The 69,008-nt window shown below is 57.4% G+C and overlaps 1 protein-coding gene and 1 long non-coding RNA gene across 2 annotated transcripts; both read left to right on the top strand.

Moving 5' to 3' along the window:
• The first annotated feature begins 22,092 nt into the window (after positions 1-22,092).
• Positions 22,093-58,267, top strand: LOC111153564 (FYVE, RhoGEF and PH domain containing 3). The gene is made up of 18 exons (XM_022512662.1): positions 22,093-22,131; positions 30,508-30,659; positions 31,309-31,841; positions 36,305-36,394; positions 36,993-37,129; positions 38,658-38,814; positions 41,188-41,326; positions 41,773-41,831; positions 44,267-44,413; positions 44,807-44,899; positions 46,191-46,270; positions 47,462-47,492; positions 48,334-48,441; positions 49,399-49,461; positions 53,885-54,007; positions 55,478-55,621; positions 56,150-56,296; positions 56,554-58,267. Exons 3-18 carry the CDS (start codon positions 31,359-31,361, stop codon positions 56,761-56,763), a joined length of 2,211 nt encoding a protein of 736 aa, XP_022368370.1. The 5' UTR covers positions 22,093-22,131; positions 30,508-30,659; positions 31,309-31,358; the 3' UTR covers positions 56,764-58,267.
• Positions 58,268-61,608: 3,341 nt separating this feature from the next.
• On the top strand, positions 61,609-67,661 carry LOC111153636. Its single transcript, XR_002641018.1, has 3 exons — positions 61,609-63,205; positions 64,754-66,272; positions 67,100-67,661. It is a non-coding gene; the product is annotated as an uncharacterized LOC111153636 (long non-coding RNA).
• Positions 67,662-69,008: the final 1,347 nt, after the last annotated feature.

Here is a 69,008-nt window from a genome sequence, read left to right as displayed (position 1 = left end):
ATTTATTTGACAGAGAGATAGAGAGAGAGCACAAGTAGGCAGAGCAGCAGACAGAGGGAGAGGGAGAAGCAGGCTCCTCACAGAGGAGGGAGCCCGATGTGGGACTTGATCCCAGGACCCTGGGATCATGACCTGAGCCGAAGGCAGCTGCTTAACCAACTGAGCCACCCAGGCGCCCCTTTGTCATTCTATTTAGAGTGAAAATTTCCCTACCTCAAGTATAATGTAGATACTTTACCATGTCAATCCGTTTACTCACCATTCAATGTTACAGTTTTCTTGTCTATTCTATCTACGTGCACTAAAAACCCTATCAGACGGGGTTGGGGGGGATAGTCTGTTATAGTCACCCATACTGTTGCCTTTCCATCAGCCCCGATGCTGCCAGATTCTTGCTGATATCATACCCCCATTGTCCAAAGGCCTGTCAGAGCAGGTCTACCAGATAGAAATTATCTTAGCTTTCCTTCATGGGAGAATGTCTGTTTCAACCTCATTCCTGAAGGATATTATCTAGTAGTTATAGAATTCTTGGGTTGACGTTCCATTCTTTTAGCACTTGAAAAATATGCTGCTTTGGGGCACCTGGGTGGCTCAGCCAGTTAAGCATCTGCCTTTGCCTCAGGTCATGATCCCAGAGTTCTGGGATCGATTCTCTCATTGGGCTCCCTGCTCATTAGGGGGCCTGCTTCTCCCTCTCCCACTCCACCTGCCTGTGCTCTCCTGAAAAGAAAAGAAAAATACGCTGCTTCCATTGGTCTCCATGATTCCAGATGAGAAATCCTGCCATGTGCATCTTTGTTCCTTTGTAGATAATGCATTTGCTTTCCTCCGGCAACTTTCAAGATGTTTTGTCTTCCCTTTCAGCAGACTGGTTGTGATCCGTCCAGGCATGGATCTCTTCGGGTTTGTCCTTTTTAAGGTTTGTCTGATGCATCAGGGGTCTCCAAGGCCAGCCACACCCCTAAATTCCCTCTAGCAGCGATTTGCTAGGACTCAAGACCTCAGCATCCAATGAGCTCATTGCCGTAAACTCTGCTGGCCAAGGCTGCCAATGCCCGGGCCTAGACCACCCACATCAGCCTGCTGGGTGAGGGCCCCCACACCATGGCTGGACGCCCGAATGCCCAGAGGGCAGGGGAAAGCCCAGATAAAGTCCTTCCTGAGGAGAGCGGGCAGCCAAGGCAGAAGCTTCTGTCCTAGGAGCCTTCAGACACCAGGCAGGAACCTCAACATATTTTTAAAGAAATGGCATTTCAAGCAAGCCAAACATTACTATTGAAAATGGAATTGTCATTAATCTATAGCATTTAGCATTCTTGTAGTTCTCCCCAGTTTACCTGAATGGCTAAATATATGAAGACCACTTCACATCCCATGTGGATGTATTTGTGTAGTGTGAGTTACACATAGGCTGTGTATGTAGACCACATGTACATGTAAGGATACTTTAGTACTCTTGTGTTACACATGCTGTGTGTGTAGACTACCGCACATGTAAGGATAATTTAATTCTCATGTCAGTGAGACATCAGATAAGGGAAGTCTCCTAAAATATATAGAAAAAAATAATGGATCCTAGAAAAAAAATTTAAAGAGGCATGTGCGAGCCATGCATTTCAGTAAAGAATAGGCCACATTTAGAATTCGCATTGTCAAAATGCACGCTCTTAATTCATGAATACCTGAGTTGGTAAGCTGAAGTTTAAAAGAGTCTTCAACTAAAAAAAAAATTTTTTTAGTCTAATTTATAATAAACCCAAAAATGTGGTTTCTTTTATTTCTTTTAGGTTTTATCTTTTCAAATGGGCGGCGTGAAGATTCATGGTGTCTTTGAAACGCAAACAGGTGCAGAAAAAGGCAGTAGGCCCTTGCTTTCCCGTCATCCTGGAGGAGTGTTGCTGATTCCCTACATCCTTCCCCATTCTGAGACTCAGTCTTCCCAAGTTTTGTCAGTCTGGCGTGAAAATAGTATTTTGCTGCTTTGATTTGCAATTCTGAGACCACAGAAGGGATGCAACTGAGAACACTGGGAAGTTCAGTCTGAACATCAAGTCCTAGTGGAGTGTGGACATAACCCTGTCGTGAGCCTCCTTGGAGACCGATCCCACTGCCTTCCAGCCATGTGGCTCAGAGGCAGGCCGCCCAGCCACATGGGACAGGCGGGACTCACCGAACCCTGGTAGGAAGGCACCACTGACAAGCAACCATTCACCCGCTCACCTTCCTAGTCGAGCCAGGCCCTCGCCCACCCATCCGCCACGCTTGCACTGGCTGGAGGCGACTCTGCTGGTCCCAGGGGGCATCGAGTTCTTTCTCAGATTCAGAGACTATCTCGGCAGGTTTTGTCCCCTCTCCTCACACCCACAAGGCATCCATGCAAACTGCATGGTATGCACTCCCGGCGCCCCTCCTAGAGAGAAGGAGGGCCACCCAAGTCTGGGACCTGCCTGGGGACTCTCCCGCTTGGGATGGTCCCTAAGGAAAGTTCCCCCCGCTCAGCTTCTCACCCGGGGTGCTGCTTATTTGTACTTGGCAGATGAAATGGCTTTGGGAACCCGCTTTGGTGTCAGAAGTGGGTCAGGTTTCCAATGCTGGGGACATGCCGGGGACGAGGGTTGGGTATTAAATGGTGTCTTGTCCCTGCAGCTGGCGCTTCGGGGCTGGGCGGACTTGGCGCTCACGTTCTCTGTCCCAGGGTCGTCACCAGAGCCCGGCTGGGGTTGACTCCCAGCCCAGACTGCACCGATAGGAGCCCCCAGCAGGTGGCCCAGGGAGCTCCTTCGAGCTCTGTAAGCCTCAGCCTCCCCACCGCTCGGAGCTGACCGCAGGGCCTGCCCCGCAGCTGTCCGTGGGGTTCCACTGGGCACCTCACCATGGCGCTGTGGATGTTTGCCTTCTCCCTTTGGGGGCGCAGCACACCCAGGGGCCAAGGTGGCTGCCGGCCTCTGCTAGCTTTGGGACCCTGGGCACCCCGTGTCACCTCTCTGAGCCTCTGTGGCCCTGCCAACAGGACCTCCCCACTCTGGGGAAGGGCCCCGAGTTCCCGTGTCACCGTACCAGCGTTAGGCTAGTGCGGCGTGAGCGCTGCCGGCTCTGAGGGGCCTTACCGTTTGGTGCCACCTGTGGAGGGGAACTGTGAGCCCGTGTGTGACTGATTCGTCAGGGTGACCTTGTTTTGGCCCTCTGGAAGCAATGTTGGGAGAAAGGAAGTGTGTCCCCCCAACTCTCCTCAGCTGGGCCCGTTGTGACCTCTGTCCTGCAGGGGCTGAACTCAGAGGCCGGTAGGCCCTCACAGAAGCCTGAGTCTTGGGGGGGCAGGAGAGCCTGTGCTGGCTGGGTCAGGGGCCTGGGTCCCGAGAGTGGCTGCCTGTCCCTGGGCATGAATGCTGGGGGCTGGGGACCTCACGTGGGTGCCAGTCAGGTGTGTGTTGCCACAGTCACATTGTAGGTGAGAAACCCCAGGCTTTGACTCACCACTGTGCAGGGCTGGGTTCTGTGGGCAAGGACAGCTCTGGGAGGAGGCTGGCACACATCAGGCAGGTGTCACGGCCCAGTCAGGGGGACTCAGAAGGCTGGGTGGGTCTTAGCACACGCCAGAGCCCAGCAGACCCATAACTGTCCACCATGACCCATTCCCTACCCATCTCTAGATGTGCATCCCGCTGTTCCCAGGGCCCCGGCTCTGTGTTCTTGCCACCATTGCCTCTCCTGTTCCCCTGGCGCTGACTGCTGGGTCATCACTGTGCAAGCTGTAGGACGTGGAGTCCAGGGCGGACATGGCTCCTTGGCCCTGCAGGGGCCCTGCTCACAGCCATCCAGGCAGCCGGTACTAATCACGGTTGTCCTTGCAATGACCCCCCCACCCACCATGTGGACCAAGACCATTCACTGGCTTCCGTCTTTGCACATTCTCTTCCCACAAGCAGGAGAATGTTTGTCCCGCCATTCCTATAGCTGATTGCCCCTCATTGTCAAGACTCAGGAGCCTCTCCCTAGGAAGGCTCGCCGCCCCTCCAGGCTGCTGTAGCACCTTTGCCCTTCTCTACCCACCTCTGCCGCCCTGCTCTGCCCACCACTACAGACCTGTGGGGTTGCCCTCACCCGCTCCATTCCATGAGGGCCAGGGCCAGGAGCCCTCCGTGCTCCCTGTGACTCACTGAGGGCTGCTCGGTCTTCAGGTCTTCAGGCTTCTGTACTCACCCGTGCGGGCCCCGCCCCTGGCTGGATATTCTGCTGTCCAGGCTGCAGGTGCTGTCTCTCCCCGGACTCCTCCTGCCCGTTGCCGGGGCTGGAACCCCCGATGCTGGTGCCTGCAGATGGCAACCCGTCCCCTCCCAGCTCCTGGGGGCTGGGGCTCTTCCGTGTTACTGGCTTCGGTCAGTAAATAGCCCCTTGGACTCGCGGGTATTCATTAAAGCAGAATTCACTGTATAGTCAGAATAAAAGGAATATTCGTGGGTTAAATCTGACTCCATTTATTTTGTTGCTCAAATGATTGCAGCTGTGGCTGTGCTGGGAGCCGCTCCACACCGGTCCCGAGCCCTCCTGATGGCCCCACAGTTACTCGGAGCGCGTCCTTACTTCCCCGCCTCGGAAGATGCTTCAGCCTCATCTTGTATTCTGGGGGGTCCCTGAGGGACAGCAGGGCATGGTCACAGGGTCTGAGGCACAGAAAGTTGAGGTCAGAGGTCCCTGGGGGACAGGACATTATGGTCAGGGGTTCATTCTGGCTGGGCTGCCTTGGGTGGCAGAGGTACAAGGCTGGCAGCCTAAGGCGGATGGGGTCGGCTGCCCTCCAGCTCAGCCCCCAGGCCCCTTTCCCATGTTACCGGTGAGGCCTCAGCAGACAACTGGCTTCCCTCACCCAGGCCAGGCCCAGCGGCCACCTCCACCCTCCCTGCTGCACCCTCTGTGTGGGCCGCTGTCTGGGGTGCCCCTGTGGTTGCCTGGGGAAGGGCTTCTTGCTCAGAGACCTCCCGTCTCCAGGCTGATGGGTGAGCATCTGGTCCCGGGTCCCCTAGGAGAGGGGCTCCCAGGCCCTGCCCCGGGGATAGCCAGCCTTGTCTCGTGACCGTCACCACAAACGGGGAGACGGGCTTCCCGTCAGGGCCGCCGGGATCAGATGGCACAGGTGTATACCTGTCCTGCTGCTTTTAGGGAAGCCGTCGCCACCCCACCCCGGGAAGGTTTTCTGCATCACTTCGGCTCACAGAGACCTTCTGGGCCCAAAACAGCCCTGGAAGCGTGTCCCTAAATTCCTGGCTACCATCCTTTAGAGAGTTCTGGGTTTGTCACAGTGCAGAAAAGGTGGCGTTTACGCGTGCTGGCTCTGTCGCGTGCAGTGGGTGCGAGCCCGTGCGTGTATGTGAGCACACGTGTGTGCCCAGGTGTGCCTTCCTCCCCAGGCCATTAGAATGGGAGCCCCAGAGCCTAGCTGAACCTGTGCAGAGGTCAGCGAGGCAGGAACCCAGGACAGAGGGCTCCAGCTGCCCTATCCAGAGGCGCCTTCCTGAGGCATCTACACACCTTGGCCATTCTCCATCTGTGAGTAGAACTACTGATCCCCGCCTCGCTGGGGGCATGTGATGACATCCTTCTGGGGGGGCCTGGCCCCCACCAAGTGTTCAGGGCCACTGAGCCTTCGAGTTTCCGTATGTAAATCTTCAGTCATCAGCTCCTACTCGAGTTATGCTTCACACAAAAGAAGTTTCTTCGCAGTGGGCTTGTATCTAGGCTGGGGCCCACAGCCGTCATCCCTGCGTGCGGCAGGCAAGTCCACAGATTTAGAGCAGGTCCCCATCCCCCACCAGCAGGGGCTGGGGGAGGGGTGAGAGACTGGGTCTGTGGAGGGGAGGCAAGCTCCAGGTCACCCTTCTGCAGAAGCAGGGGTGGGGGGCAGATACTGCCAAGAAAAGGAGGTGTGTCCAGCGCCCTGGGGAGAGGACTGTCCTGCCTTTTAGGCTCAGGTTGACACAGGGGACGCGTCCTGGGGCTGGACAGTTGTCTGGATGTTTTCAAATGCAGCAGATAAATGTTTGGAACTGACGTATTTCTGCCATTTCTCATGTGCTGCAGGAAAACCATGCTGCCCCAACCTCAGCCAAAGACACATTTTCATTGCTGGGGTTGAACAAAAAAGTCAGCTGTGGGTTTAAGGCCCTGGGATGGCGTTACCTGGTGGCACCTCGACGGGGGGGGGGGGGGGGGGCTGCTGGGCCGCACTTGGGGCTGAATCCAGGAATTGTGGCTGTGCCAGATTGGGAGGGGGCCTTTCTCTGAGAGGCAGTGGGGTGAGAGTTTTGGACGAAAAGATCTGGATTTGGATGACATGCAGCCCCTTTGGGAAGTGCTGGCAGGCTGGTGGTCCGTCTTCCCAGCCTCTTCCATCATGGCAGCGTGGAAAGAAGGGACGCCTGTGTTCAGGGCATCTTTGCAGAGGGGCTCCACGGCCCCCACGGTGGCCTCCTCCCACTCTGCCACACACCGTGCCCACTAGTTAATGCCACGTAACACACACCCGTCAGTGCTTTGGGAGCTGATGACGCGGCGTTCTTGCTAGACCACAAGCCTGGGTTTCTATCTGCACACTTCCCGGCCCAGGAAAGGCCACATCAGGACATTTGGGGCTGTCTCCAGAGGACAGGACAATGGGTCCAGCATTTCCTGGGCACCAAGAGCCTCACCCTGGCTGTGGCCTCCTATCTCTGTTGCTGCAGGCTTGTCGCCGCATGTGGGCACGTGTGTGTGTGTGTGTGTGTGTGTGTGTGTCCCTCAATGACCAGTCCAACAGCTGGCCTAGGTGAGCGCCCATGTCTAGTAGGGCCCTGTGTCTGGCACACACACATATCACACACAGCCTCACACACATGCAGCATCACACACAGAGCATCACACACACACAACCTCACACACACAGAACATCACACACACACATCACACACAGCCTCACACACACAGCCTTATACACAGAACATCACACACACATATCACACGCACATCACACACTCACCACACACACAGCACCACGCACAGCCTCACACACACACACATCACACACAGCATCACTCACACCGCCTACAAACAAAGACCTCTGGAAGCAGATGTGCGCTCCCTGATGGCTCCCTAGGTCTGTGCCCAGCCTGCACACCACAGAAGGGGGCTCACCATGGTGACAGAGTATTTCAAATGCCCTGTTAGGTCAGGACCTTCTGAAAAGTCTGGAAGTGGGAGTGTGGGGGGCAGAGTGTCGAGAGCAATCTGCACCCTCTCCCAGCTGGCCTGGGCTCCTCTTCCACCCATGGCCATCAGGACCCTAGGCTCCGTCCCAGGGTGCCTGACGCCCAGCCCAGCCTCGTTGCCATGGGGACGGTGGGCATCCGGGCTGCTCCCCGCCCTCCAGCGGGCTGGGGAGCCTGGGGCTTTGTCGGGCTGGAGAAGAAAGGGGCTGCCTGCAGGCACCGCCCCGCCTGAGGGAGGTCCGAGCTGGAGGCAGGGCCGGTGTGTCCCGCCCCCGCTGGTGGCACCCGAGGCCGCACCCTGGACTGCCCAGATCAGCAGGGTGGCAGGGTCTCCTCCAGCCCCAGGGATCCTGGCTCTGCCTGTTTGCGTGCTTTCCCAGGGAAACGGTGAGTACGCTGGGGTCCGGAGAAGCCAGGCTTCCCGGTTCAGGAGGAGCCACAGCCCTGGGGGGGTCATTTCCCGGGTTCCTCGGGCACTGTGCGTCCCCCAGGGTGGCAGGCAGGACAGCACGCCTCTGTGTGATTTCAGGAGGAGGCTTCCCGCTTGCAGGTGGGGTCCCCATCAGCCCTCAGCGCCCAGGGTCCGCTTCTGCCAGGAATCGTCCAGGATGTTGGCTGGACTCAGGCGTGGGGTTGGAGCTGTCCCCTGACCTGCGGTGTCTGGGTTTCCCCACACTGCTCTTCCCACTTCTTTTGAAACAGGTGGGAGGGGAGCCGGGTGTGTGCTTTAGAAATGCCATTGCCTGATGTTGCCTCAGGAACGCAGACCCCATTTCAAATGCTGGATTGTCTTTTTTTAGAACAATTTTGGAGAGCAGTTTTCGGTTCACAGCTCTGGAAATGGAGGGAAGTACAGATTTCCCATGCGCCCCGGAGCCACGCTGCCATCTCCCAGGCTGGTAGCACCCTCTTCGGAGGGATACTTGTTAACCAGTGGCAAGCCTGCCCTGACCTGCATAGTCACCCAGAACCCACACCTTATCGGAGTCACTCCTGCGGGCATGTCCTGGGCTTGGGACAGATGCCTCATGACACGTGTCTGTATTTACTTCCCTCGGAGCCCTCGTACCCCCGGCAGCCACGGACCCCAGGCTTTCTCCAGAATTTCTCCAGTTGGGAGCAAACAGGATGTTGCCTTGCTGATGTGCATTTAAGTTCCCAGCGATTTCCTTTCTCTCTCTCTTCCTTTCTTTCATTAGGAAAACCAGCCTAGCGTGGCCAGGGCACCAGAGTGGTGTGCATTCCCAAGTCCCTGGGGATGCCAGGCTGTCCCTGGCTCTTTGGTGGTATGGATCAGGACACTAGATGACTAGGGTGACATCCCAGGTCGGTGTCGAGTGACCAGAACGAGTGTGTGGACACGCACTCAGAGTCCATTGCAAACTACCACAGGACACACACCCAGCCTCAGAGTTTGTGCAGAAAGTGGAGCGTGTCTCTGCGGGGGTTCCAGCTGGTGGGGCGGCTGGAGCTGCTGGCTTTGGACACAGGGCCTCCTCTGGACTGGGCGCAGAGACTCCCTCGGGCAGAGCAGGGCTGGAGCCTGTGTTCTCATCCGCACCACAGTGGTCATGAGGGCTTCTTCTTGGTGGTCTTGCTCTGTGACCTCAGCCTGCCCCTGGGGGGCCTCGCCCTGCTCTGGGCACAGGGAATAGAGTGGCTCACACATGTCTGGGGGCTCCAGGCAGGACACGTGACTGTGTCCCCAGCTGTCCAATGGGGTTTTCTGGGGGTGAAAGGAGCCAAAGGGTGTCCTCTGTGCTGTGCATCCCCGTCCGACTGCAGTGGCTGCCGGGGCAACAGGGACACCTCCCAAAGCTCGTGGACACCAGTTCTGCCTCAACCTCACAGCTTGGGGCCAGTCTGGGGTCTCCCACTTTCCCCTGGACATGTGGTGAGGGGCCCCCAGGGGCCTTCACACTGCATGTGAGAGACCCTTGAACAGATGGGGCTGGGGCACGCCCATAGCTCAGTAGTCCCAGCCCACTCGGGCCCCCCGCCGTCTGTGTCTCTGTATATTCATGTGTGCATATGTGTACACGTGAGTGTGCACAGGGGCCAGTGTGACCTGTGACCCCCCACTGTCTGTGTCTGTGTGGGTGCATGTGAGTGTGCACAGGGGCTGGTGTGTCCAGTGAGAGGCTGGGCGCCTGTGTGGGCAGCAATCTGCTCCAGAGGGACTGAGGGTGTCTCATCCCCCGGGCACTGCTGCCAGGCCCCAGACCCAGCGCTGTAGCCCAGGGCGGTGGATCCACCCTCCTGCCTGCTCGCCTGAGGCTCCCGCACCTACAGCCAGAGTTCAAATCCCCAGTCGCACTCCATTAACTGACCAGCCGGTGCCGAGCTCTCCTAAACCACATACTGACCCACTGACTTCCTTTTTATATACCTCCCTCCCTACCTCTTTGCTGCCTTGTTCCAGAAGGGACCTGGTTCAGCTCAAGTATGCAGGATAGAGAAGTAGGTGAATACAAGGGAGAGCTGTGTATTGCCAGGCAGAACTTGTGGGTGGCTGGTGAAGCCCCCAGGTGGGAGTCCGGGACTGAGGGCTATGGGGGTTCTGGATGTGGGCTGTCTCTTCCCGGTTGTGTTAGAGGAGCCCCCTCCTCAGCTCCGGATCAGCCCTTGTGAGGTGTGGGAGCCTGTGAGCAGAACTGAGGAGCCCGGGGGGCGGGGGCAGGGTAGTCTGTGGTCAGGAGCCCCTAAGTGACCTGGGGACAGCTCAAGGACAGAGCTGCCCTGCCCCGCCCTAGGACACGGGAAGGGCGCGTCCATTCCAGGTGGCAGCTGTGGCTGTCAGCCCAGAGTTGCACACCCCAGGCCCAGCCCGGCTCCTGCTCTGCTGGGGCTGCTCAGCCCCTGAAGGTCCATCCTCCAGCTGTCCCTCTGTCCCTTGGGTCCCCTGCGGGAACAGCCTAGCAGGAAGGTGAGCCCCAAGGAGGCCTTTGCTTTGGAGGGAATCCCCATGGGTTTTTAGAGCTCCAGCTGGGGCTTTTAGAATGAGGTTGCTGCTGACAGAAGCTTGACTGGATAAATGAGAGTGGCCTTTTGTTTCCCAGTAATTAATTTCCAGTAAGGCCCTCCCCTTCCCCTCTTCCCTCCCCCCTTCTTTCTCACTGTGCTGGGGCTGCTGCCATCAGATTCCCACCCTTCCCAGCCTGAAAGTAGCGGGGCTGTGGGGTCTATACCTCTGGTCACTTGGGTGCTAGCACTGAGCTAACACCTCATGGGAGAGGGCGGGGCACATCTTGTATTGCTCCAGGCTGACCTGGGAGAAACCCAGGGTTTGCTTCTAGACGGCTTCAGTAAGGGAATATTGCAGTAGGCGAGTCAAGTGAGCATGCAGAAGTTATGTCTATGGTGCATGTAGCCTGTGAAGTGTGCCCCCAGTGTGTCTAAAGAAACTTTGTTCAAAAAAGAAAAGAAACAATGTTCGTACTTAAATTAGAAACACTCTCTTGTTGAAAACTACCAACCATCCTCTGAGCTTTCAGGGAGCCATGATCTTTTTGCTTGTGGAGGGTCTTGCCTGATGTTGATCTGCTTGACCCATCAGGGTGGTACCGGCTGTGGCCTTTTCTGAAAATAAGACAACCCTGAAGTTTGCCACATGGATTGACTCTTCTTTCGAGAATGATTTCTCTGTAGCTTGTGAAGCTGTTTGATAGCGTTTTACCCACAGTAGAACTTCTTTTTTTTTTTTTTTGAAGATTTTATTTTTTTATTTGACAGAGAGAGAGAGAGAGTGGGAGGGGCAGAGGGAGAAGCAGACTCCCCTCCGAGCAGGGAGACGGATTCGGGGCTGGATCCCAGGACTCTGGGATCATAACCTGAGCCGAAAGCAGACGTGCAACCAACTGAGCCACCAGGCACCCCAGTAGAACTTCTTTCAAAACTGGAGTCCATCCTTTCCAACCCTGCTGCTGCGTTACAGCTACGTTCGTGTGATATTCTAAATCCTTTGCTGTCATTTCTGCAGTCTTCACGGCATCTTCACCAGGTGTGGATTCCATCTCAAGAAACCACTTTCTTTGCTCATCCGTAAGAAGCAAGTCCTCATCTGTTCAAGTCTGATCACGGGATTCTAGCAGTTTTGTCCCGTCTTCAGGCCACACTTCTGATCCCGCTTCTCCTGCTGTTTCCCCCACATCTGCAGTGACTTCCTCCACCGCAGTCTTGAACCCCTCAAAGCCACCCATGAGGGCTGGAATCAACTTCTTCCAAATTCCTGTTGATGTTGATAGTTTGAGCTCTTCCCATGAGTCATGAATATTAATAGTGAATCCTTCGCTGGATGTTTTCGACTGATTCTGCCCAGATCCATCTGAGAATTCAGTATCTACGGCAGCTAGAGTCTTACTAAAGGTATTTCTTAAAGGATGAGACTTGCAAGTCAGCATTACCTCTTGGTTCATGGCCTGCAGGGTGGATGTTGTGTTAGCAGGCATGAAAGCAGCAATAATCTTTTTTTTAAAGATTTTATTTATTTATTTATTTGACAGACAGAGATCACAAGTAGGCAGAGAGGCAGGCGGAGAGAGATGGGGGGAAACAGGCTCCCCGCCGAGCAGAGAGCCTGATGCAGGGCTCGATCCCAGGACCCTGAGACCATGACCTGAGCCGAAGGCAGAGGCTGAAAGCATTGAGCCACCCAGGTGCCCCTAAAGCAACATTAATCTTGTCCCTCTCCATCAGAACCTTGGGTGACCAGGTGCAATGCCATGTAGCAGTAATATTTTGCAAGGAATCTTTTTTTTCCTGAGCAGTAAGTCTCAGAGTGGGCTTAACATACTCCATCAACCGTATGGTAAATAGCTGTGCTGTCCGCCAGGCTCTGTTGTTCCGTTGAAAGAGCACAGGCGGAGGAGATTAGCATGGTTGCTAAGGGCTGCTTTTCAGAATGGGCAATGAGCACTGGCTTCCACTTCAAGTCACCAGCTGCGTCAGCCTCTCTTGAGAAATTCAGGCTGTCCTTGGAACTTTTGAACCAGGCGTTGACGTCTCTCTCACTATGGAAGTCCTAGATGGCATCTTCCAATGGAAGACTGTTGCGTCCGTATTGAAAACCTGTTGCTTCGTGTGAGCACCTTCGTGAATTGTCTCAGCCGGATGCTCGGGATCCCTTGCTACGGCTTCTCCGTCGGCACTTGCCGCTTCACCTTGCGCTTGTACTTACAGAGACGCTTCTTGCCTCTCCCCTGCTGACTTCCACCAGCTCCCAACTTGACTTCCACAGCTTCCTCAGCTCCTCAGCCTGCACAGAACTGAAGAGTCGGGGCCTTGCTCCGGGGGAGGCTTTGGGCGAAGGGAATGTCGTGGCTGGTTTGAGCTTCCCTCCAGGCCGGTCAGACTCACTGCATGTCAGCAGGGAGGCTGTTCATTCTCTTATGTGTTCACTGGGGTAGCACTGGTGATGTCCTTCGAGAACGTTTCCTTTGCATTCATAACGGGGCTTACTTTTTGGCACAAGAGGCCCAGCTTTTGGCCTGTCTTGGGTGTCAACAAGGCCTCCCTCACGCAGCTGAATCATTTCTAGTTTCAATGGAAAATGAGAGATGTGCGACTCTTCCTTTCACGTGAACACTTAGAGGCCCTGATAGGGTTATCAACTGTGCTAATGCCCATACGGTCGTGTCTCAGGGAATAAGGAGGTTCTAGGAGAAGGAGAGAGATGGGGGGAGGGCCCGTCCGTGGAGCGGTCAGAGCACACACAACAGCGGTTGAGTTCCCCGTCTTATATGGCACAGCTGCGGTGGCCCCAGATTACAGTGGTGACATGGAAGTTCACCGATCACAGACTACCGTAACAAATGTGATAATAACAATCACGTTTGAAATATTGTGAAAGTTCCCAGAAAGTGACACAGCGACATGACGTGAGCAAATGCTGTTGGAAAAATGGCGCCAGCAGACTGGGTCCAGGCAGGATTTCTACAAACCTTGCATTTGTAAGCAATGCTGTCCTTAAAACAAGGTGGACCACAGTGATTTTTTTCTTACAGGGTGGAAAAAAAGCCACAGACCCAGCACCCCCCCTCTGTGGCTGGCGTCAGAGTGGTTACAGGTCAGGGATCACTTCCACTTGAGGCCGATGTCCTGTCCCTAGGGCCCCCTGTAACTGTCCTACTCCGTGGGCAAAGCTGTCAGACACCACCCTGCCTCAGGGTCAGAGGTCACTGGGCTCTGCCAAGGCAACCCCCAAAGGCTGCTTTCGGGTGCTGTGACTAAACCATCAAGTATTTTTAGAGCAGTTCTGCTTTTGTTTTGCTTAAATAAGGAGGTACCGTGAGTGCTCCCCTGTGGGACCCTCACTGCTCTCACGCTAGCGTCTGACACACCCCAAGCCAGGTGTGGCGTGGAGGGCTGTCTGCGGTCATCTGGGTCACCCGGCCGTCCTCGGAGCTGCCCGACCCACGGCAACATTCAAGGCAGTGCCCAACCTAGGGAAGGTTTTCTGTCTTTGAACAGAATCCAGTTTCAGTTTAAAGGAAACTAGAGAACTTTTTGCAAAAGTGTGTTTTCAGAAAGCAAAATTACACTCCGTGTCCCTTCCTTTTGGGTTTCTTAACCACATTTTTTCCCCCAGAGAAATGTAGGACAGCTAAGTAGAAATTAAATTTTCCATATATAAACAGACATGGAGACAGCTGGCTCTGAGGCAGTTGCTAGAGGCTTGGAATCTCAAATGAGCTATGGAGGAGATGTTATCATCTTATTTTAAAATAAGTCGACTTTTCTCCCAATTGCAAATATAATAAATGTTCTTTGTAAAAATGTATATAGTACCGAGAAGCATGGAGAGGAAAGCGAACACCCCCAGAAGCTCAGCGCCCAGAGCTGGAAGGTCATGGGTCTGAGGGCGTTTGCAGCGGGTCCCTGCTCCTTCCCTGGCTCTTGTCTGGGGCTGGCAGTCCAGGGGCCCCCATCCAAAGCCCGTGGGGTCCCACCCTGTCTCCTGCCCGGCTCTTGCCCAGCTTGTGGAGAAGATGTCAGCACTGGACACTGTCCCACCCTGGCCTGCCCAGTGCCCCCAGTGCCCCACTGACCTGAGAGCCAGGAGCGGGCAGCTCCTTGGTCCTCAAGTGCCTCCCTCTTGCCACGTGCTATTGTCTTTCAGAGCCGGTGCGGCATGGCCGCTGACCAACTGCATGAGGCTCTGGGCACCTCTGAACCCTGGTGTCCTCGTCGGTAATGGGACTCTCACGGCCAGGACTCCCACTGGCCCTCCAGGCTCTGCACCCCCCTTGCCCGTGCCCCTCCTTGCTCTGAACCCCCTGCTGCCTACTCACCTCTCACTGCCCTGCGCCCCCACCCCCCCCACCGCTGCCCTGTGCCCCCCTCACTGCCGGCTCACCTCCTGCTGCCCTGCGCACCCCCCACCAGCTACCTGAGCCCCTTCCAGCTGCCGTGTGCCCCCCGCCCTGCGCACCCCCCTCCCCCGCTGCACTGCGCACTGTGCCAGTGGCCAGCCGTCCTAGCGGCGTCCTCTGCTGGGTCCTGCTTCACCTCCTTAGACACACCTTCCCCTTCTGGAAATGGGGCAAAGGGATGGTCCTGAGGCTGCTCCTCATTTGCTCTGTTTCTGTGTGGGCGTGGGGGCAGCGAGGCCAGGTCCAGATGGCATAGGGAGGGGAGCAGTGGGCGCCGGAGGGCGGGAATGGCCAGCCTGCGCCCCAGAGCTGGGTGGGCACAGTGAGGGAACAGAGTGAGGCGGGCGGGGTGCACTGGGTCTTGTGGGGGAGCTCTGCGGCCTGGGGTCTCTGCTGCTTCCGCTTCTGGTTATGCGGAGGATCCCAGAACTGCCGTTTCCCTGGGCAGTTCACTGCTTCTCGTAAGAGTCAAGGGACTCCGTCGGCCTTTTTTTTTTTTTTTAAATGAAGTTTTTTCTTTTGCAGTAACTAACTGTAGGCTCACACGCAGCTGTGAGAACCCCGTGGAGATGGTGTACCCTTTGCCCAGCCTCCTCCGGCGGTGACACGGTGAGGGTGACAAAGTGCGGAACTGTAGCGCCCCACCAGGGCGGGGAGGTCTGCTCCGTGCAGGGCGGGGTCCTCTCCTGTGCCCCTGCGGGCAGCTGACCTGCACCCTGTGAGTACACTTGGGTCATTTCAAGAACGCTCAGCATGTGGAATTTGGAATGTTTTCAAACTGGCTTTTTCAGTCGGTGTTCATCTCAGGCGACTCTCCCAGACTGTGGTGTCCGACTCCCTTCCTCTCCAGTGCCGACTGTGTCTGGAATGTGGCCGTGCCACGTTGGGTCCTGCACCCCTTGAAGGCCATCGGGTTGTTTGCCTTGCACGTCTGTGTGCGGGTCTCTGTGTGAACGCAGGCTGTACTTCTGGGGGACACACGCCGGGTCTCCTGCTGCGTCCGGGGGTGGTCCAGTGTGTCCTAAAAGAACTCGCCCAGCTCTTCCCAGGGAGGCTGTCCCACCTTAGTGCTGGGTCTGAGTGGCCCCATTTCAGTGCATCCTGGACCATGCCGGTGGGTAGCCTTCTTCCTGTCTGCCCACCCGGCAGGTGTGAGGGGAGCTCCTCACTGCGGGACTGGCTCGAGTTTGTTAACTATCTTGGGAGTGGCTCTTGCTCTTGGTGTCCCATCTAAAAACCCTACCCCACAGATCCCACAAGTTGTTTCCTAATTTTTTCTTGTTGAAGTTTCCTGGTTGGCATTTTACGTTTAAATCTATGATCCGTTTTGAGCTGGTGTCCGTGTTGGGCATGCGGTCTAGGTCGGGCTCCTTGGCTACCTGGGGATGTCCCACCGCCCCAAGGCCATCCGTAGAAAGGCTGTTTTTCCTCTCTTTGAACCTTTGGTAACCACTCCTGCCCTTGGTGGGCTCCTGCTGGGTCCCCATTGTGTCCCGTTCACCCCTGGATCTGTCCCCTCAGCACCACCCCATGCCCTTTGCTGTGGCGACAGAGGCGTGGTCCCTCCTGGTTAGGCTGCCTCACTTCCCCGGGAGCCTCTGTTCTTCATGTACATTCAGGAATGAGCCTGTCTGAGATCCACAAAAAGCCTTGCTGGGGCTTTGACAGAAACGGTATTAAGCTCATAGATCATTTGTGAGAGAAATGACATCTTTCTGTCATTTCTCTCACAAATCTTTCCATCACATCGTCAGTCTATGAACATGAACACAATATATCTCTTTTCTTGGACCTTTATTTCATCAGTGTGTTGAAGTTTTCAGCATGTGAGCTTAGTAAATGTTTTGTTGGATTTACATTTGAGGCTCCTTTTAAAAAATTTTTAAAAAAAATTTTTTAGCGTGAATGGCATTGTGTTTCTTAGTTTTTGGTGTCTACATTTTAAACATTCAAGCAGTTTTGATCTTATGTCTCTGAACTGCCAGATTCACTTGTTAACTCTAGTGGTGTTTTTGTAGATTCTCGGGATTTACTTTGTAGACAATCATGTCATCTGCAAACACGGGCACTTCTCTTCCTTCCATTTGCTCTGCGTGCATTTTCATTCCTCACGGTGCCTTATTGCGTAGCTGGAACATCCGGCACTCTGATGAGCGAGGACAGTGATGTTACGGGATAAATCACATCTCCCCAAAATTTGTATGCTGAAATCCTAAACCTCAGTTTAGTGACCTCATTTAGAGATGGAACTCTTAAAGAGGTAATTAGTTAAAATGAGGTCATAATTGTGGGCTCTAATCCAGTGGGACTGGTGTCGTTCTAAGAAGAGGAGGTGAGGACAGACACACACTGAGGGACGCCCACATGAGGACATGGGGAGAAGGTGGCCTGTTGCCCAGGCCAGGAGAGAGGCCTCAGGGGAAACCTGTCCTGCCCACTCCTGGATCTCAGACTTCTGGCCTTGAGGACGGGGCCAGGATGCATTTCTGCTATTGTTTCTATGGAGTTTTGTTAGAGCAGCCGGAGCAAACCAATACTCCCGTCCCCAGGGCCACGGAGGTCGTGCTGCTCCAACTTCCTGTGCTAGTTCTGCCCATTCTTTAACCCCATCTAGAGCAACCTGTTGCACCTGGCTTCTCTTGTGAGCTTCACCCACTTCCCTGGTACATTGGTCGCTGAGTAACCTTCCGTATGACGAACATGGTTGCACACTTCGCTCAATTGTTCTCCAGTTGGAGGATATCTGGGCCATTTTCAGTCTTGTGTTATGATGAGTCGGGTTGCTACAGACATGGTGACCAGGTTTCTGTGTGGACAGATGTTTTCTCTTCTCCTGGGGAGAACCCACAGGTGTGGAATTGCTGGGTCGCAGGCAGATGTGTGCTTAACTTCGTGAGGAAATGCCAGGTGGTTTTCCAAAGCAGTTGTACAATTTTGCACCTGTCAGCACTGGGTCACTGACCCCCACGTGCCCCACATCCTTGCTGGCACGCGATGGGCATGGTGGTGTCTCAAGGCTGTAGCTTACATCTCCCTCACGTGGGGGCTCGGGAGCACTTCCCTCGGAGCTCACTATCCCTTCAGATAATTTTTGAAGTCCCTGGTCTAGTCTGTTCCTCAATTTATTTTTATTGGATTGTCTTTTTCTTTATTGAGTTGTAGGAATTTTTATATATTCTGTGCACAAGTCCTTTGTCAGAGAGATGTATTACAAATTTCCTTCCTGTCGGCGGCTCTGGCTTTCATCTTTTTCGCGGGGCCCCTGGATGAGCACGCGATTCTCCTGCTGATGAAGGTTGGTTTATCAAGTGTTTTTCTGCGGCTTTTAGGCCCGAGACATCTGCCTGCCTCGAGGGCGTGGGCGTTCCACCTGTGCATTTCTGGAAGCTCTAGAGTCCTGCTCACAGTTAAGACCTGGCTTCATTCCAAGTATGTTCGTGTGTGTGTGTGTGTGTGTGTGTGTGTGTGTGTGTGTGTGTGTGGTGTGAGTGATAGTTAAGGCTCACCTGTCTGTGTCATGTCCACGTGCTACAGCACAGTCATGAAGGACTTTCCTCTCCCAGTGCCAAGTGCCGCTGCCTTTGTAAAAACCCGACCAGCCACACGCATGTGATCGCACATCTGGACCCCCCATTCTGTTCCATTGATACATCTCTCTAACCCTGTGTGACACCACCTGTCTTCTTTTAACTTAATATGCTTTCATTATTATAGTAATTATCTTACTTAATAAATGAAATCATTTTACTTATTATAGAAACCCTACCTGTGCTATTCTCCATTGTCAGACACTCATATCTCCGATTTTCCACCTTGCAAATACAGCTGTACTGTGGGACTAAGGACGGATGTGTGGAGGGGCTGCAGGGGGCAGGGGTGTGAGCATCTCGTGTCTGCTCTGTTTCCGTCGAGCCTCCAGGTCGCTGTCCACAAGGTGAGGGAGAGGGGTGCTCCTCAGCCACTGTCAGCTCCTTTTCACGCCTTCCTTCTTCTCTGGAGTAGCAATGCTCCCACCCTATGCTCCTCTGCTCCTTGTGCTCCCTCCTGTCCTCATCCTCCCCTGTGCTTGCTCGTGCTCCCTCCTATCCTCACTCTGCCCCATGCTCCCTCTGTTGTCTGTGTTGTGCCTGTGGAGCCCCAGCCTATGTCTTGGCTCTGTGCTGCCTTTGCCATGGGGACAAGCCATGAGAAGAAGTGGAATTTTTAAAATTTGTGTCTTCATCATGGTCATATAAAAATTATTAAATTCAGGGGCCCCTGGGTGGCTCAGTGGGTTAAAGCCTCTGCCTTTGGCTCAGGTCATGATCCCAGGGTCCTGGGATCGAGCCCCACATTGGGCTCTCTGCTCAGCAGGGAGCCTGCTTCCCCCCACCCCCGCCTGCCTCTCTGCCTACTTGTGATCTCTGTCTGTCAAATAAATAAATAAAAATCTTTTTAAAAATTATTAAATTTAAAAGTAGACAATATGGTTACATGGTTAAAAAACCAAAAAGATCCAAGAAAGCTCTCACTCCCACCCTGCTCCATCCATAAGATTTTAAACAGTTTTTAAATTTTTCAAACTTATGGAAAAGATGCAGGAATTCATTTATCAAGCATCAATAATTTGCCCTGTTTGTGCTTCCCCCACGTAGAGAGGGAGGCACGTTTTCCCAGAAAAGCTGGCAGAGCTCATAACTAGAATGTCTGGCGGCCAGGTACTTCATACCATTCTAGTGACCAGCTGTGTCTGCCCATGAGGAGGTCTGGCCACTCTGCCCATTAGGTGCTTCTCTGTGCTGATCGGGAACCACGTGGTAGACCCACTGGCTCCCTCCAGGTGGGCCTTTGTTGTTTCCAGCCTTGCTCCTACCTGCCCTGTGCAGGAACCACCTGGCACCTTGCTGTTTTGCACCTGGGCAGGTATGCCCAGCACCAGTTTCCAGAGTGATGAGTGCTGGGCCAAAGGGCAGATGTCCCCTTCCGTCCTACCCGCCATCCTGTGGAAGGGTCTTTGCTAACCTGATGCGGAGAGAGGGCACTTGGGTGTGGGCTGTAGGTGTTTCATCACATGTGTGTGGCCACTTAGATTTCCTTACCTGCGAGCTAGCTCTTCCTGACCTTGGCTCTGAGCTATCAGTTTCTGGATCGTTCCTCGACCCACTCATCCCTCACCCCGCACCCAGACTCAATGACAGAGGGGACTCATCCAATGGGGGTCAGCCATCGGAATCTTTAAAACACAAAACCAAGCCATTTTGCAACAAAACCAAGTGTGGGTTGAGTCGAGGCAGCCCCACGCATGTAAACATCAGACAGACTGCTCTGTGTCTGGGGACTGTCTTTACCACCCTCTGTCCCTTGTGCCGCCTCAGTGGTCACCGAGGAGACAGGGAGCTTTCCAGGACGTGAAATGCTGGAAGAACAAGATTCTGAGAGAAGCAATGTGGCTCGTGGTCCCACACAGGATTGCTCCATCCATGGAAACACTAAGTGTTGAACTTAAAAGCCTTTGATTCTGGAATAATTTTACATGTGCAGACAAGTTGAGGAGACAGTGCAGAGGGTCCCTTCTTCCCGTGTCGGCACCCACATAACGGGCTCCATTGGCCCAGAAGTGAGCTGGCAGAATACCACAGACTATAGACCATCGGCACCCAAACTGGGATACAACAACGTGTTCAGTAAACATGGAATTTTAATGTTGTTTGTGCCTAGAATTCTACTAAAAGGCAGAAGAAAGAATTTGGTTATCTTGATATGTTCTGTTTACAAAGAAATAAACACTTTAATTCTCTATGTGTTTAATGAGGGGCCAGGCTGGAAGGGCCACATGGCTCCTGTGGCTCCCGTGGTCTGGGGCTGGGTCCTGTGGCCCTGCCTGCTGCCAGGGAGGCCGGGAGCCAGCACACGTGGTCATGCCACTCTCCAGGAGCAAGTGGGAGACATACCACTGTCCCAGGGTCTTGCGCTCCAAGGACTGCAGAGGAAACAGTGACGAGGGACCATGTTATGCTGCTTAATATTCTATATGATGAAAATGCTTGTTCTTGGCAAGTGTGTTCCTTGTTGGACAGCGCCACTGCCCAGGTAGAGTTGTCCCCTGCCTGATGTGGTCCAGCCGGGCTGCACCCCACTCCACTTTTAGTCCATCACCTTTTGGGTCATGACATCTGAGCTGCTGCCTCCTTAGGCCATTTCTGCGCAACGGGACTCTGGGCCCGGGTCCTCAGGTCTCGGTGGGGTCTCGTCGCCAGTCTCCTGGCTCGGGGATGTCAGCGGGCAAGGGCCATGCTGGGGAAAGGTGTCAGGTGCGGCTCTTGCCCACTGGAGTGGGAGGCACCTGGAGGGGCCACCTGCCACAGGCCAGGCCCTTGTTCCTTGCATCCCGTCTCCTTTCCATTTTATGACAGAGGAGTGTGGCCCTGAGGGTTCTCAGCCCAAGAGCCCGGATGTGAGCCCAGGTACCTGGGACACCAGCCACCATCCTGTCACCTGCCAGTGGGGCAGTTTGGAGTCCTCTGCGGTGGCTGGAGGCCAGAGGGTAGGCGCTGTGCATGCTCACCGGGGTCCTCACGTCCCTGGAGGGAGGTGCACCTATGTCCGTGCACACGGCGCTACCCCGTGACCTGTCCGTCCCCGACTTCCTCATAGACTTCCTCAAATCTGGGGTTAAGAGGAGGATTATCTGGAGGTGAAGTGGGTAGTGTCAACAGCCTGATCCCCTCGCCCCCAGACAGCCGAGCACAGGAGCATCTTTGCTGTGCGGACACCACCAGTGAGGGCATGGAAAAGCCTCCGCTGTGTGCCCCGGCGTGGGGTAGGGGGGACAAGGCAGGTCCATGTGCGCTGGAGGAAGGCCCTCGTTAGCGGCTCTGGTACTGACTTCCTCATACTCGTGTGTTCCTTGTGTGCGAGTCGCTGTCCCTGGGGGACTCTATGGTGACCCCCTGCCAGCAACAAGGCCACCAAGGTTCAAAGAAATCCCTTGTTTCTAAAGAAGTGTGCAGGGCAGGATGAAGTGGCCGCTGCTGGAACTGATGCAAGAGCTCACGCTCTGAGCTTTGTAGGGTTCGGCGTCTTCGTGCATTTACCCTCCTGGGGGTCACAGAGCTGCCCCGTGACAAGGGTGCTCTTCTGACCGTGCACGGGCCCCCTCTCAGCTAGGGGAACCCGCTGCTCAGGCCTGCTGGGCCCCCTGAGGGTCCCAGTGTTGTGTGCCCACAGGTCTGTGCAGCCCACGAGGCGAGGTGGAGGAGGCAGGCAGCGGCCTCCATCGCCTCCACCCCCGGACGGAGCTGTTAAACCACCACAGGCGGTGGTGCAGAGGCTCACGGGGGCCTGGACGGCTCTCCAGCCAGTCTGGCTGCATTTTCACAGAGGAGGCAGCTGGGGAACCAGTGAACTTGGGTGTGTGACAATGCGGAAATGCGAAGCCGCTGTCTTTGGTGACCTGTGTTGCAAAACCAGCAAAAGGAAGTTGTGTTTTGCTGTTGCCTAAGTCAGCCCCGGGCAGAAGCGCACGCTCCCAGGGAAGGCAGGTGAGTGGTGCTAGCTCCGGGGTCTTCGCCAGCCACCAGAGCCTGTGTTGATCCTCCAGGGGCCGCTTTTGGGGACAAGGATGCTCTGAGCAAGAGCGGCTTGGGGTGGTGGCTCCAAGGCCGGAAGCCATGCAGTGGTGGGTGAGTGGCACGTCCATGCTCCTTTGGCTCTCGGGTGCCCATGGCTTGATCTGTGAAGAGCCAGCAGCAAGCGTGCCATCAGTTGGGACAGCACTGGCTGTCGTCTGGGGTGCCTTGGACTCCTGCTAAGATGAACTGAGCCCTGGAGGGGCCGGGGTCTGAGGCTGACCCACATCAGGGTGACCCCCACGTGGGCCCAGCCTGCGCACCTGTCACCGAGGCCCTGGGCAATGTGGGTCTTCCTTTACCTGGGCTGAGGAAGGGTGAGTGGTCCACATGGTCGCTAGGGGGCTAGGCCTTCCCACAAAATGTGTGTTTCTGGAAGGTTCCTCTGCAGTCAGATGCAGTTGAGACACTGATGGGGCTTGGCTGTAGTGGTTACCGGGGAGGAGGACACCCTGGGATGCCCATAGCACCGACTCCGGGAGGGGGATGGGGGCGTCCTGGGTGGCAGCAGGGTGGAGCCAGATGCCACCGTGTTCTGTAGAGTGGGGGTGCGTTCAGGGGCACAGCTGTACCCAGAGCACTTGGCTCCTGGGACTGTTGGGGCTTGCAGGCAACTGGCTGAGTGCTTGGCCACTCCTGAAGGCGAGGAGACAGAGGGACCTCTTGGCCTTGGCCTGCACACTGCCCAGCTGGGCCCTACTCAGACCCTCAGAGCCTGACAGTTCGCTGGGGCTAGGCGGGGCTGGGCGGGGCCGGTGCTCGGGGAGGAAGTGGTTTGGCTCCAGCTGGGTGTTTGCAGGAGGCCAGAGGCCCTGGTTCCGCTCCTTGGGTTTGACGTCTGTCTCCCCACAAAGGCCAGCACCTCCGAAAGTTCAGGGGCCCCAGAGCTGGACAGGACTGTGTGCTCTGACACCCAGAGGCTTGATCCTTGGTTAGTCTATGAAGGCCAGAGCTCAGATGGGGGGCTAACGGAGGCCTTGAGGACACATGGGGCTTTGGTGTCCTGAGCCCAAGAGCCCAGGGACTCAGAACAGTGACAGGGGTGCAGCTGCTGGTCTCAGCTGGGAGGCTAGGAGCACTGGCCTCTCCACATCCTTCTAGGTGGGCTCTCATGACCCCCACTGACAGATGAGCAGAATGAGGCACCTCAGTAAAGGGGGTGATGTGGAAGACTGTGGGACAGATGTGAAACCAGCCCTGAATGGAGCATCACTCACTTGCACGGTCCCCTGGGCCCACGGCTGGGAGACCCATCCTGGCTCCAACCCCAGCGTTCTACCTCCTCTGTCTCCAGGTACCTGTCTCCAGATGGCTGGGCTGATTCTCCTTTGCCCTGCTTCTTCTATCTGTCTGGGACGCTGTTCCCTCTGCCTGGGACGCTGTTCCCCCCGCCTGGGACACTGCTCCGTCCGTCTGGGATGCTGTTCCCACTGCCTAGGATGCTGTTCCCTCTATCTGGGGTCCCACGTATGGTGGTGATGGTTGGTCACCAGATAGGCATGCAGTGAGGAGGGCGGTAATTAACCTTTCCAGTTGGCTCTGGGGGTTCCGATGGGCCCCCATGAAGCCCACGTATGCCCAGGACCTGCGGCTATAGCCCCTACAAGTGTGTGGCTTTGGGAGGCTGAACCTGCAACCTGGTCTCCCTTTCCCGCAATAACCTAGTAGGTCACTGTGCAGTCCAATGAGACTTATACTCGAGGGGAGGCATCCCCCAGGGCGGCAGTGAGAGTGACTCCAGGCGGGGGTCTGGGGGCAACAGTGGAAGTGTATGTGCGGAGCTCCCCACAACCCCATGGCACTGACACCTGGGGTGGGCAGCGCCAGGCTGCATGCACACAGGCCAGCCCTGGGAGCATGGTCAGGATCTCTGTGCAACTGGAAACTTTTGGAAGGTTCTTGTCTGGTCGTTTCACTAGGTCTTCTGGTGAACATCTCAGACTTAAGCAAAGGTGAAGTTGTGTGGGGAGCCCGGGGCACCAGCAGTCGGCCTGGGACCCCTGCCCCATACACGCAGCCCAACAGTAGGTCACCCAGCAGGTCTCCAGAGCTTCGCAGGCCCGCCCAGAAGCAGCTGCGGCTGCGGCACAGCTGGTTACGTGTGGGGACCTGTTTGTCCATAGTGGACAGTGATGCGATGCCTATATTTACAGTCCAGGTGATGGCGAAATAAACGCAGAATCGGAAATACAAATAAAGCACACGAGAATGAGAGTGTTAACAGTAGAAAATAAAATTAGGAAGAAAAGAAGAGCATTAAGTAAATGTAAAAGAAGATTAAGTGGAAGCAGCTCAGGTGGTCAGTTTTGCAGGCCCACTGGTTCCGTGCACGTGCTGTCCTGTGTGCTGTGAACCCTCATGCCATGCAGCCTGCGTGCCGTGCGGCCCTGCGCGCGTACGTCCTTTGCGCTGTGCACCCGCGCACCGTGCACCTGCGCGCCGTGCAGCCCCATGCGCATGCGTCCTGCGTGCCGTGCTCCCGCGCACCGTGCACCTGTGTGCCATGCAGCCCCATGCGCGTGTGTCCTGTGTGCCGTGCAGTCCCATGCACGTGCATCCTGCGTGGCCTGCGGCCCTGTGTTGTCCCCGTGCGCCTGCGGCAGCTCTTCTGTCATGGCTTCTTGAGGAGACGCAGTACGTTTCCGGGCTTGCTGTCTGGGAGCTTCTGGTAAGCTAGCGTTGAGCACACAGAGTAAGTACTGTGCCCTGGCGCGGCCTCACCAGGTCCTGCAGGATGGAGCCGGTGACAGGGACCTGGGAGCTTTCAGCTATGTCAGTGGCTGAAGCCCACCAGCCTGGCAAGCTGTCCTGGCGGTGTAGGTCTGCTGGGCTGCCAAACAGGTAGGATGTGGGCAGTTCGGGACCATGGCTGTGCCTGCCTCAGGCTCTGGGAACCTTTGCAGGACAGTTATTTCCCTTTTTAGGCAGAAGAAAACTGAGTTTCAGCAAGTGCAACTTGTCCCTGTGGCCTGGCTGGTGAGTGGCAGCAGCCCATCACTCTGGAGCAAAGCCTCAGGCCAGCTGCTCGACCACCTCCCCACATCCACACAGGAGGACCCATGATGCCCCTGTTCGCTCTGGGGAGGGGGGCACGTGGGGGTGCTGCATGGAGCATGGGCTGCAGTCTCTCTCCTTGGGGTCTGTGTCAGCGCCCCTCCCTGCCCCAGTCCCTGCTCTGTTCGAGCCCCACCCCCCCAAGGGCCAGGTCCTCGTCAGAACGCCTGTCTCAGGGGGGCGCCAGGGGTTTCCAGGGTGTGCAGAGGAAAGGCCAGGGCCCAGGCAGGCAGTAAGTTCTAGGCATTTCAATCACCATTGTCTTAGCCGTCAATCACACAACTTCTGATGAGAATTTTCTAAAACACATTCTTTTTTTAAGCTGTTCATTGGTGGTAGAGTACACGTAACGTAAAATTTGTCATCCAAACAACTTTTAAGTGTCCAGTGGCAGTATGTGTTTGCATGTGGTGCCGCCGTCCTCACTGTTTCCAGAATGTTCTATCTTCACAAACTGAGACTGCGTCATTAAACACTACTGTCCCCCAGCCCCCGGCGCCGCCATCCACTCTCTGTCTCTGTGATTTGACGACTCCAGGGACCTCACATGGTATCTGTCCTTCTGGGATGGGCGCTCAGCCTCGTGTCCTCAAGGCCCGTCCATGCTGTGGCAGGTGTCAGGATGTCTTCCCTCTTGAGGGCTGAGGAATGTTCCATCACCAGTATGTTCACGAGCTGTATATGTGTCCCCTGCCCTGGCCGCTGGGGCTGCATCCCCCACTAAGCCCCCCGTCCGCTGCTGTGAGGAATACTACTGCAATCGGGGGTGGGGGTGCATGTATCTATTCAATTCTCTGCTTTCAGTTCTTCTACGAGAAGAGCATTCTCGAGGACCGGGTGTTGGGATTCGGTATTGGAAAGACAGCCGCATCTCTCAGAAAAGGTGTAGGCCCCCCCAGGAGCCCCCACCGGGGCCATCCCGCCCACAGGCCGCTGCCCACACGGGCATCCCAGCACCACAGGGGTAGGGAGCGTTTATATCCTTTTTGGTTTTCTATAACTTCTAAGTTTACTAAAGAGGACGGGTCACTCCATCAGCTGTTGAAGGCGTGATAACTTTAAGCGATGGTGTGAGCTGATGAGGGCATCCCAGCACTGCCTCCTTTTTTGTGCTCAGCATGCCCTGCAGCCTGTCCCCAGGTCCCGCCGACCCCGACCACATCCCAGAGCACATGGCACCCCACCGTCAGTGCCCGTCTCCATGTGCTCAGCAGACAGGGTGGAGACCTCAGGCTGAGGCCCCAGGACAAAGGTTGTGCTTCTGGAGCCTGACCCTGGAGCGCAGCAGCTCCGGGTCACAAGCCTTTCTCACTGCTGCATGGCCTCGTGGATTCTGCAGCCTTGTCTCCCCGCCTGGACCTGTGTGCAGGTACCGCAGGTACCCCTGGTGTATTTTCAGGCTTGTTCAGGTGACCTATTGCATGTGAGCCGCCACTTGAGCGTGGTGGGGAGAGAGCAGCCCCACTAAGCACTGTCCTCTCTCACAGTCCTGAGGCTGGTGCTGATCAGGGTGGGACAGTTTCAGAGGCCAGCGGAGGTGGCTGCTGTCGGTAGGAACCATACAGGGTGCCAGGTGCCAGGCAGCAAGAGACAGGAGGGCGGTATTTCTAGTCTGGGTGCTGCCGAAGCGAGCACAGGAGGGCGGTATTTCTAGTCTGGGTGCTGCCGAAGTGAGCACAGGAGGGCGGTATTTCTAGTCTGGGTGCTCCCGAAGCGAGCACAGGAGGGTGGTATTTCTAGTCTGGGTGCTGCCGAAGCGAGCACAGGAGGGTGGTATTTCTAGCAGGGGTTCCCGTGTTGCTCCCAAGGAGGGGACACCTGGCAGCAGGTGGGGGTGGGGCCATGCTCGGCCTTGTGGTCCATGCGCAGGAGCGTCCCTGCCTGTCTCGGGCAGCCACCGGGCAGTGTCAGGGCTCCAAAGCCACTTACATGGTCCAAACACCCTGGACGTTTAATTTCTCCATCCTTTTCGAGTACCCGAACCTCCCCCAGGCTCAGTGTTAGGGCTTTGATGCTGGGCTGTGGCACCCTTGGGTGTCAGGGGCCTTGGGCCCTGGCTGTGTCCTGCCGTGTTTGTAGCTCCCCTGCAGTTGGGAGCTCAGCTAGGTGACTCAGCTTTTCTAAGGTGAGAGCCAGGGCTGGGTAGAGAAAGCTGACCACAGCTCCGGAGTTCCTGTGCTCACACCCACCCCCACACTGGCCCTGGATGTGGCAGTGTGAACCAGGATCAGCCTTGGCTTCCTTGTCTGAAACACAGGACATCGCACACCTTGGTGTCTGTGAGAGAGTATCCAGAAGTGCTGAGCACACCTCCTGGCACATGGTGTGTGTGTGCGTGTGTTACGGAAGCACGTGTGTAGGTGTGAGCATGTGTGCATTTGTGTGTTCCCTTCCCCAGTGCCCCCTGCTCCCGTGTGTGGTGCAGAGGGCAGGTGGGAACTGGGCTGGCCTTCCCTAGTGCTGACCTTGGACTTGGAAAAGCAGCAGGGAGACCAATCCCCAGGTGAACAAGGCCGTGGGCTGCATCCCACACCTTCCTGAATCCGATTGGGGGAGCAGTGGTCTCTGTTGTACCCCACACTCTGCTCCCTGTGGGATGTCTTTTTTTTTTTTTTTTTTTTTAAGATTTTATTTATTTATTTGTCAGAGAGAGAGAGGGAGAGAGAGCGAGCACAGGCAGACAGAATGGCAGGCAGAGGCAGAGGGAGAAGCAGGCTCCCCGATGAGCAAGGAGCCCGATGTGGGACTCGATCCCAGGACGCTGGGATCATGACCTGAGCCGAAGGCAGCTGCTTAACCAACTGAGCCACCCAGGCGTCCCTGTGGGATGTCTTTATGTTGAACTTTGGGCTTTCCCGTCTGACTGAGCTGGTTCTGCCGCCCTTGGAAGAAGAGTTGGTCATGGCTCAAGGTCTCCAGGGGATGGGTGCACCCCAGTCCTCTGGATGAGAATGACCATGTGGGCAACAGGGCTGCCAAAGCTTCCCCAGGCTGTGGGGTACCACCTGTGCTCTGCCTGACCCCTGTCCCTTCTATAAAATTGGCACTCGCGGGTAGGGTCCTGGGTGGCTCAGTGGCTTGAGCATCTGTGTTCCACTCCAGTCGTGACCTCAGGGTCCTGGGACTGAGCCCCATGGCTCAGCGGGGAGCCTGCTCCTCCCTCTCCCTCTGTCCCTCCCCCTGCTTCTGTGCTTGCTCTCTTGAGCTCTCTCTCTCCAATAAGTAAATGAAATCTTTTTTAAAAAATGGCACTTGGGGAATGTCAGCTGGGTAAGTTGGCTCACGCCTGAGGCATCGCCGTCTGGGCTGTATTCTGAGACGGAGGACGGCACATGTGCAGAGCGCAGACCCGAGATGCGACACGTGTGCGTACCTGTGACGCAGTCTCCCTGGTCAACACAGCGAGCCCGTCTGTGGTCTCTGACCACAGGTTCACATGCGTCTCCTGGAACTCTGTGTAGTCAGAAAGGCAGGTGTGTACCTGGTCTTGGGCGGGTGGACATCTGCCGCGCTCAGGGCTCAGCGTTCTGCAGAGCCTTCTCGTGTCCCCAGCGTTTGCTAGAATTCACCCTGAAGCCTTTGGAGCCTGGAGCTTTCTGTGTGGAAAACTACTTACCGACATTTCTCGTGCTCTGCGTTGGTTGAGACCCTTGGCTCTGTGGGTTTACAACTTCCGTTGATGCAGGAATGCTGTGGTCTGTATTCCGCAAACACTTCCCGCCACTCCCCTGTCCGGAGTCCGGTTACGCCTCTGTTTGCTGCGGGACATTCGCTCACATCGCTCTGTCCGTCTATGTGTGCTTCAGCGTAGATGGTTCTGTCGCTGTCCCCCCAGACCTGCTCGTTGTCTACAGCATCCGGACGTCCCTCTCCCGCAGGCCTCGAGCTCTCACTGGAGGCTTTCCCCTCTGGAGGCTAGAGGTGCAGCTGCCCTGGCTCTAGCTGCTCTTGAACGCCGTTCGGGGAGCCGTGACGCTGCTAGGAAGCAGGTGGGCATCCTGGGACCTGAGCAGAGCTCCCCATGGGGTGGACCGTGCCCTCCCCCCCACCGGTGCGGCCCAGCTTTGCCCTGCCTGTGCCTGGCCACTGCTGTTCCCCCAGCGACTCCTGTTCAGTCTGATGGTGCCCTCCCACGTGTGCCAACCATCTTCAGGGACCCTGCAGGCCTCAGCCCCCTGACAGGGCTCTCCTGCCGGTGCTCTGCCCGTGACCTCCACCTCCTTGGTCTCCCGTCCTGTCCCTGGGGTCCATGTGAGGCTGGATCCACGCAGGAGCGGGATGCGACGGAGGGTGCACCACTCTGGTTTCCACCTGTTGGGGACGCTGTGCTTCGCTGTGTGGTGGGGGCGTGACCAGAAGCAGGACCCCTGGGGGTTGCCAAGGCTCCCCTGGGGCCAGACACCGCACTTGACACACAGAGGCTGAGCGTGGGGCCCGCATTCCAGTGGCACGTCTGCAGGGCTCTGTCGTGTCTGCGTGCTGGGACCTTGGGTTTACCTCCTGTGCTATGAGAGGAATGCTGTAAAGCAAGTACTTTCTGTTTCAAAACCTTCATGTTTCTCCCCATGAAGCTCATCAAGAACAGGGCAGGGGCCCATGGTGCATGTGCCTCCTGCTCTGGCTTTGGGGCCACTCAGAGAAAGGTCCAGCCCTGAGCAGTCTGGCCCCACGGGAAGGGGGCTGTGCGGCAGGTGTCATAGGCGGAGTCCGCGGTCCCAACGTGGAGGCAGCATGCCCGGAGGTCTTCCTGCCTGCGAGGCGCTGAGGGGAAGGCTCTGGACACCTTTATGGCTCTGTGTGAGGGCGAGATGGATGGTTCTTCAGCCTGGTTTGCGAGGGAGGAGGGGAGCATGTGCAGAAGCTGTGGGCTGCTAGGCTGGTCGTGGGTGTGAACCCTGGACACCTGTGTTTGCAGGTGTCAGGAGGGAGCTCGGTGGGGCCGGGAGGTGCCCTCTGGCCCTCTGCACACTGGGTGGGACTCTACCTCCCCCAGGAAGGGCACCAGGGGTGGGGACGGTCAGTTCTGGCCTGGAGGTTTGGGCCAGACCCCCAGAGTTGTCCCTGTGTTCTGGCAGGAAGCCACGTGCTCCATCTGCCTGTGGCCTATGACTTGTCCAGGGCCGGCCATGCTGGGCGGGGCCACAGAGATGCCCTTCCACCTTCTGCCTTTGGAGCTGGCTTGACACCGCGGGTGCCGGTGAAGGCAGCTTTCATGCTCCTGTCGTGTTGTTTCAGGACCCCTGTGTCAAACCTGCTGGACAGGAAGGAGATTTGCAGCCAGCCTCCCAGCCCCACTCATGCTTACCGCCTGAGGCAGCCAACCCAGACCCTGCACACGGCCCGCAGGGAGCCAGGTGTGGAGCCCTCCCTGGAGACCAGGGTGTCAGGTGAGTGGAGTCAAAGGAAGATTCTGGAGAATGTCGATCTCTCCTGGCCTCATCCCCCGGACACTCCCACAATGGTTCTCGCCTCTCCCGTGAGGGTGTCCAGGAGAGGTGGGCCGTGAAAGCAGCCATCGACTCCAGGGCGCTTTGTGGGGGAGGGGTGGCATCTGGGACAAAGCCCTGGCCTCCCTGGGCCGGGGTCTCTGGCCAGTGTGGGTCACAGTGATGCCACAGAGGGGGCCCCTCAGAACCACATCCCTGGGGCAGAGCACACAGATGACCGGCCCACCGCACTCACCACAGTTATTTCTGTGGATGTAGTTTAAACGTGTTGTGCAGCAGGGGGCTTCACGCTGTGGGATTCCTTCCCTCCGTCTTCCCCTTCTTACCTCCCTCTTCTCTTCCCTCTCTATCTCTTTTCCTTTTTTTTTTTTAACATAAAAAATTTACTTATTTTTAAAATAAAATGCTTTCCATTTGCCAATCCGCAAAGGCCTGTCTGGACAGGACCCAGCTGGAGGGCTGTCCCCACATGGCCCTCTCCCACCTCCACCCTTCTCTGGGTGGACATGCCTGGGGGCTGCACTCAGGGCTGCGTGCAGGGGCTGGTCCGTGCCTGCCTGGCACTGACCCTGCTCATTTCCCCCAACAGGCAGCCCTCCGGCCAGCTCCCCCTGGAGCTCAGGGAGCTCAGCTGTGACAATGGAGTCAGGAGGGGGGGCCTCAACAGCCCAGCCCCCCATTGCTGCCTTGGGGGAGCTGAACTCTGGGCCTGGCTGCTCCTCCCGGGAGCTCCCGAGGGCAGACCCGGGGAAGCTCCAGGCACTGCCACTCGGACCTAGAGCCCACGGCAAGGACTCTGACCCTGGGACCCCCGGCAGCCCAGTTGCTGCAGGGAATGGCCCCCCGGATACAGGCCCCTCGGGGGAGCTGAATGGTGGTGCTAAGCTCCCCAACCGGGACAGCGGGATCGACAGCCCATCCTGCAGCGTGGCTAATGAGCAGTTCCCCTGCGGGGAGGGCAGCGAGGCTGGCCAGGGCCCCACCGTCCTGGGCCTGCAGCTGGACGGAGCCCCAGAAGGCAAGGCCCTGCAGGAGGTGGCCGATAGCGACGTGGGTGAAGGCAGCGGTGAGGAGCCCGACCCCGAGAACAGCCCCCCAGGGGACCTTGCCGACCTGGCCAAGGTAGGCCGCCCTCATGTCCTGGGGTCGCAGGGGCTCTTCTGAGGGTTCGTGAGGTCAGAGAGGCCCGGTGGTGGGTCAGCGGGGAGGGCAGGGGCTCTGGCTCCCCATGTGATGACCTCCCAAGCCTAGGTTCCATGTCCTCACGGGGGTGCAGGGGCCCCACCCCCAGGACTCTGGCCATAGGTCTCAGTGCTCATGGAGCCACCACCACACCCTCCGTCAGGGCTAGCTGCCCACCTTGCAGAGCCCCTGTGTTATGAACAGGGAACCAAGGGTCACCATGGGGCGTGGCAGGGGTGGGAAGGGAGCAGGTGTCCCGGGAAGCAGATGTGCCCACGCCGTGGTGGGTCCGCTGTGAGAGAGCCCCTTTGCGTCCCAACAGCACCCTGGGCTCTGGGGTCTGCACTGGGGTACGAGGAAATGGGGACAAGGAAATGAAGCAGAGGGCCTGGCCCAGAGACATGGCCTGTGCGAAAGGGTCCCACAAGCGTCATAGGAGGCACCCGATCTACTGGCCTGGTGGGGACAGTCCTGGCTAAAGGGCCCCGTGACAGAAGACAGGTCTGGCAGACGAAGGACAGCCTTGTGCCCGCACTGTAGTGAGCTAGCTTCAAGGGAGCGGGCAGCTGGGAGTCATGTTTGAACGTAGGTTTTGTTATTACTTGGGTATGGAAACACTAAGAGGTCAGGGTGCGTCGGCCATTGAAAAGATAGTTCGTTGCTTGTGGTTCATACGAGGAGGAGCAGGCCAGGCCCCGGGGCCACACGGGAAGCACCAGAGTGGGTCAGGAGGCAGAGGGGGTGGAAACTGCGCGCAGGCCTGTCTTGTTTCTGTGGGAGGGAACAGGTGAGGCAGGGTGAGCAGGTTTAGGACTGGCAAGCCTGAATGACTTGGCGCTGCATAGAAGCTGTCCACGGTGTGTGGCAGCTGGTTCTGAGTGACCAGGGCGGGGGGCCCCGTGAGAGCCCACGGAGGTGCTGGGGTGGCTCTGCAGGGGCCGGTTTGCGTGAAAGGCACAGCGCGTGGGTCGACAAGGACCTGAGATGTGCAGATGCCCTACAACGTAGAAACTAAGTGATGTGGTTACTACATGCCGCACCATCAGTGGCTCTCAAGGCGTGCTCAGGGGGAGCTCCGCTGGCCTCCCGTCTCGCAGGTAGTGGGGGGCAGGTGCTCACCCCAGGCCTGCTCCCCGTCTGCCCACGCAGGCTCTGGGGGAAAGCCCATGCCTTCATGTCTGCAATACGGATGTGGGTCTATGTGCTCGGTCAGGCTCTGGTCTGTCCTCAGGGTGACCCTATGCCTCGCGTCCCCCACCCAGGGAGCGGAAGTCAGCCTTCGTCCTGTGGTGGAAATCCCATTTACTGGTGGTTCTGTCACAGGGAGACAGTGAATGTCGTCAGAGGCTGCTTCTGCAACGACACAGGTCATCACAAGTGTTTCTCACGGGTGTTGAGTCTCAGAATAAACCTCCCCTGGTCCTGGTGTCCAATCCTCTTCTGTACCATTGAGTCGGGTTTGCTGGTGTCCTGTCAAGGACTTCTGCATCAGTCTGCGCCAGGGTCGTCCATCTCCAGGGTCCTTGGAAGGTCTTTGCCTTGCTTTGGTGTCAGGGCAGTGTTGGCCTCAGAGCTCAGACGTGTTGTCTCCTTGTCAGTGTTTTGGAAGCACTTGAGAGAGATTGGTATTAATTTTCCCAGTGAACCCAACTGGTTCCAGGCTTTTCTTTGTCGGCAAGTTTTTCATTGCATATTCAATCCACTTACTCCTTCTTGGTCATTCAGATTTCCTATTTCCTCATGTCTTCAGTCTTGGTGTATTTCTGGGAATTCATCCGTTGGTCTGGGCTGCCCAGTTTGCTGGAGTGTGATTGTTCGCATCAGTCTCTCATGATCCTTTTTATTTCTGTGATGTCGGTTGTAATAGTTCCTCGTTTATTTCTAATATTACTTATTTGAGTTTTCTCTATTTCTTAGTTAATTTGGCTAAGGTTTTGTGAATTTTGTTGATCTTTCCAATAAACAGCTCAGGTTGATTGATTTTTTCCATTGTTTTTCTGTTCTCTGTTTCATTTATCTCTGATCTGATCTCTGTTATTTCCTTCCTTCTGACTGCTCTAGGTTTCGTGTGTTCTCTTTCTAATCTCTTGAAGTGTGAAGTTACATCGTTGATTTGAGATCTTTCTTCCTTTTTCACACACACATTTACAGCTACAAACGTTCCTCCGAGCGGCGTTTGCTGCGTCCTAAGTTTTGGTGTTTGTATTTTCATTTTCATTTGTTTCAAGCTATTTTCTAATTTCCTTTGCGACTTCAATTCTTCTTGAAGACTGTGTTGTTTAATTTCTACCTATCTGTGGGTTTCCCAGTTTTTCTTGTGCTGTTAATTTCTAGTTTCATTCTACTGTGTCTGGAAAAAATACTTTATGTGATTTCAGTCTGAAGTTTGTTAATGCTTGTTTTGGGGTCTGATATATAGACCATCATGGAGAATGTTCCATGTGCACTTGAGAAGAATGTGCCTTCTCCTGCTGGGTGGGGGGTCTGCGTCTGTGTGTTTGTTCATACCCTCGTTTCCTCACTGGTATTCTGTCTACGTGTCCTGCCCAGTGTTGAAAATGCAGCACTGAAGTCTCCTGCAATCACCATGCTGCTGTTTCCCCTTTAATTCTGTCAAAGTGTGCTTTCATATATTTAGGACTTATGAGGTTTGGTGCATAAATATTTGTTTAAGCTTTTTTTTTTTAAAAGTCTTTTTATTAATTTAAGTCCTTTCTGCACCAAACATGGGGCTCAAACTCAGGACCCCAAGATCAAGAGTTCCACACTCTTTCTTTCTTTCTTTCTTTTTTTAAGATTTTATTTCTTTATTTGACAGACAGAGATCACAAGTAGGCAGAGAAGCAGGCAGAGAGAGAGGGGGAAGCAGGCTCCCTGCTGAGCAGAGAGCCTGATGCGGGGCTCGATCCCAGGACCCTGAGATCATGACCTGAGCCCAAGGCAGAGGCTTAACCCACTGAGCCACCCAGGCGCCCCAAGAGTCCCACACTCTTTCAGTGGAGCCTGTCAGGCACCCCTGGTGCATAAATATTTCTAATTGTTTTATCTTCTCAGAGAGTTGGTCCTTTTATCATCATATGATGTTCCTCATTATATCTGGTAGCAGTTTCTTATTTACAGTATGTTTCGTCTGATATCAGTGTGGCCGCTCCTGTTCTCTTTTGGGAAGAGAGAGTCCGTTTGCCTGCCCCATCTTACCCGTCCTCCACTTCAGCCTGTGTGTGTGTCCTTAAATCTAAGCTGTCTTGTGCATAGCATGTGGTCAGATGCTGTTTTTTAAATCCATTCAGCCAATCCATGTCTTTTGATTAGGGAGTTTAATCCATTTATGTTTAAAGTAATTATAGGGAGGGATCATTGCTATTTTTTTTTTTTTGACAGATCACAAGTAGGCAGAGAGGCAGGCAGAGAGAGACAGGAGGAGGAGGCAGGCTCCCTGCTGAGCAGAGAGCCCAATGCAGGAGTCGATCCCAGGACCCTGAGATCATGACCTGAGCCGAAGGCAGAGGCTTTAACCACTGAGCCACCCAGGCGCCCATCATTGCTATTTTGATAGTTGTTTTCCACACATCTTGTGGCTTTTTTGTCCCTTTCTTAGAGCCTGCCTTATTTTTTATTGAATTTTTGTAATGGTATGTTTTGATTCCCTTCTCGTTTCCATTCATGTATATTCTATAGATATTTTGCTTGTGGTTACCATTGAAATTACATAAAGCCCTTGAAGTTAGAGCCTTCTGTCTTGCACACGGCTGGCCTGTTTCCAGGACTTTCAAACTCTGGTGCGGGTCATGACAGCACTCCAAGTTGGGCAGACAGAAGCCAGCAGTCCCTCAGGCGGGCCCCAGACACATCAGAGCCCTGGATGTGAGGCTCACTGTCTCATTTCCATCCGGAGCAGGACCTCCAGCCTAGGGACTACATTCCACGTGGGCCATGCTCTGCTGCCTGGGAAGGGAAGGGCGTGCCAGATGCTGCCTGGTTTCCCCATTTGCTGGACTCTCTTCTTGGTTTTACCGTGATGTGGAGCGATAGCTTCTCAGCTCTCCTCTGGGTTCTCACAGAGGGATTCCGCTCCATACGTTGTTGGCACCATGTCTCTGGGGAAAGGAGGGCCTGTAGCATTCTAGTCTGCTGTCTTGCTGACAGCAGGCCACAAAATATTTTGATGTGGCTGCTGTAGCTGCTCTGTGGTCAAGGTCTCAGGAGGGCAGAGTTGTATCTGGGATGGTTGGGGGGGTTGGCAGGAGCTGTTGTGCCTTCCCTAGAAACCTCCCTGAGAAGTCCATCTGTGAGAACTGAGCCCCTTGGCCCAGTTCTAGTGGCCTCCTCTGGCCCCCAGGCCCCCTAGTTACCCCCAATGTCAGACCCGCCTCCCCAGGGACCTGTGGTTCCTCTCTCTGCAGTGCTCCGAGCCCCCGAAGCTGCTCCACATCGCCCAGGAGCTCCTGCACACCGAGGAGACCTATGTACGGCGGCTGTACCTGCTGGACCAGGTAGCCCCCCAGGGCTGGGGTCCCGCCTCTGTGGGCTGCTGGTTTCAGAGGCAAAGTCCCCATCTCTTAGTGCTGGCTGGCCCTTCCAGCTGGAGTATGAGGGCCTTCACACTGAAACTCAGGCCACTGTGAGTCTCCTCCACAAACTCCTCCTTTTCGCTGTCTGAGCCTGGGGCTCTGGGGCCAAGGTCCTGTCCCGTCACCTAGTTGGAGGGGTTCTTCCCGGCAGTTGCATTATCTGAGCATGGAAAGGGGCTCTGGGAAGCTTGCTGTCCCCAGAGCAGCCCGGGTTCATGAGCACAGGAAGTAAACCTCTGGTGGACACCCAGAGTTCTGCCAGGTATCGCGTCCATGTGTAGCTCACAGAGTGGAGAAAGGAAATCCGGACCCTCCAGCTCCCTTGAGAGGTGGGCAGAGGTGGGACAGCAAGTCCGCATCAGCCGAGGACCGTGTCTGCCTCCCCCGCAGTCCTTAGCCATCAGTGAGCTGGCTTTAAAACCATAGGTCTGAGCCCGTTTGATGAAGCGGAGGTTCGTTAAGAAAACAGGAGCCCTTCCCCCCAGCTCAGCACCCACTGTACGGGCCTCTGTACCCCCAGGTTTTCTGCACCCAGCTGACAGAAGCCGGCATCCCTTCGGAGGTCACCACGGGCATCTTCTCCAACATCTCGTCCATCTATCGCTTCCATGGGCACTTCCTCCTCCCCGAGCTGCAGACGCGGATCACTCAGGAGTGGTGAGCGTGGCCCCTGGTTCCTGGCCGCTGGGTCACGGCAGCTGTGCGGGATTCTCGTGGTCAGCCTCTCCGTGCGGAGTCTGTGTGCCTGAGAGACACACAGGCACGGGGCGGGGTGGGGGGCTGTCTCGCGGGTCCTGGCTCCTTCCCTGCACGGGCCTGGGGCAGCGCTGACCCACAGCGTCCCCACACCTCCGCTGCTTCGTCTGCACTTGAAAGCTCCTTTAATCCCCGCTCAGGCTCTGTGGGGTCTGTGAACACCAAACAGCAAGTAAACGGACCTCGCAGGTTTGTTTTCCCTCCTCAACATACTCCACCTTTGCTTTGGTGACTGAGGCGTTCCCCTTCCCAGGGCACTTTGGATCCTCCGGCTGCCCCCAGGGGCTGTCCTTCTGTCCCTCTGCCACGTCTGCTTGTTCTTCGTGGAGCACCGGCTCGACTCTGAGTCTGGAGAGTAAAACATCACAGGCGTGGCCCTCCACTTGCCACTGCCCACTTCGCATGCGTCCCCTACTCTTCCCCGCGCTGCTGCTTTGCTCTGGGCTGTCTGCTCTTTCCTCTCTTCTCCCGCCTGGCTTTGAGGGCATTTGGCTCCCTCCTGGGGCATTGGGTGCGTCGGGAGCTCAGCCCCTTCAGTCCCCGAGAGCCCCTTCTCCAGCAGCAGCCCGGCGAGTGAGGGTGCAGAGGCCAGGAGCCTTGACTCGCGGGCGTCCCCTCAGTTGCCCAGCCCAGTGAGGGTCCCTGTTTGTGGGTCTTCATGAGGAGCTCACTCCCCCTCCAGAGCAGGTCATACTGTGTCCCTAAGGCCATCGGATTAAAGCCCAGAGCCCAGCTGACCTTCTGTCCACACTTGCTAAAAATGGGTTTTCTCCTCGAGACCGCAGAGAGACTTCTCGTGCACAGACCGCAGGGAAGACGGTCCACCCGCCCACCTGCACAGGCAGCCCACCCTCCAGGGACGGTGACCAGAGCGCGGTCTCATGATGCCACCCTGGTGGCTTTTTGCACACGCCTCCTTGCTTTTGATGATGTCTTAGGGTCACTTCCCCTTAGAACTGTGGTTCAAAGGTTAAAGACTATGGGTATATTTTCGGCTTCTTGAAATTTATTTTCAAATCCCTGTCCGTGCCGGGTTTATTACTAACCTGCTGCTTTCCAATAAGATTGCCAGAGTCCACTCATCCCATTGTTCCTGAAATTTGCTCCACTAAGGGGTGACATGGGGCTTCATAGATTCTCTCTGATGAGCGGCCTGCCATTTCAGCGGTTGCGTCCCCGCTAGCACCCCTGGCCTGGAGCAGCGGTCCTGTGTCCGCACAGTTGGAGAGCCCACGGGATCCTCTCGTTTACCTCCGTGTAACACGTGGTTCCCCCCTACATGGTACCAGGGAGGAAAGTAAGGCTCAGAGAGGGTGACCAGTTTGCCCACCATCACACAGCGCTGGGAGTCGGGCCATTACCCCATGGATTCCGGGTGACGTCCCCGTCCCACCCTGGCCCCTCTGATGACCTCTCTCCCCCCACAAAGGGACACGAACCCCCGGCTCGGGGACATCCTGCAGAAGCTGGCCCCATTTCTCAAGATGTACGGCGAGTACGTCAAGAACTTTGACCGGGCCATGGAGCTGGTGAGCGCCTGGACCCAGCGCTCCCCAGTGTTCAAAGACGTAGTCCACAGCATCCAGGTAGGCCAGCTGCCGGCACACGCTGGGGTCTCGGGAGCGTGGGGAGATTCTGGGAAGCTGCAGCCCGTGTCCTGCTCTGCTGAATCGCTCCGGGACACAAGTCCTTGTTGTCCTTTCAGCGGACGGGGAGCGCCTCCGAGAAGGTGTGTGGTCTGTATGGTCATTGTTGTTGGGTGGACTCTGGATCCCAAGGTGACTGTGACTCCCGCCTCTCTCCAAAGTCCCCTCCTCCCTCCGTGAACTCAATTTGCCAGGATTTTACACATTAAGAATGTTTTTTATTATCTGTCCTGTATCTTACAAGTTATTTTCCCCATTGATTTTTATTTACAACATTGTTTACTAAACAAAATTTTTAGTTTTTAAGGCGCCACCTCTACCAGTTTCTTTATTAAAGTGAAGTCTTTTTTTTTTTTTAAAGATTTTTAAATTAAAAACAACTTTTTAAAAAGATTTTATTTATCTATCTGAAAGAGAGAAGCAGGCTTTCTGCTGAGCAGGAAGCCCGATGCGGAGCTCAGTCCTGGGACTCTGGGATCATGACCTGAACTGAAGGCAGATGCTTAACTGACTGAGCCATCCAGGCGCTCCACATTCACCAGTTTTTAAATAAAATAATGGTTTTATTTTTTTAATTTTTTTTTTTTTTTATTTGACAGACAGAGATCACAAGTAGGCAGAGAGGCAGACAGAGGGAGAGGGAGAGGAAGCAGGCTCCCTGCTGAGCAGAGAGCCCGATGCCGGGCTCGATCCCAGGACCCTGGGATCATGACCTGAGCTGAAGGCAGAGGCTTTAACCCACTGAGCCACCCAGGCGCCCCTATTTTTTTAAAATTTTTTTAAAAAATGGTTTAAAAATCTTCAAAGTAATGCTTATAAATGTATTTCCTATCCCGTGATTAGATAATTTTTTTTCTAATGTTATGTCTTTGTTTAAAAAAATTAGAATTGCTATTCCAGAATAGTTTCCAGGTGGGTTGTGGTGTGAGGTAAGAGTCCAGTTTTCTTTCTGTGAATAGTTAGCTACTTGTCCCAATATCCTGTGTACCCTGAGCATCACGCTTGAACGTCACATACTGCATCTGTGCACACACACTATACATACATGTGTGTGCCTATGTGCATTCCCACGGACACACGTTCCTCCTTCTGCGTTTCCCCCCTGGTCCTGTGGCCCTCGGGTCACCCAGGATTTCCTAGTGTGGAGTCCTAGATGCCTCTGTGTCCCTGCCCACAGGGGACAGTTCCAGTCCTTCCTCCTTTAGCTCCCTCACCCCTGGTCGGGCCAGCCCCAGCTGTGTGCACAGACTGCCCCCTCCAGCCTCCCAGGCTGTGCCCGTGGCCGAGGCCCAGCCCTGAGTGACCAGCAGGAACTAGGAGCTCACACTGCCTGTGTCAGCACCACTGGCCAGAGCACTGGGAGGCTGGAGGTCTAGGGAGGTGCAGGTGTGGGGGCCATGCACTCCTGCTGGGGCATGAGGTGCACTGTGGTTTCCTCTCCCAGAAAGCATGTGCCCCCCCCCAAAGTGTGTCCCTCATGGTTTTAGGAAGTTTCTTGCAGGGAGATACTTTGGAATTCCGTGAATGTTTGGTTCCTGGTCACCCCTGATTAGCCTCCCACAGAAGGGTTGTTTCTGTGATAGCTGCCAACGGCGCTCCTTGGGCCCTGTCATGTCAAGGGCACTTGGAGCTCCTTCAGGCTGGAGGCTGTTCTCTTGTGAGCCCTGAGTGGCACGGGTGGCAGGCAGGGAGAAGCAGGGGGACAGCGTAGCCCCCAGCAAACTCAGGGGAAAGGCTGGAGCATCTTAACCAAGGAGCACATGCCTGGGCACCTGCAGGGAGTGGAGGCAGACAGCAAGGGCAGGGGCCCCCAGTGGGACAGCACTGAGGTGGCAGAGGTGGCCGAGCAGTGACTGAAGGCCAGGGTGGGGGGTGGGGCACGAGGCCTGAGCACCCACCCCTGTGCTAAGGGTCGCACTTCCATCAGAGCACACAGCCACACTCAGAGCAGCTTCTCGGCAAGGCCGCAGGTTCCCCGTCGTAGTTGGGAGGCCAGTCCTCCCTGGTGTCCAGGGAGGGAAGAGACCCAGCCCCCGGCACCCAAGTAAGCGATCGTGCAAGTGAACGTGGGGTGGGGGGTTACCTGGGAGGGAAGCCTTCCCGTAAGGATGAGTTCTTTCCCCCGAGGACCTTTATAAAAGTCTGCACGGGGGTCTGGGTCCTTGCTCCATTGTTCAGTCTCTCCAGGCCTCGGTTTACCCTGCTGTAATGTAGTCTGCAGTCAGCAGAGTCCAGGTGCCACGGAGGCCAGAAACGGGGGCCAGGTCCACACGTGTTTCTGCAGGTGCCACGTGCTGCCTTTCTCCCCCACAGAAGCAAGAGGTGTGTGGGAACCTGACGCTGCAGCACCACATGCTGGAGCCCGTGCAGAGGGTCCCCCGCTACCAACTGCTACTCAAGGACTATCTGAAGAGGCTCCCAGGAGATGCCCCCGATCGGAAGGACGCAGAAAGTGAGCCCAGCAGCCACCAGGCCACGTGGGAGCTTGGGCCCCTGCTGGGAACCCACAGGGAGAGAGGAGAGAGACATAGACAGGGACAGGGACAGAGCGGGGCAGATTGCCCAGTGCTCCCTAAGCACATCTCAGGAAGTAACTGCAAGGGATAAACCGCCCTGCCCCCATTGCCCTTAGAGGGGGGGACCCTGGTTCTGGGGAGGGAGCTGCTGATGCTGGCAGAGGTCAGGTCCCAGGAAGGGCCTCATGGGGCTGGGGGCGGCTTGGGGAGTGGGATGCCAGCCCCCCCAGACCCCCTCACCAAACGGAGTGTGTCTGCAGGGCCCAACCCAGGGCCAGGTCTCCTGAGCAGCCTCGACACCCACAGGGAAGGGTGGGAGCAGGGCAGCCCCTGGCGAGGCGGCAGGCGCCCCACAGCCTGACTCTGCGTCTTCCTCCTGCAGGGTCCTTGGAGCTCATCTCCACCGCTGCCAACCACTCCAACGCTGCCATTCGGAAAATGGTGAGTGTGGAGCTCATGGAGGATGCCCGAGGGCCCCACAGCAGGCACACCCCGCATGGACAGGGGCTCCGTCACAGGAGAGACAGGCCTGCCGGTTCCTAGCTCTATGGCTCCATCTCAGCCGGTGCCTGTCTCCACCAGCCGCTGTAACAAAATCCCACAGACAGGCTCTGGCCACACTGTGTATCTCGCAGCTGGGTGCCAGCAGCTTCTGTCCCCGGCTTCTGAGCAGGCAGAGCATGTTGTCTGATGTCTCATCAGGGTTGTGACCCCATCGTGGGGCGCCCACCCCCAAGACCATGACCTCGTCTAAGCTTCACCTCCTGAGGGCCCCGCCTCGGGACACAGCGCAGAGGTGGAGAGTGTCCCCTGTTGTTGTCCCCCTGTTGTTGTAACACCTCCAAAGCCCATGGTCTGTGGATCAGGGAGTTCTCTGCGGTGGCCTTGTCCCTTGTGTGGCCTGCACGGTGCCTTGGCAGAATTTCTAAGTCCTTGCCCAGGATTACAGATCAGGGCAGTTCACAGGAGAATCCAGACTCCTGGATTTCCTGAGAAACCCTGTAAGTCCCGCCCCACAGCCTGTGCCTTCAGCCCTTCTCCAGGCCGCCACAGTCCCCACCCACCCCGGTGTCTCCCAATCCTGAGATATGTTTATCTTCACACAGGCACTGCTGTTTTTTGAGAGGAAAAAAAGGTGAAATAGATATCTGTTTGACCCCATGTCTCTCAGTCATGAGAAGTGAGAGGCAGGGACTTGTTTTAGCATGGCCGTTGCTATGTGCGGCCCAGTGCTGTGTTCTCCTTAGGTGCCTGTCCCCAGGTTTGCTCTGGGGCCCCAGGACAGACCAGCCAGAGATTAGGCCCATGGTGGGGTATCCACTGCAACCCAAACAGGTCATGGTTTACTCCGGGTCCTTTCTGTCAAACGTCCCTTTCCACCTCCCCACGACTAAATCTCGTGGAGGCGAAAGACTTGCTTCTCAGAGCTCTGCGGTCCTGAGCTCACATGGGGCCTATGGATGTTTCGGGGAGCCCCCATGGGTTTCATCTCTGAGGGGTGTGGACAAGGCCTGAGACCTCACCCCAGGCCTTCCCACCTACAGCACACCTGTCATGCTTCCCTCTCCTGGTCTGCTGAGGCCTTTGCCATGGTGATAGGTGGGGGGCTCTGGCATTGGGTCCCGGTCTTACCCCAGGCCATGGCCTTAGGGAATGATCAGTGTGTGCTTGTAGGAGCCTCTTCACACGCCCGCTGGTCCCCACCCCCTCAGCCTGGACCACTGCCCGGCTTCTCCCAGCCTCCCCACCTGCCGTCTACTCAGTTTCTGATCCACACTTCCCCAGCTCAGAGCTTCCTATAGGGACCCTGTCTTGTTGCTCTGGGTTCAGAATCCTCTAGCTGTCCCATGTGCACACCCGCCCCCCTAGTACATGGCAGGTGCATCCTCCCCTAGTCCAGAATGGGTGCACACCCAGTCCCCCAGTACATGCAAGGCCCTTTGGCACTCCCCTGCCTGCTTCTGCTTACTCTCCATGCCAACTCCCCTTTCTGGCCCCACACGCACATCGACCACCTGTGTCTTGACCAGAGGTGAAAGGGCTAGCCAAACTAGCCTGCTTACAGGCTGTGTAGGCCGAGATTGGCCAGGTGTGAGGGCAGCAGCCCCTGTGGCATAGCAAGTCCAGGCTCTATGACGTAGACTAGTGTTACTGCAAGCCCAGCTCTCCCAGCCTTCCACTGCATTCTTTCCTCGGGGGGCTGGTAGCAACTGGTCAGGGACCATGGCTTCTGGGCTCAGAGCTGGGGCCACAGGCTGACACCCCTTTCCTATCACAGCCCAGGGGCACTGGTTGGCCGCTGACCACCCTGCCAGTCTTGAGGCCAGAGGGAGAGGACCTGCAGACTGGCAGAGGTCTGGTCATGAGGGCACTGGGCCACATGGTCTAAGTGTGGAACAGGGAACCAGGCAGGGTCACCACAGGCAGTGATGACTCCGGGGCAAGAGCAGCAACAGCTTGAAATATCTCCTCTGACCGCAGAAGGGCCATCCTGGTTCTCTAGCGGCTCACTGGGTTTGTCCATAGCCCAGTTTCCTGGTCCGTAAATAGGGGATAAAATGGCCCCTACCTCCTGGGGTAATGCAGGAACTAAATGAGCTGATACCTGCCTTGCGTGTGGGCATAGCCTGGCCCGCAGCAGTGGTGGTAGCGGTTCTCTGCGGGCGAACATGGGTCCATCCCTCACTGCCCAGCCAAATGCGGCGCCCACGTTCATCATAACGGGAAGGAGACGCATTTTCCAGCCCACCCCATTATAAGGAGGCTCGTTGCCCGGTCTTGGTTCCCTGATTCCGGGCCATGCTTGCAGGGCGGGATCCCCTCACCCCAGGGTCCCCTTGCGGCCGCCGCGGGCCTGAGCCCTGTGTCTCGCACAGGAGAAAATGCACAAGCTCCTGGAGGTGTACGAGCGACTGGGTGGGGAGGAGGACATCGTCAACCCCGCCAACGAGCTGATCAAGGAGGGTCCGATCCAGAAGCTGTCGGCCAAGAACGGCACAGCGCAAGACCGGCACCTCTTCCTGGTCAGGCCCCGCCCCGCCCCAGGGCCCCCATCCTGCGCTGCCAGAACCACGCCCCACCACGCCCCTTTAGCACAGCGCCACGCCCTTCGCCAAAGAGCGGCGCTCAGCCCCGTTTGCCGCGCCCCTGTCCACCACCCGCTTCACCAGAGCCACGCCCAGTCCTGTCTGCCAAGCTCCCTCACCCCGGGAGCCACGCCCTTGCCCCCCCCCCGCCCTCCACCAGAGCCCTGCCCATTCCTGTCTGTCACGCACCGTCACCATGACAGCCACGCCCCTTCGCCATGGAGCCACGCCCTGCCCAGCCTCGCTGCAGAGCCATGCCTCCCGCCTCCTCTCTGTCGAGCCTCCTTTGTTGGGGTGACACCCCTCACCCTGTACCTGTCTCGATTGCAGTTCAACAGCATGATCCTTTACTGTGTGCCCAAACTGCGGCTCATGGGCCAGAAGTTCAGTGTCCGGGAGAAGATGGACATTTCGGGCCTCCAGGTGGGTAAGCCCTGCCCTCTCACCTGCTCCCCTGGCGGGGCGCTGGACAAGGTGGGGACACTGAACTCTGGCTGCTGGAGGGTCACCACTGTGCACCTGGCCTGCTTCCCACTTTTCAAGTTTCATCTCTGTCTGTGACCCACGTGTGGCCTGGGCATTTCTGAGTGCCACTCAGCCTGGCGTTGTGCATGGATCCTGTTCCCGTACTTGGCCTCCCCACCCGGGTGCTGCTGCCCTGTGTGTGCAGGATGAAGGCCGGGGCCAACCTCCGTCCCTGTGAGGTTGGTGCTCAGAGCCTCATTTACAGACCCGAAGGCGAAGCTTGGGGTGAAAGTGGACGGGGTGCCCTCCCTGCCCAGTCCCTGGTCCCCTGGTCCCATGCACTATCCTCTCCCGCACCGGCTTAGAGTCCAGATGATGTTCTGCAGGCTCAGGGTCTGGACGACGTGTTGTCCTTGCCGCCCCTTACGGCCTCAGCCTTTCCACATCTCCTGCTTGGGGGCCACAGAGCAAGACTCTGTCCCCCCTCCTGTGGGGAGGGCTCTGAGTAAACGCCCCACTCCACAAATACGACTGGATCAAGTACTCAGTCAGTATTCACATGTGAAGGTGTGCCTTAGGGATACAAGAAAAAATACTTCTTATTTTGAAATTCTTTGAGCCCCAGCTCAAGAAACATCCTTAAAATTAAAAACTACTGGAAAAAAATTTTTTTCATAGTTAGAAGAAATGATTCTTATAGATGTTTTATGTAAGAAATTAGTGGTGGGTGGGTAACTAAATGTGCTAACACAGAAACCCTCAACTTTGGGGCATTTGGGAAATTCCTGCTCTGAGGCCTGATTCAGTCAGATTCTCTCTGGGCCCACTTCCCACTACAGCCAGGCTGTGGTGCTGAGAGTGGGGGGCCTGAGGGCCACATCCAGCAGCGTCTTGGGGGTGGGATATCGGGGATGAGGGGTGGCTTCCCACCATAGGGGCTGGTGGATCAGAGACCCCTGCAGAGCGGTAGAGAGCCTCGTGGCGTGGGAAAACCTCCGTTTGTCTGGGGCTGGCGGCTGACTTGCTGGAAAGCTCGGCAGGCGGGAGGGTTTGGCCAGCACCATTCCAAGTGCAGAGGATGAGAGGTCCTAGCTCTCCTTCATGGACCAGCTCCCCCAGTGTCCCGCCCACTGGGTCGCCTGTGCCCCCTCCTCAAGAAAGACCTCTGTGTCTGAGAGCACAGGGGCTGCCCCTCCGGGCCCGCTAAGCAACCGGTTGTTTTGTTATGTCCTTGGCCCTTGGCCTTTAGGTGCAGGATATCGTCAAGCCAAATGCGGCGCCCACGTTCATCATAACGGGAAGGAGACGGTGCCTGGAGCTGCAGACTCGGTATGGGTGGCCGTCCCAGCACCTGCTGTTGTGACTCCACACTTCAGCTGTTGGCTCCTTTTTCTAAACAGGATAACCTTGTGATATGTTGGTTTTGGTTCATCATAATCACTGATTTTGTGGTTTAAAATGTAACAGTTCCGAAGGGAAGTCGATGAAAATGAGCCTTGGCCCTTTTCTTCCCCTGCCCAGCAGACGTTCTCAGTCACCTCTGAGGAGTCTTTCCCAGACTTCTGTGTGCACGAACGTGTCCCGAGTTTTAAAATCACACACAGCTATTTATTGGATAGCCCGTTCCGCTTCTTGCTTTTTTCACTTAATTTGCCAGACATCATCCCATATCCGAGCCTCATTTCCAGAAGCAGTGTACTTCTCCATCACGATCGCCCGACCCATTCCTGTTCCCGGGCACCCGGGCTCCTTCCAGGTTGCCGTGGCAAAGGTGCTGCACTCAGCATTCTCATGCCAGTTTAGGGCATATTTGTTCTTCTGTCCATCAGAAAGTTTAGTGAAGAGCTGCTGATCAAAGGGTAGCACATCTGCTTTAAGTTTTGGAGGCCATTGTCCCACCCCCCAGTGATTGGGGCCAGGCTTGTGCTCTCACTGGGGGGAATGTGTGGGAGATCCCATCTCTCATTTCCTCCAGCGATGTGAGATCTTTGTAAGTACCTGTTGTGGTCCCAGGAGGTGTTGATTTACATCCCTTATAGAGGGGCCTGCAGACTGCACTTGACCTCACCTGACACTGCCTGGATATACCTGGACACACCTGACTCCCCTAGCCACACCTGATCACACCTGCCCCCACCTGGACACACTTGACTCCACACCTGCCCCACCTGGTCACACCTGACCCCACCTGGACACACTTGACTCCACACCTGCCCCACCTGATCACACCTGACCCACCTGGACACACTTGACTCCATACCTGCCCCACCTGGTCACACCTGCCTTATCTGATCACACCTGACCCACCTGGACACACTTGACTCCACACCTGCCCCCCTCCGCCGTTGCATCTGACCCTGCCTGCCCACAGTGTACCAGGCACTCAAGGACTATCTTCTAGGCCTTGAGCTGCACTTGGAGGCTGTGAGCAGCTCAGCTGTGTGCCCCAGGGTTGAGAGGAGTGTGGAGGTTAATAGTATTTAAGGCCAGGTTAATAAGATACTGTGTTTGTTTTTGTAGGACAGAAGAGGAGAAAAAAGAGTGGATTCAGGTGAAGCTCCTAAAATTTTAAAGTAATCAGGTGACCAGATTCTTGCACAGTATGGCCATTTAATGCTGAAACAAAGGATGGAGTGGCCTTGTGACTCCCCAGGCTTTGTCTGTCCATCCGTCCGTCCCTCTGATGAAGTACCCTTGCTAAGTCCCTTCAGATGCTGCCAGCCTGTCCGTTCAGTTGCTTAGCTGCTGTAAATATGCCAGTGCGAAGGGCTGGAGGCAGGCAGGTGGGGGGCCCTCACCCAGGGTGTGGATCTGCACTGTCTGGGGGGCCCAAGGGGACCCTCACCCTCTCCCCACCGCCAGCCAGCAGGAGCAGCAGGTTACGTGGGATGAGCAGTTGGCCTTAGAGGGTGGGGGCCTGAGGGTGGTCAGCCAGGCAGGGAGCTGATCAGTGTCCTGGGGCAGCCAGAGCAGACTTGGCTCGTAGGACACAGGGAACAGAGACCAAAGCCCATGAGGGCGAAGGTCAGAGCAGAGGCTGAGGCAAGGATCCTGGTAGAGCATTAACTGGGAAGAGCTGTGGCTTCTAGAATTCGTAGGATAGAAAGCTGGGCAAAGAGAGAAAAAGGAAATTCGAACAGATGTGAGGGGGACATGCCAATGCAGGAGATAGAACCATGTCTGCCAATCTGCGTGGAGTGTCCGGGAAGCATCCGCAGCAGCTTGGAATGCTGTGGGAGGCACCAGCGGCATGCAGGGGGGGCCTGGGACTTGTGTCCGGTCAGTTGGGGACATGCATGACCACAGGACCTATCTGCGGGGACAGAGGCGCGCTGGGTCCTGCCCTCGAGGGCGAGCTTGCTGAGGACCCTCGCTCTCTGGTTTTGTCTCAGGTCATTGAGGCCACCATCGAGAGGCACAAGCAGAACAGCCAGACCTTCAAGGCCTTCAGCGGCTCCTTCGGCCAAGAGGAGGACCCATCCCTCCCTCCAGATTCCCCTGTGAGCACCAGTGTCCTAGGGACGAGGGAGGGACCTGGAGGGGGTATGCCCCAGGCCCCTGGAGGAAGGGCTGGCATCTCCGAGGGAAGCTGGTCCCCTATGCTCCCTGTGCTAAGGACCAGTGGCTGGCAGGCAGGCATCGCTCCCTGCCTGTCCTTTGCTGAGCACCAGCACGGGGGCCAGGCCTCACGAGGGGCAGGCGGGAAGAATGGGCCTGCATGAAGCCACATGTGAGGTGGGGCTGGGATCTTACCAATGCGGGCAGCTCATTAACCCCATACAGAGCCACCCTGGGGCCAAGGGGAGCCAGGAGGCAGGGGCCCTGCCCAGGGCCAGTTGGGGGAAGTCAGCTGCAGCTGCCCCCTGGGAGCCCGATGGGGGCCAGAGCCCCCTCCTGTAGACACAACTGCCCTTGCCTTTAGAGTGAGGGTCCTCACGCCCACCTCCTGCCAGAGGTGCTCTTAAAACCAAGGATGCCCGGCCCAGCCCAGCCCAGCAGCCCTATGTCCCCAGCACCAGGCCTGGCACCCTCCTCATGGCCTTATCGGTCACTCAACGTTTGCATCCATTTATCTTGCTGTCTAAATATATTTTAGAAGAAAACTTTGCATCTCTCCCAAGCTTCTTTGAACAGAGGCCTTGTGGACTCAGAACTATGTCTGTGGTTACAGCAGTGCCCGAGGAGCCAGGCTGCCCAGGCCCTGGAAGGCCTGAGGGTGGAAGTGGAACCCAGGGCCGCTTCCTGCGGGTGACACGATGGCACGGGGCGGGGGGCTGCTGCAGGCTCCAGGGGCGTCCCACACTGGCCCAGGGAGGAGTGTGTCCCCAAAGTCCCAGCAAACACTGACCCTGTGGCCAGATGGAAGGGCTGGGGGTGTTGTCAGTGGTCAGTGCGGCGCTGGTGTCCGCACGTGGCCAGGGATCCTCGCTCATGCTGGCTGTCTCTGTTCCCTCCAGGTGGTGGGCTCCAGCTCAGAGGGGCCGGCAGTGGCAGCCAGCGGTGGAGGGGGTACAGCAGGGGTGAGTGACCCCCTCAGCTTTGGCAGGGGCAGGAGGTAGAGGGCGAGGTCAGCCAGGGAGCTCTCCAGGGTGGGAGTCAGACCAGGGAGCCCTCAGGATGAGGTCAGACTATGGAGCCCTCTGGGGTGGGGGGGTCCGACCAGAGAGCCCTCAGGGTAAGGTCAGACCTGGGAGTCCTCTGGGGTGGGAGTCAGACCAGGGAACCCTCTGGGGCGAGGTCCGTGGGTGAGCCACCCCTATGTGAGCTGAGTCCCCACAGTGATAGTCTCTGGCTGGGTTGGGAGGGGGCTGAGGGTGCCTGCTGGGACCCCTGCGTCTATTAGGTCAGTTGGGTGGTCACGGTACTGTGCTCTTTACCTTGTGTGGAAAGTACGTGGTTAAAACGACTTAAGGTGGTGCCTGATCCTTAGGCTGCTCGGCCATCCGAAGAGGGACGGTCGGCCCCTGGCCCTGGGAGTCGAGGCCCCAGGAGGATGGAGGGAGGTCCTTGCTGTAGGCCCAGGAAGGCAGTGGTGCCCCAAAACCCCCCCTCCACGTCTGCTCACCTTCTCTCCACCTGGGTGGTACAGGCAGGGAGGGGGCTGGGCAGCCTATGTCCACGTCCCCCCAGTTGGGGCAGGCTGTGGACATGCTAGAGCCCCTCCTCTCTGCCGGCTATGTGGGGATTAATGGGAGGGTGTTGGGTGCCTGGCCTGTCTGGGCGTCCAGTGCAGGGGAGCACGGTTATTAACTGGCCCACCAGTTGTGAGCCCTGCTGACAGTTGTGCCCCAAGACACCAGGGGAGTGTGGCCCCTGTAAGCTGCCAGGGGGTGCTCCTGGACAGACTTGGTGGGGAAGGGCTGGAGGCCACGCTGTGGCTGTCTGCCCGAGCCCCAGCCTGAGCCCTAGACAGGGTTTTGCTCCTGAGTCCCCCACTCTCTCTGACCTGTCAGCCTCTCCCTCCCTCTCCCACGACCTCACCTCCCAGGCCGCCCCCGCCCCCCATCCCCTGGCAGGTGCTGCCCCTCCATCAGCCTGGAACTGCTAGTGAGTCTCCTGAATTCAACATCGAGGCCCAGAGCTCGCCCAGTGAGGTTGTGCTGCCCTTGTGGGTTGGTCGTTGTTCTGGGCAGCCCCACTTTAGACAGAAGTTTGATGGCAGGCCTAGCCTCTGCTCCAAACCCTGCATTGGGAAGGGGGCCCTGGAAGTGGCTTTTGGGGGGTGGCCATTGTCTCCGTGGCCACAGGGAACAGGGTTCCCAACATGAGCTGGATTTTTAGTAAGCGTAATTCGTCTCCTGCCTTGGCCCACGCTGGGAGGCCTGGGTCAGGTGCACCCAGAACCACAGCGCCCACCCCATACTAGAGCAAAACCTGGGCCCCCAACCTAGGTCCTCGGACTCCCGGGCACTGGGAACACCTTGAGAAGCTTTGAGGGAAGGATGGAGCATTTGGGGGACATGATGGGTGTAGGGGCCAAAGGACAGGAGGAAACCCCCCCCCCTTATTCAAGCGGTGCCGCTGCCTCGTGGCTCTGGGGAACAGAATATGGTTCCCAGTAGTTAGTGTCATTGAGGCCAGCAGCATGGAAGTGGCATGGACAATGAGAGAGGGATGGTCTTGTCACAGCCCATGAACCCCCAAGGGGCTTCCTCACCCTCCTGGCCCTCTCTCCTCTCACTCTACCCTGCCCCAGGGTCTTTGCACCTGCCCAGAGCCCACAACACACAAACACAGTAACAGACAGTGGCCCCATGCTTTTCTCACCGGTGTGTCCTGTGAACAGAGATGTTAGTGGATCTGAGGTAGCTCAGTGTGGGTAAAAGTCTGGCTGTATAGGGTCTAACTGAGACCTGCTCAGTGTGCGTTAGTGGAAGGTGCTCTAAAATGAGTTTTCATTCTGACACCAAAAGACTGATCCTTGCTGCAGATTTAAGCTTTTTCTTAGCACACTTAGAGAGGAAGGTAAATCCCCATGTGGCTGCTGGTCTCCTTCCCTGAGCCCTGGTGTCCTCAAACACACGGTTCTACAAGCACCCCTTTCCTAAGAGGGGCTCAGCCCAGGCCAGGAAGTTTCACAAGGTGGCTAAAGCTTTTTGTGCTCTGCAGAAGTCATGTAGCTCTTCACAGAGAGGCTTTCTGGGGCTCGGGCTTGCAGGGGGACATGGGCACCCCTCCCAGAGGCCGAGCCAGGTCCCGCCCGACCACCTGGCCACGACCTTAGGGTGCACAAAGCTAGTGCTGCCCTTCCGCCCCAAGCCCATGCTCTGGGGTCCTGGACAGAGCTGCCCACAGGGAGCAGAGGGGCCAGGCAGGGCCTGTGTCCACAGTCTGTGGGACCCAGGGCCAGCTGGGAGGTGCCATCAGAGACTGGTTGTCAAGCCATCTTTGGGGCCGAGTCTTACCTAAATGTTCCTCCTCCTTCTGTGCTGTGGAGCCAGAAACACCCGAGTGAGTCAGAGTCTGCCCTGGGCAGAGACCACCGCCCGCACCCCAGCACGTTGGGTGCTTTGGGCGGAAACTCGCAGATTCCCCAGTTCTGTACCTGCCTGAGGACTCGGCCCGGGCCTTTCCATGTCCCGGCATCCAAACAGAAGGCCTGAGCACCCGCTGCTGCAGAAATGCCCTCCGTCCCACTGGCCTGCAGCGGTGATCTTGGCGCCACACCCCAGCCCCACTGCAGCCACCTCCTCCATCCGTCCTGGGCCAGCCCTCTCCTCTGGCCCCCATCCATGCCTCTGTCCCCCCGGACGCCCCCATGGCCGTCTGGTGTCAGTGACTTGTGGCTCTGGCCTTGGGCCCGGCTGCCCTGCTGTCGACCACTCTCACCTCCCAAGCCCTTGGGGTCCTCACCTGGAAGACAGGGACAGTGGGACCACCCTGAGGGATGGTTGGGGGGTGGCTGCTGGGACACGGCAGACCTCAGGGATGGCCATGTTCCCCTTGTCTCTCTTTCCGTGCCCTGCGTGCCAGGCCCCAGGTGGCTCCCCTCCCATGTCTGGCCCTGAGCAGTCCTGAGATGGTCTCTGGGAGAGGATCCCCGAGTGGGGTGGAGAGAAGTGGGAACATAAGGGGAAACTGGCCAAGTCAGTTGGGATCCATATGCTATGAGGGGCCTCAGGAGCTGTTGTCAACCCCACTGTACAGATGGGGACACTGAGGCTCAGGAAGGAGACCATCATCCGTGGTCTCATGGCTAATGAAGGGCAGGGCGTGGGGGCTGGTTCCCACCTTGTACAACTCCTTCCCAGATGGGGAAACTGAGGCTTGGCTGGCCATTCTGCTGAGCCCCCACCAAAGCCTCATGCTGTACCTGCTCCTGCCTGCCCGCTGCTTGTGTGAAAGCTCTTGTCTCCGTGGGGCTGGGGTCCTGGACAGGAGTGGGGCCGGGAGCAGAGCACACAGCCACCCACCCACTCCCGCTCCCACACAGTTGTCCCAGGAGCCACTGGGTGGCGGCGAGGGGGCAGGGGGACCGTCTGCTTTCTACTTGTTTACTGCGTTTCTTCCTCTTTTCTGAGATATTCTTGGTGAGCTGCCCGCTAGGAGGTCCCTGGCGCAGCCGGCCAGCAGGAGCGTCTGGCTCTGCTTCCCCGTCTCCTCTCTCTGCTCTTCCAACCCCTCTGTGCAGAAAGTCCGCTTTCCGCAGGAGCCACTCTGCGGTTGGGTCCTTCTCCCTGAGCCGTGCCAGGGGCAGCTTTAAACCGCATCCCACTTGTGGCCTGGCCTCCACCTCCTGTGCAGGGGGCCGCTCCCTTAGTTTGGGACTAAACTAAAACAGAGTGAAGTCAATAGTTTGACAAAGAGGGAAATAAGTGCCTGTTTGTAAAGACTAAGGAGGGGAGGAAAGTGAGCCCCACCCTCGCCCTCCCCCCCCCCCCCCCCCCCCCCCCCCGCCCTGTCTCTGCGGGGGCTCTGAGCTTCTGGCCTACCTGGCCCAACGTGTGGAAAGGCATTCATGGTGTCCTCATGACTTGTCCTAAAGCTTGTTTAAGTTCTGTGAACACAAACCATGTTGTTTCCTGACTTCCTTTCATTCCCCTTGTCAACTCCTGGGTGGGAGGACCAGACAGCTTGGCGGAGGGGAAAGGGAACACAGCCCAACCCGCCCCTTGAGTGCTCAGGTGGGCCCAAGGCAGCCCCTGAGCCTCGGTGACTCTGGCCCAGGCACAGACACTGCCTCCCGCCGGGGCCGCAGGGCAGACCTTCTCCAGCATGGGCTCTGGGCCCCACCTTTTCAGACCTACCAGGTCGGTCTGGGCAGAGTTCCAGACCCACCTAGAACCTCTGCATGCATGCTGGTGACCACAGGGCAGCCTGGGGAGCAGGGCTGGGTGGGGGCTGAGGCTACGATGCCCCAGCTTTGTTCCCTCCTGCGTTTTGCTCTGTGCACGTGCTGCCCATGTGCTCACAGAGTGGTCCCTGCATACTTGCCTCCTGCAGCCTGAGCCCAGGAGGGGGTCTGGTAAGACCAGGCGCGACAAAGAGAAGCAGGGCTGCAGAAGCTGTGGTGAGACCTTCAACTCCATCACCAAGAGGAAGCATCGGTGCAAGCTGTGTGGCGCGGTGAGTGCAGGCACTCAGTGCCGGGTCCCCTAGACCATGGGTGAGGCTCGGCGCCCCGGAGCGGACAGGCGATGTCCCGTCTGAAGTCAACACTAACCTCCTTCCTCTGGTCAGCTCTGGTGTCTGACCAACAGGGCTGTGGTTGAGAAAGGACCAGATTCAGAACCACAGAGCTCAGTGCTGGGTGGCCTGGGTTGAAGGGGAGGTGAGGGACGCCATGCCCGGAGGAGGGAGAGGGCATGGGGAGGGGCGGGGTGCAGTCGTTGGGGGAGCTGCCTCCTGCTACTTTGGTCTAGGTGCTCCAAGGGTGGTGAAGGTTGAGTGGGCCTGGGGGATGTGAGGCTACCTTCAACTGGTACCCCAAGTGATTGCCATCTCTATTTCTCCTCACAGAGCCCCCCAGAACCCTTTTCTTTCTCTTGAGGATGGGCTTCTGAACTTGATATTGAAAGGGAAGATTATTCCTCATGAAAGGACTATTGTTGATTTACATATTTCTAGCTTAAGTTATTAAAAAGGAATTTATGTTAGCAGGTGGCTTTTAGCATGGAGCTGTCTTAGAAATGGTTTTCCAAAGAGCACCAGCAGACTGTGCCAGGTGTGGTGTTCATTGTCATGCCCTTGCATGAAACCTTGAGACACTGGGGGAAGGAGAGATAAAAGCATGAGTCCTCAAATGAATGGATAGATGGATAATGGATGGGTGTGTGAGTAGTGGATAGATGGAGGATGGATGGATGGGTGGGTGGATGGATGGATGGATGGATGGATGGATGGATGGATGGATAGGTGTATGGACGGATGGATGGATGGATGGATGGATAGGTGGATGGGTATATGGATGGATGGGTGGATGAATGATGGGTGGGTGGATAGATGGATGATAGATGGATGGGTGGATGGGTGGGTCTTCATCCATCTACTCACTAATCCAACCATCCATAAAAACAGAAATCATGGAAATTGCCAAGTCTTAGGGTAACTCTGTTTTCAGTGTTTTTGGAGACTGGATATCCATCTTCCACAGCAGCTCTACCGTCTTGCATTCGCACAAATGATGCATAAGACATCGGTTCCTCCACGTCCTCACAAACATCCTCACCAATGCTGACTGCCTGTGTTTGGGGTACTAGCCATCCTGATAGGCGTGAGGCAATATCTGATATCTCACTGTGGATTGGGTTTGCATTTCCCTGGTGATTAGTGATGCTGAGCGTCATTCCATGTACCTGGTGCCTCTTCCCAATTTTCTTTCTGTGCACACAAACTGCGGGACCCTCCAGGAGAGGAGGCAAGTCCTGGATGGCCCATGGGGCCAGCACTGGGGTCCTTACCCTCTGATGAGGCTCCTGCGGAGAAGCCCTTCCCTTCCACATGCGGTGTCCCTCCTGGCCCTGCAGCCCCTCCAGTCTCTTCCTGGACAGACTTCTGTCCCCAGGGGCAGGGTCACAGGTGCCCTCTGTCTTGCAGGTCATCTGTGGTAAGTGTTCCGAGTTCAAGGCTGAGAATGGCAGGCAGAGCCGCGTCTGCCGAGAGTGTTTCCTGACGCAGCAGGTGGTACCTGACAGCCCCAGCCCTGAGGCGGCACCCGAGGAGCCCAAGCACAGCACAGAGGTGGGCAGGCCCGATGCTGGGAGCCTCATGACGGGAGCCCCTGTCCCCAGTAGCCTCTGCAGTGCTCACAGCTGTTGGCTTGTGCCAGGACAGATTGTGTGTGTGTGTGTGTGTGTGTGTGCACATGCTAGGTGCGTGGCGCGTGTGTCCGCCATGTGCGTGCACGCAGTGTGCGTGTTTGTGGTGTGCATGCACATGCTAGGTGTGTGGTGCACACATTCGTGGCATGCATGCACGTGCTGGTGCACTGTGCATGTGTTCCGGTGAACCACACACAGCCCTTTCTCATGAGCCACACCCTGGTTCCAACTCTTCCATTTTTTCTTTATTTCTGGCCCAATGCCACTCACAGTCTCAGTCCCCTGGAGGGTGCAGCCTGATACACAGAGGCCGTTGTGGTGACCCTGGGGTGGGTCAGGCAGGCCTAGGCCCTTGTCCAGCATGTTCCCAGGAGGCAAGGCCCGTCCCCTCCCCATGAGGGTGACCCCTGCGGCGAGGCTGCCCCTGACCCACCCTTCATGTCTCCAGAACCCAGTGCCTGTGGACCCCCAGCCCAGCATGCTCTGCAGCTCCCTGCAGGTGTCGGACAGCGGTGTGGTGTGGAGTGAGGTGTGGGCCACCATCCCGGCGTCAGAACCCTTGGAGCTGGTGCTGCACCTGCCGAGAGACAGCCAGGTGTGTCCCCCACCTGCCCCCGGTCGTGCTAGGGGTTGTGTCCCAATTCTCACAGTCTGGAGCCTGAGGCCCACAGTGCCCAGAGGGGCCTGGGCCACGCTGCCTGGGACCAGCCCTGCTCAGGCTCCTGTGATCCTGGGGCCTTGGTTTCCCCGGCTGCGCAGAGTCACCCCTCTGCTGTCTGCCCATGGGAAAGAGTGTGCTGTGGGCTAGGGCGGCAGAGGCCGGGATGCTGACGCAGCTCTCCCTTGCTGCAGGATGGCGGGCCGCCACGCACCATCCCCCTTGCTGGCTGCACAGTGAGTGTGTTGGACCCTGTGGAGAGGCCGGACAGCAGGCACGTGTGGCGGCTACAGCAGGCCCAGCAGTCCTTGTACCTGAGCACCCCATCAGCGGACCTGCGGCAGCAGTGGCTGGAAGCCCTGAGCGCAGCTGCCCGCGGGGACCCTGGCCTAGTGGCCCTGTGAGCTGAGCCTCGGCCCGGTGTCCCGGCCCTGTGGCCACCATAACAGGGCCTGTGCCCACCTGGGAGGCTATGTGCAGGCGTGTGGGGCTCTCGGACTGCTGGCAGCAGACAAGCCACGGGACACTTGACCCTGGGGGGACCTCTTTCTGAAGCAGAGGAAACAGGCCCATGTGGCCAGCGTGTGTCCAGGAAGACCGTGACAGCATGGCCTGGAGCAGGGCGCAGGCGACCGTGCAGTGAGGGAAACCCAGCTCCGGAAGGCAGAAGGAGAGGCCTGGGGGCACTCGGGGACAGCGGGTGGAGGTCTGCAGCCTTTTTCCCTCCCCGCCGCCCTGCCCCGTCTGGACCGTGTGAGCTGAACTGTGACTGGCCTGGACTGCACCTTCATGTTCTGCCGCTCCCGGTGCTGCCCCCGCCTCCCGCCTCCCTGTTTGGAGAGGCCGCCGTCGCTGGGGGCACGTCTGCGGGACCTCCCTGAGAAACTCCGCAGAGCCCAGGGGAGGCCTGGCCCTGCATCACGTGGGGCCGAGATTTGTGCCCATGTCCCCTGGCCAGCGGCAGGCCATACTGGTCTGTGAAAATAAATGCTGGCGGCCAGTAGCCGGGCATAGCCTCAGGGTGGGGCCCCAAGGAGGGGAGAGTGGGGGACGGCCCAGTGAGGACTGCGGGGAGCAGGTCCCGCCCCTGTGAGGGGGTCAGTGAAGCGCCCAGCCAGCCCCTCTCCCTGGTCCAGTCCCTTCTCCTCTGACCTCTGCTCTTTGCACTCACTGAGCACTTTCTATGTCCGCAGGCCTAGTGGGCTCTTCTCAGGGGCGCCCTGTCCGGGATGTTCCCACGTGACAGCTGAGGAGACTAAGTTATAGGAGGTCCCACGGGTCTCAGAACTCCAAATATCAGGGGCAGCCGGGACTGACCCACTGGGTATGGGGCACTCCACTCGGGTCAGGTGTGGAACTAGGCCCCCCACAGCAGGAACCCACGTGGGGTCCTCCTGGCCAGCCCCCTAGTGAGCTGTCTGGGACCTGTCCTCCTGCCCAGCAGGCTGGGGTCCCCATACACAGGTTTCCATGGTGACCTCAAAGGGGCCCTGCCCTCACCGGGCAGCCCTGGGGTTGATCACCAGGATCCTTAAGTATGAAAGAGCGTGCTGCCCCCCGCAGTCGGCTGCAGTCCATGGGAGAGCCCGGGGCCAGCCGTGGGCCCCACAGGCTGTGGCTACAGCAGGGCTGGGAGACATGCCCCCACTGCCCGTTCTGGACTGGGCTTTGAGGCTGTGCAGGAAGGAATTCCTCCCTGTGGAGCCACATCTCCTGCAGTGTGGGTGTTGGCAGAGTGGTCAGAGGAGGGCAGGTCCCCTGGAGACCTGTAGGGAGAGCACACAGGCCAAGGGCAGGGCCGAGAGGGGCCAGCAGAGCAGGCTGGGGGCCACAGGGCCTGGCCCCAGGTCTCCCCAGCATCTCCTTTGGCGTTGCTCTGAGAGGTGGGGGCCGTGAGGTGGACTTGGGAGTGTGGGTCAGTCGGGGGGGGGGGGGGGGGGGGGGGGGGGGGCGCTGATGGAGACAGGGCTCCAGGTCCCCAGCAGGTCTCCAGCAAGAGCCCCGTGATGGGCGAGCCTGAGGCTGCCGCTTCTAGCTGTTCAAGAGATGACTCCGGCAGAGCGTGAGATCTCAGGGTGAGTGGCAGTGTGCGCCCCGGTGGGCACGTGTCCCCACGTCCTGAGCTCCTTCCCAACCCAACGGCCCGCCCTGGAGCCCAGGGTCTGGGCTCACTCTCCTGAGCACCCACAGAGGGCAGAGGGTCTGGGCTTCTCCACTGGCTTCTTCCTCGACCTGCTGCTCCTCTTCCTCCCCACCCAGCAGCCCCCGCGGTGCGGATACAAGACAATCCCTAGAAGCGGGGAAGGGAAGCCTGCTGGATGGGAGTACAGGCTGGGGTCTGGGCAGGCCTGCCTGGCCTAGTGCCAGGCCCAGGGGCTGTGGTAGGAGTGAGGGGCCTGCCTGAGCGGTTTCCAGAGGAGGAAGAGTGGAGGACAAAGGGACAGGAGCTGGGGAAGTGAGTGCACAGGGGCCTCTCCACAGAGGTCCTGCATGGTGCTTGGAGCCCAGGCTCTGGTCAAGTGTTCCGGGGCCTGCTGACCACCCCACCGCTGGAGCACGTGTCCTCACAAGGCCCAGAGCGGGTGCTGCTGGCATCCACCATAGTCTTGGAAAGCAGATGGAGCCAGCCACTTGCTGAGAAGAATTACTACTCAGAGGCATTGTAGCCTTAGGGAAACGGGCCCAGAGAGGGAAATACACTTGCCCTGGGTCACACAGCGACCGAGGGGCTTGGCTGGTGGTCATTCCTTCACTCTCCACCCACCCGTTTGTACACTGGGCACAGCTCCCGTGTGCTGCCATTTGGATTTCTGACACCGGTGTCAGACGGCGCCCTGCAGACCCTGGACCTTGCACACATCCGGCCTCATTTTGTCCCCCACACCCCGCACTCAGGCCCCAACCTCACCACCACCCCCCACCCCCACCCCCAGCTCTGGCCCCGCCTCCTTCCCACCTCCCGCAGGTCTTTTTGAGACCCTGCTGGACACACTCTACTGTTGGCTCGGGTATGTGCCGTTGTAGAACCTCTGTGCCCCTGTGCAGTACACAGACTCCCAGGGCAGGATGTGGCACCGACAACAGGTGCTCAGTGTCTGCCAGTAGCCATGGCGAAGGCTTGGGGACACTGTTCTTGGCATGTTGCCCCTGAGCACTTTGGGTCCGGAACCTTCATTTTACAGACGGGGAAACCGCAGCTCAGAGAGAAGCACTGGCTGCCTGAGGTTGTAAGGGCCTGGCACTCTCCAGGTCTCTGGGTCTCAGGGACAGAGCTGGTTCATCCTGGACATCTGGTCCTATTGCAGAGACTGGCACCTTGAGACCCAGAGGGGCCGCTGTGCCCCAGAACACTGGCAGAGGGGCATTTGGGTCCTACTTGCAGGTCTGCTGTCCTCCACTCCCCCGCCCAGGGGATAGCAGCATACACACAGGCATGGCAGGATCAAGCCCAGATCTCAGGCCTTGGGGAGCTCCAGCTTTGGCCACCACAGCTTCTCGAGGGCCGGCCCTCCTCCTGGAGTCTGATGGTCCTGGCAGCAGGAGTGCAGGGAGGAGGGTGGGCTCGTCTCCCCCAGAGCTGCGTGCAGTGTGTCTGCGGATGAGCTCTCTCTGATGGAGCCTTCCTGGAGACCCAGCTGGCACCTGAGGCCAGTTGTATCCCGGACCCCCAAGGCCCATACCTTTCAGACACCCCCCACCCTCACAGGGCTCCCCAGTGGGCAGGATCGGCTGGGGGTTACCTCAGATATCTGACATGGGGAGAACAGTGTCATGGAAGCCTCCCAGGACAGCACCTGAGACCCTCATGCCCGCCCCCAGTGGGACCCTACCTCTCTGCATCCGGGTTTCCACCCAACGCCCTGGTACAGGAACTAAGGAGGTCTGTATGCACCAGGGGCCAGAGCCTGTGGGCAGTGCATGGTGCTCCAGAGGCATCCAGTCTAGGCTTGTCTACCTGTCAGCTTGGCATCTCCATTTCCCCCCAGCCATGACCCCTCAGAGGCTCTCTGTGGTCCTGAAGGGTTCCAGGTGGTCCCCAGGAGAGTCTGAAGGACCCCAGGGACTCCAGCCTTCCTGGAAGCAGCTACCTGCTCCCTGGTCAAACAGCCTCATGCCTACCGCTGCTCCCAATTTATGAGGGGGAAACTGAGGGCCCAAGGAGGTGGACAGGGCCGGGACACGTTGTGGGGCACAGCCAGGTGCCCACCCCACATTCTGCACATTCCATCCTGGGAAACCGGCCGCCTCCACCCTGCTGGCTCCGAGGCCTGACCGGCCTGGCCTGGCCCCTCTGGCTGGATGGACTTCTGGGCTCGGTGCCCGCGTGTGGGTGCAAAGCGCCGATGGAGGCTCCTGACCCACAGCCCTGGTGCGGCCTGCAGGCTCCCCTCCTGCTGTGCGCGTTCAGGCCTTCCCAGCCTGCCTGGCAACCCCGGTGGGAGCATTGCCGTCCAGCTCCCTCCTCCCTGGTCAGGGCTGGTCCTGGTGGCCCCCAGCATTGCACAGGGCAGGGGCCCAGAGGCCCACACCAGGACTGGGGAGCAGACCCATCTCGGACTTCCCCGAAGCAGCTGTGTGAGAATAAAGCACGTGCAGTGAGCTTTCCAGCTCACCACTGCTCCGCCCACCCGGCCGCTGGTGTCTGTAGGGGCCGGCCGGCGGCCTCCACCGTGTCCTGCTTTGGTCCTGTCTCCCCACCTGAAGTCGGGCTGGCAGTGACCCTGGGAAGAACAGAACGGTCCCCTTTCCTGCCAAGGCCAGCACTGCCTGCTGTGATACTAGTCTCCATTCGACAGGGGCTCTGCTGCCCTGTGCCTTGTCAAAACCCGGAGAAGTGATTGACACCCCCAAAACACATCTGCCCCCCAAAGGGGCACCAGGAAACTAGTGAGCAGCCCATCCTCTTCAAGAAAAAATAATGGGGTCATTCCCAAGGACTCCTGCTCCCCAGAGCAGGAAGTGCACACGTCCTCAGCCGAGAGCCCACAACATTCTCCCAAAACCTCACAGAAAGGGGCCATCATCTTCCCCTGCCCAGAGAGGGGTACACAACAGTTCAGCATGGGAGGGCGTGTCTTCAGGGAGTCCCCAGGTGCTCAGTGCAGGGGTCCGCATCTTTGGGGGTTCCCAGGGAGCTTGGGTTGGGGGCCGTGTCTTCGGCAGGTCCCCAGGAGCTCAGAGTGGGGGGCTGTGTCTTCGGGGGATCCCGGGGAGCTCAGGGTGGGGGGGGTGCATCTTCAGGGGGTCCCTGGGAGCTCAGAGCAGGGGTCTGTGTCATGTAAGTTTCTCTCAGTGGCAGATCTTGCTGTACAAGTTGAATGCAAGGAATTTGCTCGGGAGGCCTCCTAGGGAAACTGCAGTGGGGGGAGAACAAGGCGGAGAAGGGAGAAGGGGAGCGAGCCAACGCAGGTGTCTTGGGTTGATTCATATCCACCTGGAACCTCAAAATGTGATATTAGTTAAAGTAAGGATAGAGCAGACCGTAACCTCATAACTGGGTCTGTATCAGAAGAGAGGACACTCCGGGACGGCCACGTGACAGCGCGGCGGCCTGGCGCACCCAAAGGCGGTGGAGAGCTGGACAGGCAGAGCGAGCAGGGTTGGAAGGTGCATGAGGGCCCTCCCCGCTGCCTCCAGAGGGAGTGTGGCCCTGCCCGCACCTTGACCCCAGGGTCCCGGCTTCCGGAACCAAGAGAGGATACGTTTCTGTTGTTTTGATGAATTTAAGTTCTGTTGTTGGCAACTTTGTGGCAATGTGTTCTTCTCCAGTGATCTAGCCTCGACTTTGCGCTAGCAGACGCTGGGCGGCGGGAGTGGCTGAGGAGCTGGAACTGGACGAGTTTGGGGCACGGGATGGAAGGTGCCTCAATGTCCTCCAAGAGCTTCTCGGTAGAAATAGGGACGAGAAAGGCTCCTCTGGGGAGGGCATTGGGGAATTGAGTGTGGCAGAGCCTGGTTGAACCATGTTCTCAGGTTGAGCACAAAGGAGACACTGGAAGGGACGAACTTGGATGTTTAGCTGAGGACATTTTCAAACAAAGCTGCTTGTAAAACCTGGGGGTGGGGGGCCAGGAGGCCAATGGGGGAAGGACTGTTGGGCAGAAGGGAACCTGCCCAGATTGTTAAATTAGGTCTGAAGGGACACCGGCGGTGCAGTGGGAACCCCTGTTCCTGGAGAAATTGGGGGTGCACCCTCTCAGCCCAGCACCGGGACAGAGGTGGGGACCCCAGGCCAGGTCTGTGGGGGTTCTTGTCTGGTGGTATGAACTCCCTGACGGGGTGCCCAGGGCCCCAGAGAGCAGGGCTGCTGCCATGTGCCTAGAGGACAGAGTGTCGGGCCACAGAGGATTATTCTTGGGCCCTGAAGTCTCTGGCTGCTTCTTCTCCAGGCTTCAGACTTGCTTGGGACCAGCAACTCAGTCCTTCAGTCCATTCTCCTCTCCCTTTTGGAATGGGTTAAGACTCTGAGAGTTGGGAGGATGGGCGGATATATTCTGAACATGAGACCAAAGTGACTTTTAAGGGGATCAGAGGGCAGAGTGTGGTGGGTTGAATAATGTCCCCCCAAATCCACATCCACCTGAAACATCAGAATGTGACATAATTTGGAAATAAGATCTTTGCGGATGTAGTTAAGATGGGGTCCCTGTGACAGGTGTCCCTGTAGGAAGAGGGAGAAGATGCCCAAAGGTGGAGGGCAGAGCCAGGCACAGCACCAGCGCAGCCCACGGACAAGGAACGGCGTGTGCTCTCCAGCGGTCCCAAGCCTGCTATTCTGTAGCGCTTTGCTGCAGTGGCCCCAGGACACTGACACAGGGCATGGTGTGGAGCCACTCTCATCTGGAGGTAACTGGAGCGTGGCCTCTCTCCCGAGCCCCAGGGGCATACCAGGGGCTGGCAGCTGCCGTGGTCGGGAGTAGCACATGGCATGGGGAGTGCAGGCATCTCTGTGCTGGGATGTCAGGGGCTGGGGGCCAGGCTGGCATGACAAGACTCTGAGGAGAGGTCAGGGGGCAGGGCGGCTTCGTTAGGACATGGGCCCGTCCATGCTTGAGTATTAGTAACTTCTCCCAGAAAGTGGGAGGAAGGGAGGGAAGAGCCTTGCCAGGTGAGGGGGCAGCGGTCACTCAGATCCCCAGGACAGAGAATGTCTGGTGTTCCTACCACTTGCCCAGGGACCTCACGTAGACAGGACTGGGGAGCGCTGCGTCCTTGTCTCAGAGTGACCCTGTGTGATGTTGGTGCTGTGTGGCCGCTCCTGTTCCGCTGGAGAGCCCCGTTGCACAAAGCTCCCTCGTGACAGGGGGATCGTCCCCTCAGGGCCATCCTGCTCCAGGAGCCAGCAAACCAGGGCACACAGCACATGTGGGGGCAGCATGGAGGCCCCTAGGAGGGCTTGGCAGGAGGCAGACAGAGAGGAGAACATGGCAAGAGCTAGTCCTGTGGTTTCTGTGGGAGGTAGCTGGCAACTATGGGAAGCAGGCCTAGGACTGGCTGTTTGAGTAATCTCAGTGTGCTCTGGGCGTGGCGGCTAGTTGTCTGGTGCCCGGCCTGGGGTGACTAGGGCAGGTGGGCGCCCCCCCACCCCAGCCCACCCTACAAGGTGGGTGTGGCTCTGCATGGGCTGGTTTGCAGGTGAGGCAGCCCCAGGGCATCCTTTACCACCTCCAGGCAATGGTGAGCCCTGGGAGTCTCTCCGGGGTCAGCGTGGCCCATCCCAGCCTCAGATCACAGAAAATGAAAGACCATAAGGAAGGGCCCCAGGGGAAGCCTCAGGCACTGCGGGGCTTGGCTGAGGAGGTGTGGTGGGCATAGGCGGCTTCTATCCAAAGCACCCCAGCAGCTCCAGGGTCTGAGCTCAAGGTTGCCGATTTCAAAGGCCAAGGTCATTGATGACCTCGGCCGGAGGTCCAGCAGGTGAGTGGAGAGAAAGAACAGACAGGGGATTTGCCTGAGGCATCCCCAACATTACCCACGTGGGCCAGCAATCCTCCGCGGACTCTGCAGACCGCTGGTACTGGCTGCCCTGGGCCTGGCCCATGCTGCATGTACAGCCACAGAGATGAGCTGCATGTGGTCCCCACACTCCTGGTGGAATCTGCTCATGGTCTCCCCAGCTCAGCCCTGGTCAGCAGGGAGGCCTTCCTGGAGGAGATGGCACCTGTGCTGAGTATGAAAGTGCTGGGTAAGATGGGAGAAAAGTCAGTGTTACAGAGGGCTTTCCTCCTGGGCTCTGTGGACCTGGGAGATCATAGAGGCTGGTAGTAAGAGCAGCCAGGTGGCACTCCATGGTGGGATGGGTTGACGTGAGAGATGGGAAGGGCTGAGCAGGGACTGGTCAGCCTAATCACCCCTTTAAGTCTGGCTTACAGAGGCGTTGGCTGCCTCCTACAGGACCTGGGAACATCCAGCCCTCTGAAGTCTGCAGCAGCATGCTCTGCATGAAGGATCACCGTGCTCAGTTCAGCAGGTTGTCCACTGTACAAGGGTCCCAGTGAGCATGTAGCCACACTGAGATCCAGCCTGCGCTCACTGTCAGGGCCTTGGCCTTCACCAGCTGGGTGAGCCTCAAAATCCCCTGGCCCTCCCTGAGCCCCACAGAGGAGCTGGGAACAAGACGGTCTCCAGTGATCTTAGGAGCATAGGGTGCAGGGGACGAGGGAGATACAAGTGCAGCAAAACCCAGGATGGCCACGTGAACTTGGACCCACCCAGGCTGAGAGGGGTCTGAAGAGAAGGAAAATCCACGTGCACCATCGGCAGGACCGCAGGTGCTCAAGAGTTGACCTGGTCTCTGCTCTCGGGCTTTGCCCACATGCCGGTGGACGGCAGCAGGACAGCCCGAGGCTCGATGGATGGACTGCACATTCCCGTGAAGTCTAGAAGTACGGGGAAGCTCCCAGGACACGGGAGTGTCCCCTCCAGCACTGACACCATGAGCTGCTCCCCCCTGGGGTCTCCTCTGTGTGCACCTGCTTGTGCATGTCTGCTCCAGCAGACCTCCGAGGCATCACACCCGCCTATGGGGTCTGAATCTGATGCTACTCTCTGCTCGGGAGCAGGCCGCTGGAGTGCAGGTGGCCTGGCAGACACATAGCAGGGTCTGGGACAAGCCGGCCCAGGGCCCGGACTCCCACGTGGCTCTCAAATTTGCCAAGGATCGTAGCACTGAAAGACAAGGTCTGTCTGCACTCCTGGAACCCAAGTTCTATGGCTACTTGAAGAACAGAGTAAAACAGAAGAGAGCTTCCACGCTTAGGCCGAGATGTGCACTTCCCGTCTTCTGGGACACGCGCTCCTGGGAGCCAACTCAGGCAGCCTCGGGGAGAAGCCAGAAGGGTGAGCCCTCTGAAGATGGCCCTCGATGGCAAACTCAGGAGCAGAAATGACTGTGGCCCTTGTAAGCAGTATCCCCTGCTTACGGCAGCAGGATCCAGGAGCCCTGGCCCTCGTGCACCTCTGCCTGGCCGCAGCGACTGGCCCAGGGACAAATGAGCCCATGGTCCAGAGTGTCCCTGGGCAGTGGCGTCGGGATGCTGGGAGGGCAGGACCCAGAACCACAAGGGCCTTTCTCAGAAGTCCTCACCTCTGCCCCTGGGCTGACACTGGGTTTCTCTCTTTTGTAGCCGACTAGGGCAGCCCTTTAGCAAACTGTGCGGCTCGAAAGCCCGAGCCTCAGTTTCTCACCCATAAAGCAAAGACAGCCAAGTTCTCGGGATGGTCACTGGACAGCATGGCTGTCAGCATGGAGAGTAAGGGGGCAAGAGCGGGTGCACAGCCCCTTCCCACTCTGCTGTCTGGTGGACCTGCTTCTGCGGTGATGACACAGAGCCCCTCCTACCAGCCCTGACTGTGGGCCTCCCATGCTGGACATGCTCAGAGGCACCGCACATCTTGTCAGCCCTCAGCCCAGGTAGGAGGAGTGCTAGCACACCCATTATGCTGGTGGGCAAACAGAGGCACAGAGAGCTGGACAGTTAGTCCCTGGCCCCTGGGCCTTGGCACGAAGGTCTGGGTGAGCAGTGTCGCTAGGGGCAGACCCTTCCCTCCAGGCTCCACTGTCCCCATCTGTGAAATGAGAGCTGTCCCAGCACCTGCTTGGGGCCAGGGCTCCCTGATCTGTCCAGTTGGATGGCCTTGGCCAGATTCCAAGGCCCCATGAGGGGCCACCCTATAGGGGCCCCAGAAAGGACTCCTTAGGCCTGGGCCTCCGAAGTGCCTGCAGGAGAGCGCTGAGCATTGGCAGGCGTGGCTTGGGGGAGGTGGAGACCAGACTGGAGGCCAGAGAGGGGCAGGGCTCACCCAAGGCCTCCCACCAGGCAACAAGGGGGCCTGTCCTGGGAGGCCAGCTGGGAGCGTGGGGGACAGGCTCTCACACTTCTCTGGTGACTGGGGACTCACTGGGCAGGTGCAGGGCTCAAAGAGGCTTAGCCGGCTCATGAGTGCTAAGCCCCTGGATTGCCCTTGACCCTCCTGTGCACTTGCTACTGCTCCAGTTGCTGGGGAGCACTGGGGGCTGTGAACACAAGTCTCCGCCCCCAGCAGGGCCCGGAACCCTCTCATCGAGGTGCATGGCCCTGGAAGGGACAGTTCCTTTCCCCGTGCCTCAGTTTGCCTATCTGTAAACAAGGGTTCTCACCCATCTTTTTACAGTGGGACCTGGACTATCTTGTGAATTCATGCAGTCGTTACAGGTCCCTTAATATTAAATGTTTTACTATTCTCCTGTTTTCGGATTAGATGGATCCGTGCTTGTTGCAGAAACTTCAGATGTCACAAAGAAGAGTGAAGAAGCAGGAAACAGTGGCCTGCAGCCCAGAGGTGGGGAGCAACCCCGCAGGCCACGTCCCTCTCGTGTCGGCTGTGTCCCATGCCCTGTGTAGGCCTGGCACCTGGGAGGGGCTGGTGGGATCTTGTCTGTGAATCTACCACCTGCTTTCATCCTCCAGGGAAGCATGAGGCCCTGAGGCCTGTCTCCCGGCAGGAGATGGGGGAGATGCCTTGCTGCGTCATCCCCGAACCATCATTGTGAACCTGGGGGTGGCAGATCAATGACACTTGGGGGACCCACCCTCTCCCTCCTGAGAGGCCAGACAAGCTGGCATGTGCAGGCTGCATGTCAGGGAGGACAGCTGGGCAGTGACAGCTGGGCCCTGGCAGGCAGCAGGCTCCAGGCAGGGGCTCACCTGCGGAAGGGGACCGGGCTGCTGCCTTCCTGTGGGGTAGCTGGAGGGCCTAAGTGCACGGAGGGTGCCATTGTGGGGCAAGTCCTCCCCACACATTCAGCTCATTGGAGCTACAAGCTCACATTATTTTATTGAAAATTGCTTTAATTAAAAAAAAAAAAAAAAAAAGGCCAGCCCATGAGGCCACATTGCTTCCCTAACTCTTACCATCTTGCAATGAACTTTCTGGACCTGGTCTATTGTCAGAGGTTTTTAGGATGGAAATCTCATGCTTCTATTGAGTAGAAGCAAAACAATCAGGAATATTTAAAGAAAAACAAAAAGCATTTAGCCCTTCTACAGTTATTATCCGATTTGAGGGAAACACACCAATAACCACCCCTGCCCCCCACCGGGCTTATGCACAGTCCCCCGTACCCCAGGCCACCAGTGCCCATGGACACATCAGTCAACCTGGAACAGCCCTTCAGGAAGAGAGGACCCCCCCCCCAGGGTAGAGCCTCACCATCCCTTTGTTTCTGGCAGCATGTGTGTTGGCCCATTTTACAGAGCAGAACACTGAGACCCTGGGTCTCAGACCCCTTTCCTCTTCCAAGTGCCTTTCCACAAAGTCATTCATGGCACAAATGTTCTAGCATACTGTCTGCTCCCAGCTGTAAACTGAGACGAGGAGCAGGTAATGTGGTGGGGGCCACAGAGGCCAAGGCTTTAATCAGTTCCTTAGGCTTCTGTGCTGGGCGCTTCTTGCCTCTCCAACAGCGGCCCACAAGTTCCTTCCTGGTCTCTTCCACAGGAACAAGGGGAAGCACAGTCCTCTCTGTTTTAGACAAAATCCTGGCTTTGAGGTCACACACACAGAGATCAGCTTTGTAGGGGCAGGTAAGCAGGGAGGGCTTCCTGGAGGAGGCAGCCAGCGCCCAAGGGCAATGAGGCACCAGCTGGACCTGGTCCAGGCACTGCTCCCAGCCAGGACACGGAGAGGCAGGGGCAGGTGGGGAGGGGGTAAGTGCAAACTCCAGTGGGGCCTGTGTGGCCTCCTCTGTGGCACAACTCCATCACTGATCATGTCACAGCCTCTGAGGTCTCAGGAGGGTGACACAACATTCTCTGTCCCTCGGATGGGAACATTAAGGCCCAAGGCATGGCGGGAGACCGTCAGAGGTGAGGGGCTGAGGTTTCGGGCAGGGGTTGGCCCAGGCAGTGGGTTTACCCAAAGCACTTGAGTTGAGCCAAGTGCTTTCCCTCCTAGGCCTCAGTTTCCCTTCCTGCACACAGTTAGTGTTGCTGGGCTCTCCAAGAGGCCCCAGAATCAGTAGACAGGGCAGTTCAGCTCGTGACTCCTATAAGCTGTGGACTCCCTTCCAGAACCAACCCCAGGGCCTCCTGCTGCTTGTGGAGATGGCTTTGGTGGCAAGTGTGTGCCCTGACCCATGATGAGGGACATGGTTTCCCATGGGAAATGG

This window comes from Enhydra lutris, unplaced genomic scaffold, assembly GCF_002288905.1.
Source record: "Enhydra lutris kenyoni isolate GAN:26980312 unplaced genomic scaffold, ASM228890v2 scaffoldscaffold33, whole genome shotgun sequence".
NCBI lineage: Eukaryota > Metazoa > Chordata > Mammalia > Carnivora > Mustelidae > Enhydra > Enhydra lutris.
The sequence above is the reverse complement of the archived record's forward strand: the minus strand, read 5'-3'. Positions and strand labels throughout refer to the sequence as shown.

Coding starts and splice junctions, on each gene's coding strand:
- LOC111153564 (XM_022512662.1), top strand. CDS start 31,359: ATGGAGTCAGGAGGGGGGGCCTCAACAGCCCAGCCCCCCATTGCTGCC. Junction 38,815..41,187: donor ACGTAGTCCACAGCATCCAG/GTAGGCCAGCTG, acceptor TCTCCCCCACAG/AAGCAAGAGGTGTGTGGGAA. Junction 46,271..47,461: donor TGCCTGGAGCTGCAGACTCG/GTATGGGTGGCC, acceptor TTGTTTTTGTAG/GACAGAAGAGGAGAAAAAAG.